The sequence below is a fragment of the Quercus lobata genome, chromosome 7 (assembly GCF_001633185.2).
Source record: "Quercus lobata isolate SW786 chromosome 7, ValleyOak3.0 Primary Assembly, whole genome shotgun sequence".
Classification (NCBI taxonomy): domain Eukaryota; kingdom Viridiplantae; phylum Streptophyta; class Magnoliopsida; order Fagales; family Fagaceae; genus Quercus; species Quercus lobata.
Genome location: NC_044910.1, coordinates 14,733,190 through 14,805,278, shown reverse-complemented (window position 1 = coordinate 14,805,278; position 72,089 = coordinate 14,733,190). Strand labels below are relative to the sequence as shown.

General features: G+C 31.9%; 4 protein-coding genes and 1 pseudogene across 4 annotated transcripts; all 5 read left to right on the top strand.

Moving 5' to 3' along the window:
* Positions 1-6,219: 6,219 nt before the first annotated feature.
* LOC115953180 (cytochrome P450 81Q32-like) lies at positions 6,220-11,116 on the top strand. Its single transcript, XM_031070714.1, has 2 exons — positions 6,220-7,140; positions 10,490-11,116. Exons 1-2 carry the CDS (start codon positions 6,241-6,243, stop codon positions 11,114-11,116), a joined length of 1,527 nt encoding a protein of 508 aa, XP_030926574.1. The 5' UTR covers positions 6,220-6,240.
* Positions 11,117-17,765: 6,649 nt separating this feature from the next.
* On the top strand, positions 17,766-22,242 carry LOC115951655 (cytochrome P450 81Q32-like). Its single transcript, XM_031068818.1, has 2 exons — positions 17,766-18,101; positions 21,616-22,242. The coding sequence occupies exons 1-2, from the start codon at positions 17,766-17,768 to the stop codon at positions 22,240-22,242; spliced, it is 963 nt and encodes a 320-aa protein (XP_030924678.1).
* Positions 22,243-22,583: 341 nt separating this feature from the next.
* On the top strand, positions 22,584-28,432 carry LOC115951654 (annotated as a pseudogene).
* Positions 28,433-38,202: 9,770 nt separating this feature from the next.
* On the top strand, positions 38,203-43,671 carry LOC115953902 (cytochrome P450 81Q32-like). The gene is made up of 2 exons (XM_031071726.1): positions 38,203-39,123; positions 43,045-43,671. The coding sequence occupies exons 1-2, from the start codon at positions 38,224-38,226 to the stop codon at positions 43,669-43,671; spliced, it is 1,527 nt and encodes a 508-aa protein (XP_030927586.1). The 5' UTR covers positions 38,203-38,223.
* A 12,466-nt stretch (positions 43,672-56,137) lies between these two features.
* On the top strand, positions 56,138-58,111 carry LOC115951653 (7-deoxyloganetic acid glucosyltransferase-like). Its single transcript, XM_031068817.1, has 2 exons — positions 56,138-56,384; positions 57,483-58,111. The coding sequence occupies exons 1-2, from the start codon at positions 56,138-56,140 to the stop codon at positions 58,109-58,111; spliced, it is 876 nt and encodes a 291-aa protein (XP_030924677.1).
* Positions 58,112-72,089: the final 13,978 nt, after the last annotated feature.

The window sequence follows — 72,089 nt, the reverse complement described above, 5'->3', positions numbered from 1 at the left end:
ATGGCTATCGGTAGACTTCATTGGTTTAAAAGAGAAAACCTGGCCCGTTTGTAACTTGTAACAAACTAGTTAGTCACATGATTCACATGCATGTCTAACTAAATTTTACAACAATTGTCCACATGCCATAAAACTATTTAACATTTTAACCACATGGTATAAAAAGAAGGTTCTTTTCTTAGTAGTTAATTTATTGGGCCATATATATCATCATTATGATTTTATTTAGTAGTCAACCATCATGACCACGTTATCATGCAATAAGTGACCACCTCATCATGCCCATGCCTTTTAAAAAGATTATGCCTTTTAAAAATTTATGGTTAAAAAGTAGGTTGTCTTAATTTATAAATTATAAACATAGTCACACCAAACGCACACTTTAATGCCTGAATTTTATAATAGAATGGGGCTTAAATATTAAGTTGGTACTTGTATTAATATTAAAAAAAAATTGATTGAACCAATTGTATCATATATATATATTGTCAAACATCATAGTAATATGCTTTTGATTTGATCATTCAGAGAACGGAACATCTAAAATGAATTTATTTTCATGTCATTTTTGTTTTCTTCTCATTGAAAACAAAAAAGAAAGAAAAAGTAATGCTTTTAAAAGTTATGCGTTCTGATTAATAAAATTTACAATAGCAAAGCCTAAGAGAGAGTTTATTCTTTAAAATTCTTAAAATGATTTATATTTTTCTATATCGCTCTATTGAGAGTTTGAACTTTTGTCAAATGTACAGTTCAAAAGATAAAGTTGTTGAATTCCTTAAAATGCATTGTTTCACCATCTATTAAAAAACAAAAGTCTAAGATCGAGAGGATCATAGAGTGCGTGAGAGTCAGCATGGCACAGAGAGAAACAGAGAATTTTGAGGCCACGATTGTATAAGTCAAGCCAAAATTCAGTGTTCCACCAACATTAGACTGTTGAAACAGTGGGCACATAGAAAGACAAACTCCATGAGGCACGCATGCGCGCAAACACACCCAGAGAGAGAGAGAGAGGTCTTACAGTGCCAAACACTGTTAGACTGGCCATCAACATCCAACCTCCCACCACAACATTGTTAAATGTTCACCACCTCATTAAAGAGTAACGCTAAAGATACAAATTTTTTTACAAAAAAAAATTTACAAACTATTGATGTGGTGATTGGTTATTGGTAAATGATAAAGTGATGTTAGTGGTACGCTTAGATGAAAACCAGTATGAAATTGGCTACAACATCAATTTGTAAAAATGCTGTAAAATAATTTATGAATGTAGTATTACTCGAGCGTTAAATATGATTCACTTTTGGTTGGATTGGTTTTTATTTAGGTACTAGTGAAAGTCTCATGCGTTGCACGGCTGTAATCATGAATTTTCTTTATATTGTGTTTTAGCCTTTAAGAACACATATATTAATATTACACATGAAAAGCAATCCAAATTTCTAAGCTTTTAAAAAAGAAAATGAAAAAAGAAGTTAAAATAAAGATAGACTTACATAGGAATTTGGACCGATGAATCTAATTTAGCTAAATATTATCCATGATCTAAAAAGGTATGGGAGGAATTCTAAATTGAACTTAGTTAAACTTTCAAAGAAATATGGTAGGAATTTCACATAATAGCTAAGAAATTAACTCAAAACACAAACAAAATATAAAAATATAAAAATAGATAAACATTGATTAAGTCTTAACAATCAACAAATAAAAGTAACCTAAAATCAGATTGCACTACAGAACATAAAAGACATGTTTTGAACCAAATTCTTCGTAATGATAGTCAATTGAAAAAATCAAAACACTTACAAACTAAATACATAAAATAATCAAAACCTAAAACACACAAAATAGTTCAAAAGTTGAGAATTCAAAAAAAAAAATAAATAAAACTTACCTAAGAGAAACCAAAAACTTAAATGGGTGTCCTTTATTTTACTTCTTTGTGAGCGTTTGGATTTGCATTTCCCTGAGCTGCGTTTGCTTCTTCCACTGTTCATGGAACATGAATAGTGCATTTAGGCTTATGAACAGTAACCCGCACTGTTCATGCACGCAAATTACACTGTGCAGGAGACATTGTGTACTGTTCATGCACTGTTTACGGGACCCACACCCACTTAATTCAGAAAAAAAAAATATTAAAAATGGGTTCCACGGTACTATTTATACATTTAAAATTTATTTTGCTACAGTATTTTCAGTTTTCAGCAAAATAAGCTGTATTCAAACGAAACCTTTATAGTAGATTTCTTTGATATGATATGATTTAGGTGTGGTTTTGATTAAGATATTTGTACGTGACTTTTGGAACTTGATTGCTTTGTTTTAAATCTAATATCAAGTATTACTCTTTTTTATTTTGCTAGACTTAAATAGTTAGGGCAATAGGGCTTAATATTTTATTGAACAAATTCTTTTTTTTTCATATTTTACAACATTTGATTTGTTTCCTGACCCATTTCTATATTAATTACATAAACGTGTAATTTGTGTGTGGTGTTGTGTTTGAAATACGTGTAAATATGTTAATTACATAAATGTGTAATTTGTTTGTGGTGTTGTATTTGAAATCCGTGTAAATAAGATGAGCAAATGGTAGTTTATGTTGCAAATGATGGTCCCTCTTCTAATTGATTATGTTAAGCATATCGATATCTTAAGAATTTCTTAATTAATTTAAAGGCTTTGGGTTTGTGTTTTTTATGGTTTTTTTTTTTTTAATAAAACTTCCCTAATAAACTATCTTGGTCTTATAGGCTCTGTTCCAATTGATTTTGGAGAGGAAACGATAAGTGGGTATGTTTCATTTTCTAATTTGGTCCATATATATATAGTTTGTTTAATTAACGTTCAATTTGGTTGATGGGAAAATGCGGGAAAAGGCATAATTTGATATGGTAAAATTATTTTTTGTAAAAATCAAATCCATTCTTAGAACTATGAAAGATTTATGCACATAACGTATTCTTCTCCTATGCCGTGATCTCCAATATATTTTATGGTTATCTAGATAACATATTTAAGAGATTATTGTAGAGAAGAAGTAACTTCACTTTTTTAATACGATGGAGCACTGATTTCATGATTATGAAATTCATATGACTTTTTTAGCAGTATGTGTTTAAATTTTATTAATTAAATCCTTTTGAATTTAATATTAGGTTGTTATGCCATAAATTTAAATTAAGAAAAGTAAAGTTTAGTATATTTTTTTAAAGTATTTTTGCATCATCATATATAATAGTAAGAATTTAATCTTACTGTTTTACTGCTAAAAGACTTCCTTAAAAAAATTTCTCTGTAAAGAAATTTTAGTATCTTCTAAGAGAATTTCATTGGATTAATGCTAGTTTGCTTTTTAAAGGTAAAATAAAGTTATAGGAACCCTAGACTCAGGGGTGGAGCCAAGAATTTTTGTTTGGGGGGCCAAGTTGTGGCACTAATATATTTATCAAGATAACCTCCACATACACACACACAAAATCATCTTTTATACATTATTTTCAATTACAAAAACTCGAATTTATACAATTGATAGATAACATGACTATTAATCTTTGATCACCTTGAAATTTTGCAAGCATAGAGAATATACAAAGATAATGTAATCCAACGATCGATTTGCCAAAATTCACATCCAATTAAAAAATATTGATTGGTGTAACATTATTTAGATTTACACTAGGTGTAACTTGATCCCAATCCTATATATATATATATATATATATATACACACACGTTTTTATTATTATACACACACACACACATATATATATACCCACACTTTTTTATTTGATAAGTTATATATATACACACACCTAGCAAAAAAAATAGAGTTTAGTATTTTCTATCAAAATTATGTTTGATGGTGATCTTTCATAAAATAAAATTCATTTTTTCCATTTTCATAGTGAAATTCTTAGAAAATTTCATTTTAAATACAGATTATCAAATTTTATACTAAAGTAAGTAAAAAACCTTTCAATTTAACTAATGAAATTTTCAAGAATATGAATGATCCAAAACTTGGAGAAATAAATTAGTCTCCAAACATATTTGAAGTTATTTTACTCTAACATATTATGTGACAACTAAAGACACATTTCATGTATAGTTTTAATGACAAAATTTTTTTAATGAGTCAATGACTTGTTAATTGCCACATAGCAGGTTTAAAAAAGATAGATTCAAACATATTTGATGCCAAAATTTATCAAATATTTAACAGATATAAAAGCATATTCTACAATAAAAAATAAAATTGTGAAAAATAAAGTTATATCTTTATTACTATTAGACCAATTATTTTTTTTAAAAGTATCATTGGACTAATTCAAATATTTGGGAGAGCCAGCTCTTATTTTTATAGACTAAATTTTGAAAACATTTTCAAAATTAAAATAATTATATATATTTAAAATCCCCCCGCCCCCCCCCACAAAAAAACACAACTCCGCCCCTGCCTAACAGTAAACATATTCATAAAAAAATCTCATTGCTGTCTCTAATTTGAGATTTGATTTTTTATCGTAGAATAAAAGACTTAAAATTTAAATATCATTTACACCTAAATGTAATTGGCTTCTTGATCGTGTGTGTGTATATACATATATGTTTGCGTATGCCAATACGTAAGCAAATAAATGGATGTGGAATCTTGATCCTTGAATTTTTTATTATTTATTTTATCACTTTTTTTCCAACTATTGCATGCCGACAGGTTTTTATTTTTCCAAGTTCCATTGTTTGAAGCAAACCCTAATGGGATCACGCACTCGATGACGCAATTGGAAGGAGATAAAATAAAAGAAAAGAAAACAATTATGCGTACTCGCTGACGCAACGCATGCACGCAATCAACTAATTATCGCACGTGATAAAAACTAATTATAATTAAGTGATTTTGCTTCATAATTATCTCAGCTGCAGGGGCAGCGGTACATTATCTTCAGACTTCAGTGGTTTATTCCTGACTTTGGCCTTGCTTTTAATTTCAATATAAAAAGTTAGTATATTTTATTATTTAATTTATTTTTGTTGCTATTTAAATGTCTTATTATACTTTTTTGGTACTATTTATGGGTCTTACTGTACTATTTCAGCTAACTTTTATTTTTACCTACAGTATTTTTAGTAAAAAAATTTCAGTTTCAAGAAAATAAGCGGATCCTAAATAGACCCTATGTGTCTCTTTGTTTAGAAGGATACTTTTGATGATTTAATTATAAGCACAGGCTAAGCCACCATTTGAGACTGGAGAAGTGTTAAGTTGTAAGTTGTTATTGGATCCAATTTAAACTTACCATTAAAATTACGTTTTTGCTCAACAGTAGACTTGCCACTTAAAATTTGTTATGAAAATATTGTGAATATAACATTTCTCTTTAAGATTCACAAGTGTATGAACTGGGACTTAGTAAATCCATGCAAATAAATTTTGCAAACATATATTGATAATTTCACATGATCTTGTTTTTCTATTCTTAAAACATATTAATTGTTAACTACCCCTATAATTCATTTATTTTTTAAATCTATAAAATAAAATAAAATATGAAAAATTTAAAGCTAAGATGCCTTCTCAAAAACATAAAGCTAAGATGCATTCATAAGAGAAAGACTAAATTAGAAATACAATATTTTTTTTCGAAATAATTTTATTTGATTGAAATAAATTATTTCACTTCCATTAATTTTTTTTTTAAATAAAACGATACTATTCACTTCCAATTAGTTTCAACACCAACACCACTAATACCATTTATTTATTTATTCTAATAATTCAAAGGTTAGATTGTGAGATTTGAAAACATGGTTATAGGTCAGTAGTTTGTTTAAGCTGCATTTCTTAGAAACGCAGTTATAGGTTAGTTGTAACCTCATTTTTGAAAATGCAACTAAAATAACCATGACTATAGAACACATTTTTAGTAATGGTTAAACTATGGATATATTTATTGAAAACGTAAAGAATATTAATTGAATTATAAAACTCTTATTATGTACTAACCACTATTTTAATAAATTGATTCAGAAAATTCAACCCCGCCTGTTAACTTGAGTGACAAAAAATACAAATTAAAACAAGGATTTTGGGCCGTACATTTCTTTGCACCACATTTTACACATGCAGTCCCCCTATATATACAACGTGTTTCCAAGACGTAGTCACAAAGCATGAAAAAGCATTAAAATCACTTCACCATCTCAATCTCATATCAAAAACAAATAAGCATGGAACACATTGTAATCTACTCATTCTTCGCTTTACTTTTCCTCCTTGCAGTAGCTTTCAAGTTCTTGCTCCAAACAAGAACAAAACACAAACACCTCCCACCAAGCCCACCTTCTTTGCCAATTCTAGGTCATCTTCATCTCATTAAGAAACCTCTCCATCGTACTTTTCAACACCTTTCACAAAAATATGGCAACATCTTCTCCCTTCGATTTGGATCCCAACTCGTAGTCATTGTATCATCTCCATCCGCTGTTGAAGAATGCTTTACCAAGAACGACATTGTTTTAGCCAACCGTCCTCGCTTTCTAGCGGGAAAGCTTCTAAGCTACAACTGCACAACCATGGCATCAGCCTCTTATGGAGACCATTGGCGCAACCTTCGCCGCATCAGTGCCTTAGAAATATTCTCAGCTAACCGCCTCAACATGTTCTTAGGCATTCGAGAGGATGAGGTCAAGCACTTGGTACGAGAACTATCACGCAACTCGTGCCAAGGTTTTGCTAAGGTAGAGTTGAAATCGATGTTCTCAGAGCTGACATTTAACATAATAATGAGAATGGTGGCAGGGAAGAGGTACTATGGGTACGGTGAGGACGTGAAGGTGGACGACGAAGAAGCGAGGCAGTTTAGGGAGATAATGCGGGAGGTTTTCGAGTATGGAGGAGCGTCGAATCCAGGAGAGTTTGTGCCATTGTTGCGTTGGATTGATCATGGGGGTTTGGAGAAGAGTTTGACGAGACTTGCCAAGAGAACAGACTCATTCTGGCAAGCCCTTATTGATGAGAAGAGGATCAAGGAGGAGCAGAAGGGAAACACTATGATTGATCATCTGCTTTCTTTGCAAAAATCACAGCCAGAATATTACACGGACCAAATTATCAAAGGGCTGATAATGGTAACTGCACTCCATCTCTCTTTAGAGCTTTTTTTTTTTAAATAAATAAATAAATAAAATAACTAGGGCGCAATTGATATACATAAGGAGAAAACTATACGTAAATTATCATGAAAAATGAATAAACAACAAAAAGGATACGGTGTTAAGTAGTTAATATAATATTACATTATTTAACCTTTTAAAAATTATTAATTTAATCATTTAACCATAATTTTAAAAGGTTTCATGCAAAATACAATTAATAAAATAGTGAAATTACTTCAATTAATATGTTTTGTGTTGGAGTACACATGATTAGTGTTGAGGCCTTGAGGGTGTAGTGCACATTAGTGTCTATACGATTTTCTCTATTGAATGTGTTAATAGTATGATAGTTTATTTGATAATTAAATAGAACTGTTCAGTGTGATGATTAATGAAATAGATTCAAATTTTAAATGTCTTTATTGAAAATATTAAGATTAATAGCGGAATTAGCAATTTGTCTGTAGGGGGACCAAGTTTAAAATGAGGCCAAAATTTTTTCCTTTGTATTATATCTATATTGTGTTTCACAACACTTTTACAATACGTGTAGGTGAAAAAGTGTATAGAAATACATATAATATTATTTAAAAACTAAAAACATGTATTTAAACTTACGTACCAAACGGGGCCTATATATGCATCACTTCTAAAAAACATAATAATAATAATAATAATAAAACTAAAGAAGGAAAGCATACCTGAGGAGTAACTAAGTATATGTTTTATAGCATCTAGCGTTTGGAGTTTTGCGCGTCCAGCGTTTTTTAGTGGGTCCTGTATACTATTCACAAGACCTGCAAGTACTTTTTTTTTCATTAAAGTAACTTTAAAACTAGGTCTCACGGTACTATTTATATATTTAAAAAATATTTTATTACAGTGTTTTCAGTTTTCAATAATAAGTGGTATTCAAACAGACCCTAACATCACCTTTTTCTTTTGAACCTTGAAGTGTATGGTTTATTTCTAGACTTAGTGAGCATTTGGGTTCAGCATTTTTCTCCTGTGTCTGTGTTTTTGGCGTTTCACGCCTCTTTTTTTTCTTTTTTTTTTTTCTTTTTTTTTTCTCCACGCGTTTCAGCTCTAGGGGATAAAGTACACTGTTCACGTACTGTTCATGCACTATTCACGGGTCCTACAACCACTTTATTCCAAAAAAATATTAAAAATAGGTCCCACAGCACTATTCACACATTTAAAAATTATTTTGCTACAATGTTTTCAGTTTTCAGTTTTTAGCAAAATAAGCTGTATTCAAACGAACCCTTAGAAATATGTGAAGTCTTAAAGGCTTTAGAAAAATAATTAAGTGTGTGTTTGGCATGGATGAAATTTGCCAACTTATTTTATTATTCAGCTTATTTTTTCTATTATTCATGGGTCTTAGTACACTTTTTGATATAATTCATAAGTCTCATTGTACTATTTCAGCTAACTTTTACCTTTATTTACAATACTTTAAAAAAAAAATTCAATTTCATCAAAATAAGCGAATCTCAAACAGATCCTAAGTCAAAAGAAAGAAGTAAAATTTTCCTACTCCTAATATTTTCTCAGACACAAAACTAAGACAAGAAATAGTCAAGCTTGTAAATTATAGTTCTCTGAATTCCAAAAAAAAAAAAAAAAAACTAGGGTTCTTCGCCATTGATCAACATGTACCAATTGAGTTAGAAAACTCTTAGCTTTATGAAGCTTATTTTAAAAACATAATTTTACGTTGCATACAACATTGTACTTCAAAACACATCTTTTGAGTTCAAACTTCAACTAAAACGTTAAAGTTCAAAACAATTTTAGTAAGTCATGTTTCACAGTTTTAGAACCATTATAATTTTCTAAGTAATCTTGAAATAATTCAGTAGAAAAAAAAAAATGTACCCTTAAAATGACTAATTTAAAATACTTTCTTCAAAACAAAATTAGTATAATTTGACAAAATTTCCGCTATATGGAATTTTATTATTTTTTTTTTAATAAATAAATAAATTATGCCTCTTTTTTTCATATAGACTTCATAATTTGGTTTGTTTCTCAACCAAAAAAAAAAAAAAAAAAATTCACAATTTGGTTGGACTCATGAAAAACTGAATCTCCCCACAGACCGAACTTTTTTTAGACCTACGGTCATGGCCATCCTAGCTCTCGAGCTTTTCTTGAAGTATATATGGTTAAATTTTATTTTTATATTGTATATATTTAGTTAAAATTTGAACTTTAGAAATCCAAGAATTGCACCTAGTTTTCATTCAAAATTAAACTCGCTCAAAAAGACTCCAAAACATGAAAATAACCCCACACCTATAGCTCCCTTAAATAAATAAATAAAGAGAGAGACATTTTGGTTAATTAATACATACCTGAATTTCAAGTGCTGCTACCATGTTGAGGTAAACTCGTACATGGACCAACGGTATCTTGAGGTCCTCCATGCTATCCTTTTTTGTTTACTCTCACTCTCTGAAATTAATTAAGGATAAAGAAAAAAAATTATTGGATCAATATTATTATTTAAAAAAAAAAAAAAAAAAAACTCCCCTCATTTCCTTTTCTTTACTTTTTTATTAATTAATATCTGATATGAGAAATAAAATTTAGAAATAAAGAAAGTGGATGCTAATTATGTCTATATATTTGGGTTTAGATATCAGTAAGAGAAAGGGAAGCAAATTATTTTTAAAAAACTATCTATTTGTTTTTGTAGGTTTGATGAGTATAATATAATAAAAGCTTGTTTAAATTGAGTCGAATTGAGAGAAATATTTTAATTTCAAATAGATTGGTCTTTGCATTTTCTCAAAGTTATATTTTTATGTTATCAACGGTCCTTAATTTATAATATTTTCTCTACTTTTTTTCTCAAAATATTTTTTAGTGAAATTATAATTCATAAATATGGAGAGGTTAAATAAAATGTGAATGATAGGAGAAGAATAAGGTGGATGAAAAGAAGAAACATATTAGAAATATTGTGTAAACGTAGAATACATATTAGGTTAATGTAAAAAATTTATATGACTTCTATAAGACCAACTATGCTCGATGGCATTTTGGACTGTTAAAAGAAAATATATTAATAAAATTATCTTAAATGTAATAAAAATGTTAAGTTAGCTAAATACTATTAGAACTATAAAAATAAACAAACAAATAAATCTAGCTGAGTAGTAATATAAGGAAATCAAAATATGGGTGATCCCTATTGATGAAAAGATGGGGAGAGTTACTTGAGATGGTTTAATCAAGTTTGGAATATATAGGGATCACCCATTTTTAATATTACCAAAAATAAATCTATTTTTTAATGTATATTGGATAGGTTTTGATACTTGCAGGGACTGACACATCATCAGCAACATTAGAATGGGCAATGGCCAATCTTCTCAACCATCCAAATGTATTGAAGAAGGTTACAGTTGAATTAGACAACCAAATTGGAGAAGACAAATTGATCAATGAATTGGACATCTCTAAATTATCCTATCTTCAAAGTATTATCTTAGAGACCCTTCGATTGTATCCAACAGCCCCATTGCTCCTCCCTCACATGTCTTCAGATGATTGTACCATCCAAGGATATGATGTACCACATAACACAATCTTATTGGTTAATGCATGGGCCATTCATAGAGACCCTAATGTGTGGGATGATGCAGCTAGTTTTAAGCCTGAAAGGTTTGAAACTAACAAGGCTGACGCATACAAGTTAATGCCATTTGGACTAGGGAGGAGATCTTGTCCTGGGGCAGGCCTTGCACAACGAACTATGAGTTTAACTTTGGGATCACTGATTCAATGCTTTGAGTGGGAGAGGCTGGGTGAGAAAGCGATTGACATGGCTGAAAGTGATGGGACAACTATGCCCAAAGCCATAGCGTTGGAGGCCAACTTTAAAGTGCGCCCAGTTATGAATGAGGTTCTTTCTAAGTTTGTGGATAATGTTTAAACATAAGGTTTAAAAAACTTAATTATATTTTCAAAGAATGTTTTAGTATTAATTATCAATTATAATAAGTACACTGGTAGTAGTACATTATAGTATTGTTGTATTCATGTATATTTGTATCTTTTTCTTTTCTGTTATCTTGCACATGATAATAGTTTGTTTCAATTTCGAAGGTTGTTTAAGAAATAAGAAAGAATTTGGGTTATTTCAAATTTCCTTTCCAAGTTTATACATTTGAAATTGGGGTTTATATTTAGGGAATCATGAATTTGGAGGGAACCAAGAGAATTCTTACATACTCAATTTTGCACATGCAAAGCCACCTAGCTAGCAAAAATTATCTTATGAAGTGGACAGAGGAGATAATTTTTTCCTAACTAGAGCAGAGGCAACAAAGAAATATCATTTATAAGTTGTTGACTTATATATGAGCCTAGGGAGATTGACAAAAACTTAAGGCTTGTTTGGTAATGTTGTTCTAGTAACATTATTTGTAATTTTTTGGAAATACGTGGGTGAAAAAATGTGTGAAAATATGTGTAATATTTTTTAAAAATTGAAAACTATTGTTTAAGTTGTGGTACCAAACATCCCCTTAGTTGTGCTATATTAAGAAGGTATTGTCCTTATAAAATAGAATTTTAAATGAAGAATCATATTTTAAACAGAAATTAGCCAAAAATCATATCATTCTTTTACACATTACATATAGATTTACTTGTTACGCATAGTTGAGTGTTTTTGATAGGTAGATAAGGGAAGTATTGGGGTCAAAACCTAAATATAGGAGACCATAAAAAATGTTATTACAATAGAGTTATTACTTAAACTCTTACACAAAATTGAGTTAATTATTTATGTTTTGGTTTTTCTTTTATTAGATAGATAATTGGGGAGGGAGGAAGTGAGGTTTATGCCACACATATAGGACATGCCATAAAGGATGCAATTATTACTAAACTATTGTCGAGAGTTCTTTTTTACATTTCTTGTACTTTAGACATGCATCTTGATGTTATTGGACAACGCTTAGTCTAGGCTTTTTCTAAGAAGCAAGTTGGGTCTAACGCTCCTCGGAATGGGCTCTAAAATACCACTCTGCCGCTGCCAATTTGTGCACAAACGCTGAGTCCAAGTCCAAGGGAAGACGCTGCAAAATGGGCTTATCCTCTATTTCTGCCGCAGAAGGAACTTTTCTCCAGTTTCTGCCGCGGAAGGAACTTTTCTCCAGTTTCTGTCGCAGGACTGACTTTTCTGCTATGTAGCAAAACTTTCTGCCGAACAGTAAAACCATCTGCTGTGCAATAAAACTTTCTGCTATGCAATAAAGCTTCCTGCTGTGTAGTAAAGTTTTCTGCTATGCATTAAAGTTGTCTGTTGTGTATTAAAGCCTCCTGTCGTGCAATTTAGCCTTTTGTTGTGCCATTAAATTGTCTGCTGTGCATTAAAGCTGTCTGTTGTGCATTAAAACCTTATGTCGTGCAGTAAAGCCTTTTGCAATGTGAATGACAAGTCTTCATTTTTTTACTGCAGAAATACTTTTCTACTTCCTGAACATAAACAAATCTAAAACCCAAAGAAAATACCAATCAAGCAAATGTTAGCTTACATGGGTTAGCATATTCTCAAATATATACATACACATATTCATAAATATACTTATACGTACTCACATATACATCTACAAAATATATTTTGCAGAACATGAGAAATGAGATATATATATATATATATATATATATACTTATGGCAGGATAATGATTAATTTGTATCAAAAGTAAAACACATAATAACAAAGAAATAAGAAAGTTTTAGTAGAAAAGGTTTAGCTAGTATAATAGCTAACACGGTAAATATAATAAAATGTACTACAGCAGAATAACTAGTACAACAAGTAAAGATACCAGAGCAGGACAACTGATGTAGCAAACGTGATAAAACGTGCTACAACAGAATGACTAAATACAGCAAATATAATTTATAATGAGAGAAATTAAATATATTTGCAATCGAAATCAAGTATTGAGTCTTCCCATAGAGTAAGTAAACCAAAAAAGAACCCAAACCCCAACTTGAAAAACCTTGTCATAGACTTCTGCCATCAAAGCTGTGCATTTTGGAGAATAGGCCTAAATGGCTACTAGCTATTACTTTTAGAGACTTCAAAGAGTGGGTTTGCTAAGAGGGAGGGAAAAGATGGTCTATTGATGCATTCTCCTATTCCTGTCATATTATCTCTCTTCAATTTACCACTTTCTTTCTTTCTTTCTTTCTCTCCGTTCTTTTACTCTTAGTTTCTTACTACTCTCTTGCCATGGGTTGTTCCCCATTTGGTATTTTCTTTTCTTGGGTCTCTCTCTGGGTGACTCTCTCTTTCTAAGTGCCTCCCTTCGGTGCTTCCTCTCCATTGGGTCTCCTCTTTTTCTGCCATAGTTACCTCTTCCTTTTATAGTGAGCTAATTCAATGGGATTTCTCCTTTTTACTCCTAGGGCTTCACCAACTGTTTTTGGCTTGTTGTAGGCATCCCTTCAGGACTACCCACCAACCTATTGGTTGCTCGGCCACTACCTCTGCTCATAATACGTTAGCTGCACCATTACTCATTTCATGACAAAATTCCATTTTGTTTGTTCTTACTATATACCTCTACCTCTAGGTGACTAACCAATAAGGATTGGGCTACCTCACTACCTAACTCTATGGCATGCATCGAATGGTCCCAACTATCTATTACTTCTTTTGGGTAAGACATTATCCCAGTAGGATATATTCCCAAAAAAAGTTACAACTGGAAACCAAATATAGACCCTTTTTTCCCCTCGCCACCAAACCACACCCTCTGAATCCCCTCGACCGTGGGCCCACCTCTCTTGTATTGGCTGGGTACAGGTTGGTGGTGCTTCAGCCCTTCTGTGCTTGCTTTACTATCTTCTGCTTTTGTCTTCTTTCGTTCCCACATTGTTTCTGCCATAGCAGATTAGTTTTGTTTCGTTCTGCTGCGTGTTTTTATCTTATTTCTTCACACGTTTCCTGCTGTGTTTGTCATTTCCTTCGGTTTGGCTTTTCTTTCCTTCATGTGACTCCTGCTGCTGACACTTCCTATTGTTCCTTGTTTCTTTTCATCGAGCTTCTTCATATTAGCTTTCACGCATATCTTTTTATACAAAAGGATTTGGGCCTTTGTGGGTCAAATAATGTTGACTGGATCAAAAGGGTCTTGGGTTCAATTTGTCTTTATCAATTTGGCTCAATTTGGGCCTTGATTTTTATTCAGCTTTCTTCCTCATGGGCTTTTGGATATGGATTTGCAAAAATGGGCATCAACAACTATCACTTAAACCTTAATTATAGCTAATTGTTACAAAACCTCCCTAGTCTCTATCTTCTTCTTTTTCGTGTGGATAAGATGCTATTCTTCTAAAAAAAATGAATGAATTCCATTTTTCATAGAGTATAAAATCTGTCCATTTTCTTTTAATTCTTCTAAAGGTTTTAAACACATATTGGTAGGCTTAGATACTTGTGGGAGCTAACATATCAGCAGTGACATTAGAATGGGTAATGTCTAATTAATTCAATTAATTATCTTGATGTGTTAAATAAGGCTAGATTAGAGTTGAAAAATCAAATTGGACAAGCGAAATTGATATACAAACTAGATGTCTCAAAATTACACTACCTTCAATGTATCATCTCAAAGACCTTTCAATTGTACCCCGTTGCTCACTTGTCTTCTTATGATTGTACCATTAGAGGATATGATATACCACTTGACATGATATTATTGGTCAATGAATGGACCATACAAAGAGATTCTAAAATGTGGGATGATATTATTAGTTTTAAACCCGGGACGTTTGAAATGGGTGAGGATGGTCCACATAAGTTATTAATGCCTTTTGAATTGAGGAAGAGGGCCTATCCTAAGGCAGGCCTTGTCCAACATACAGTAAACCTAACTTTGGTTTTATCGATTTAGTGCTTTGAGTGGGGAAGGGTCAATAACAAAAAGTTGACATGGTTTAATGGAACCACCATGCCAAAAGTTTTACCGTTGAAAGCCAAATGTAAATCACTCGCCAATCTTTTATAAGGTTCTTTTTGAATCTATGCATGGTGTTTGTAAAATGTCCTTGAATTTTTAGTAAGTAGCTGAGTTATATTTTCAGAGAATATCTTACAGTTGTAGTACTAATTGTTTGGTAAAAACTTTTATAATAACTAAATTTTTGTATGTATATTCTTTTCGATTTACGTCAGTCAGTTTTTTTTTTTTTTTTTTTCTTGTACTATATAATAATTTTTATCAAGTTAGAAGTTTTCTTTAAGTAATAAGAAAGAATATCAATAAGAATGAAATATTTCGTTTACTACTTTTGGATGTTGAAATATGGGCTTACGTATATGATATATAGTACCAAAAAAAAAAAAAAAAAAAACTATTTAGCCTTTTTGAATTCAATTTAGCACAAATTATTTATATATATTCACGAAATAATTAAATAGAACTGTAGAGATTTTAAAAATCATACACAAAAGAACTTATTTAATAAATCATTTTTCTGGAGCAAATATATATATATATTTTTTTGGTGACTTGGAGTTGGCTTAGAACGTGTAGTACGTAGATTCAAAGTTAAATATTCTAAATCGTTTTTGCACCAATGAGCTTTTAGCCTGAGTGGCACCCTCCTCCACTCCCTTTTAAATTTCAATTCCTGTGTCACTTGTTTAAGGCCAGCTACCTGTAGAAGATAATAGAACGATGTCATTTCTTATTGAGCTAATGACACGCGTGGAAGAGATAAGAAGCAAGCCATGACACGAGTAGTTACTAATTCAAACGACAGCGTTTCCTCAAACAAAGAATTGAGACTAACGCCAAGCGACGCCGTTTCTGGAACCAGTTAGATATTTTGGAACCAAAGATTAGTTAGATATTTTAGAGTCAAAGTTAGTTAGAGCTTTGAAAATCTGTTAGTGTAACAAAGTCAGCTCTGCATAATTTGGAGTTTGTTATAGTCACTACAGAGAGGTCTGTGTGTGTTAGGCTGGACCTATATAAGCTTTGTGTATTGCTAATTATCATTTTATTATGCAAAGAAGTTATTCAATTCATCTCTCTCTCTCTCTCCACGTGCTTAAGCTTTACCTCACTGTTCTTGCATCAAAGTTGTTCATACATTTCTTAGTTTTTCTTCACTACCTAGGAACCTGCCCTCCAATGTTAGCAAGTAATAATGGTAAAATATTAGCTCAAAACCAGTTTGAAATTATCTTCATCCAACCTATTATGTGATAATTGAAGAAACTATCTATGTGTAAGCCACATGACTTTTTGAATGAGTTATGTGATTTTTTTAAATAATATACTTAGACAGTCTTATAAATCTTTACATAATGAATTAGAAGAGATTGCTCCAAACTAAGTTGTAGCTAAACTTTGTCTATAATAATAATATTAATATTAATAATTTCAAAATACCTATGATAAAGAACAAAAGAAAATAAAACTATTTACTGGATTATATTCAATTCAACTTTAAGTCAATTTAGTTTTGAAGCTAGGCTCAAAAAGAGATTTCTTGGGGTTATTACAGTCTTTTTCTTTTGAAGGGATATATTTTAGCTGTTTAAGTAGTGCTAGGTTGTAATTAGTGAAGTATAAAGTGAAACAAGAAAAAAGTACAAAATATTTGTATAACAAAAAATGGTATTAAGGAATCTAGGAGGATTTACTATATACATACTGATACGATACACTAAGAGCATTACTATCAGGTGTGCCAAATGCCAAATATTTGGCATTTGGCACACGAAATACCAAAAAACATCTCTCATGAGATGTTCTAAATGTCAAAAAATTTGACATTGATGAACAGTACACTTTCAAATATGGAAGCGTATGGACAGACGTTGTAAAATTTTAATGATTTTTTTATTCTTTTCTCTCTCATCTCTCTGTCAGTCTCTTCCTCCCCTTTTTTTCTCAAACACCGATCATAGCTCTCTCATCCTCTCATATTTTCTTCTCTCATCATCATTTCTCTTCCATGCTGATGCCGACACCAATGCATCATTTCCATGCCAATCTCTCTCTAGCTATGGTTTTTCTGGAATTTTTTTTTTTTTTTTTTTTTTTTTTTTTTTTTTTTGTGGGGGTGGATATGGGTTGAGTTTCATGGGTTGTAATGGGCTGATGTTGGTGGGTTACGGCGGTGGGTATGGGCTAATTTTGGTGGTTCGGTTGATTTTGGATTTTAGCTATGGTTGTTGGTGGTAGTGGGTTGGTTGGTTGGTTGATTTTGGGTTTTGGTTATGGTTGTCTGTGGTGGTTGTAGGGGTGGGCTACTATGGGCAGTGGTGGTGGCGGTGGGCTGCGTAGTATATATTACTGTTTGAAGTTTTTTTTAATGATATTTTAATGTGATGTTTATATTATTTTAATGTATGGGATTGAAGAATAGAACATGTGATAAATGATATATTGTAAAATAATGTATTAAAATAATAAAGTGGGTTTTTGGTGTGTCAAAATAGCATTTTTCATAGAAGAGCCGATGGAAATGCTCTAATACACTTTATCCCTAAACCTTGAAATTTCAAATTAAGTACTGTTGCTAGATATCTGGATGTTTGACAAATGGGATGAGAATGGTGGCAGGGAAGAGGTACTATGGGGAAGATGTGAAAGACGTGGAAGAAGCAAGGGAATTCAGGGAGCTAGTGAGTGAGGTAATAAAGATGTCCGGGGCATCGAATCCAGGAGAATTTGTGGCGGTTTTGAGGTGGATTGATTATGGGGGTTTGGAGAAGAAGTTGAAGGGATTTGCCAAGAGAACAGATGTGTTCATGCAAGGACTAATTGACGAGGCTAGGAATAAGGACGAGGAAGGGGAAAAAACCATGATCAATCATCTGCTTTCTTTGCAAAAATCACAACTGGAATACTACACCGACCAAATTATCAAAGGGCTTATGTTGGTAAGTGCCACACTGCTTTAATTTCTCTCTTTATTCTAACCCATACTACATCTCTCTCGTCTCCACCCTTCCTTTCCTTTGGGTGAACAAAAATAAAAATTCTAGATCACACACTTACACATTTTGTCACAATTTAGACATTTGATAAAGTGATAATTAGATTATGTTTCGATAAGTATTATTGGTGTCCCATATATAAGTGCTGTGATCCAATCATGTGTTAAAAATATATTGTATATTTAAAATTTAATTTTAAATGAAGAATTACATATTGAAAACTAGAATTGAAATACTTCCTTTAAAATAATTCAATTAAAATCATTTTTTTAAAATATTCATTCAAAACATTTTTAAATGGATTTGTAAGGACGCGATTCGTGACGGACCGTAACAGTGTCGGGTTCGCACGTGAAAAGGCCCCTAACAATATCATTTGTAGAGCGTGGGTTTGAAAGGCTAGGCCCTGGTTGACAGGCGGTGGGTTTTCGCAGTGTTCGTGTGAGCTTAAGTTTCCCTACACCCCTGGAGTCTTTCTCCTAGAGGTGGGCTGGGAGGCTCTGGTTTCTGGCCATTTTTCCCAACCTCCCTTTTAGGTTACTTCTTTTTCCTTTTATATTCGCCTGCGTTCATTGTCCTTCGTCCACGTATAGGGTCAATCTTTCCAAAATTGATACTTGTCCCATCAGCCTATCCCCCAAAGTCATTGGGGATGGTTGTAAAAGCCAAAGAATGCGGCTCTGTCAGGTTCAGAGCATTAAATGGCAATAACAGCAGCTTTCCCTGGATATTTTAGATCTTTTGTCCTGGTTTCGGTCCTATACCGTTTCTGCCCTCCTTTCAGGGGGGGAACTTTGGGTCTGCCGAGGACTGAGCCGTCCTCGGCGATGTCCATAGGCTATTTGGTCGAGTTTTTGGGCCATAGCCCTCCTCGGCTTGGGCCTTCGGATTTTCCCCAGGTAGATGGGCCCGGCCCGTAAATCGTTTGGGCCCCACAGGATTAAAGTGAATCTTTTTTTCATTAATTAAATTGTCATAATTTTTTTAGAAGTTCTTAATTATACTTATTTTTTGAAAAAAATGAAATTTCATGTATGACATTTTTTATACAAGGAGAGTCGGGGACAACTCTACATAGAACTTAAGAATTATTAATAAAAAAAAAAATTATATACATAATTATGTCTATTTTGTCTACTCTAAAAAAATATTGAACACTCTGACTTAAGAATCCCAAGAATTTGAGTTTAATAAAAATAAAAGTAATGTTATGGACATAACAAAATGTCACAACATTCTTAAATTAGCTTACCAACTCATAGATAAGCCCACCACAATCTTTAATTCTTTTTTTTTCCTTTTTTTTTTTTTTTTTTTTTTGTATTCTCATTTAGGAATGTTTTAATTTTTTTTTTTTTTTGGGTCATTTGTTGTATCGCTAGCATTAACCACAAAAATAATCTTGATCCACCAAACATAGTCCTTAGCTCCTTAAATAATAATAAAATTAAACCCCAAATAATAACAAAAAATATAGGCCGGCCAAACAACAACAAAAAAACAAAATATTCAACATAAAAAAAAACTCATTCAAAAACAAAAGAAAAAATCCCTAATATTTCAGATTCATAACTTATCCATTCCATTACATAAAAAATAATTTATAATTTCATTTATCCTAAAAAATGGAACCGCGAGATATAATATGATTGTAAGTTTTCCTTTGTTGTGCTAGCAATGTTGCTCTTCTTGACTTTATAGTCGTGGTAGCTCTACTCTCTTCAATGCTTTGGCTTGCAATTGCAACATGTATTATCTATTGCTCTCTCTCTCTCTCTCTCTCTCATCATTTCAAACTCTCTCACACTTTATTATTCTCCTCTCAGCATTTTTAATTATCACTTTATCTCTTAGCAATTTATTTTTTCCTTTTAATTTTTTTAAGTAGAAGCAATTATAAAACTTCATGTTTATAGTTTTTTTTTTTTTTAATTTGAAATATTAATGTTACATTTTTATTAAATTTTGTACAATTAAATTTTTTTTTTTTTTAATGACTACCCAAAAAAAAATGTAGAGTTGTTGCTATTTAGGAGAGGGAAAACAAAACAAAAAAAACAAAAATTGGCAAGTAGAATTGTTGCTATTTAGGAGAGGGAAAAAAAAAACAAAAAACAAAATTGGCAAGCTCTCTCTCTCTCTCTCTCTCTCTCTCTCTCTCTCTCTCTCTCTCTCTCTCTCTCTCTCTCTCTCTCTCTCTCTCTCTCTCTCTCTCTCTCTCTCTCTCTCTCTCTCTATATATATATATATATATAGCTTTACCCTTTCCAAGTGAAGTGTTGATATTTTATGGCTTGGGTTTATGATTATATTTTGATGAAAAATGTTTGATATATATATTTTGGGTAATTAATGGAAGGGATTAACGAGCCCAAAATCATATTATTTTTTTACATGTTACTCAGGGCCACTATACATGTATTGCAGGGTGGTCACAAGACCATCTTGATTTGTCAAAAAATGTATACACACACTAAACTAACTTATTTTGACCACTCTAATAAAAATATTGACCACCCTAATTTGAGAATTACAAGAATTTCGATTCAATAAAAATAAGAATAATACTACATTCACAAATCTTATATGATAAGCGGAAATTGGTTATTAATTCTAATTTGGCGCCAATATAGACATCACTTTTTATAACAATATATAAATATATATATATATATATATATATAAAATAAAATAAAAATTGTGAATGTAGCATTACTCCAAAAATAATTTTGGCTCTTCAAGAAAAATAGTGTAGTCATGAGTTCTCCTTAACAGTGTAGTGGCAATAATTTTGCTTCTTTAGCGACTCATCTCATAGTTGTAGCAAACATCATCCATTTTTCTTTTGATTCTCTATTGTCATTTCAATTCTCTTACTTGATTACTCTAATCTCATCATTCTCAATTTCCAGTTTATCTCTTATCAATATTTTTTATTTATTTATTTATTTATTTTTAACTTTTCTCTTTGTTAGTGGAAAACAACATGGTAACATGCACTTCATGTATTTTCGTAAGGTTTTTTTTTTTTTTTTTTTTTTTTTGGGTGATATTGATATATCCAAGTTATTTCTTTATTAAATTTTGTATAATTTAAATTTCTTAGTAACCACTCTAAAAATAATTCCTATAGCCACCATTGATGTTACACATAGTTTTTGTTTTTATTTTTATTTTTTTAATGTTACTCTTATATGGGTAGATAATGGAGGAGGAAAGAGGTGGGTTTGAATCACTAAGATGGGACACCTGATGTTATTACTATTAGACTATCACTTCAATCCTAATTATACCTAATTGTTAGAAGACCTCCCAAATCTTTTTCTTTCTTTTGGGTAAGATTCTATTGTTATGAAAAAAAACAAAAAACAAAAAAAGATTTTTTCATAGGTTATCAAATCAATTCTTTTTTTTTTCTTTTTTCATTCTTCTTATTTTTCTAAACACATATTGGTAGGTCTTGATACTTGCAAGAACTAAAATGTTAGCAGTGACATTAGAATGGGCAATGTCTAATTTGATTAATCATCCCGATGTGTTGAAGAAGGCTAGAGTAGAGTTGGACACTCAAATTGAGCAAGATAAATGGATAGACGAACAAGATGTTCCCAAATTACACTACCTCCAATGTATCATCTCAAAGACATCTCGATTGTACGCCCCTGGCCCTTTATTAGTACCTCATTCGTCTTCTAATGATTGTACTATCGAAGGATATGATATACCACGTGACACAATGTTATTGGTCATTGCATGGGTCATACATAGAGATCCTAAGTTGTGGGAAGATACTACTAGTTTTAAACTCGAGAGGTTTGAAATTGGTGAGGTTGACCCACATAAGTTAATGCCTTTTGGATTAAGGAGGAGGCCTTGTCCTGGGGCAGGCCTTGCCCAACATACAATGAGCTTGACTTTGGGGTTGTTGATTCAATGCTTTGAGTGGGAAAGGGTTACTAAAGAAAAAGTTGACATGGCTGAAGGTGATGGAATCACCATGCCAAAAGTCGTCCCATTGGAAGCCATGTGTAGAGCGTGCCCTCTCATGCATAAGGTTCTTTCCGAATCTATGCATGATGTTTGAACTGTGTCCTTAGGGTCTTTAGTGAGTAACTTAGCTATATTTGCAAACACTTTCATAACATGGTGAGTGATACTGTAATTTATACAACCTCTTAAAATTTCTAAAAAAATTAACTTGGAATATTAGCCCTTGTTCTGCAAATCCAGATGATCCACTGAAGACTACTGATCAGACCATGCGCCTAGGCCTAATAGTATGTTTTCTTCCAATGTATGCATTTGTTCATGAATATAAGCACCTACCATGCATGTTAGCGTGTAACCCAAATCATGGATTTTTAAAGTTGCTGTTAAAAGACACATTGGCACACTTATGGGTCAGGTGGTGGGTTGTGTTCACCCATGGGCGGCTCTAGGAATAGTTCAGGGGGTTCATTGTCAAAAAAAAAAAAAAAAAAAATCTATATATACTTTTTAAATTTATTTTTTGACCCTCCTAAAATAAAATTTTGAAGCCCCTAAACTAAATTTTTTTAAAGCCTAGCTTAAACGAACTTGATTATGATTATTTTGACAATATCTTGGTCTTTTCAAAAAAAAAAATACCAAACTAATTTTACCTAAAATATGGGTGGAATAGTAAGTCAAACATCAAAAGTATAAATTTATTCTTCTTAAATTAAAAAAAAAAAAAAATCATTTAGATCTTAAAATTTTTTAAATAAACTAATATATTAAATTTTATTGTATTTAGATCTCACTTGGAGTTTACTTAACAACAATAGATAGCTAAACTAGAAAATGTAGAGTTTTTTTAAATTAATTTAACTAAAAATTTGAAAAAACTGATGTGAATATTCTTAGTCACTAGAAGTTTGTAAGCTTCAGTTGTTTAATTACTGATAAATAAGAGCAATGATAAATAAGAACAGTCACCAACATCTCAACATAATGACTGGATGTTAAGTGAGCTTACGGGAGAGGCTCTCTAAATAATACAATATCAATATTTCCCTTCTTCTAGCATATGCTGGTACCCTTTATATTGACCCCCGACCTCTTTCTATCTAAAGTCGGAAGTTGATTCTAAAAAAAAAAAAAAAAAAAAAAGTCGGAAGTTATTTCGCTTTCCCTGAATAGATGCAAGTGAAAGTAACACAACCAGATCAGTCAGGCCAAAATTGGGAATTAACCCCATTTTTCCAACTATATAGTTAGTAGGCACAGTTTTGAAACTATATTTTTTAATAACATCTTGAATTTTAAAGACTTGATTTAGGCCTTATAAATTGAGTCTCAAAGACTCGGTTTCCATATTCTGATTAGGTCTAATTTGGAGCTTTTTCCACGTGGCATCCACTTGGAAATCGAGTCTCTAAGACTTAGTTTATAAATCATGTCTTTGAGCATCAATTTGTGTTGCCTAAAAATGACGTGGCTAAAAGCCACCTAGAAACTGAGTCTCTAAGACTCAATTTCATAAAGCTTATTCAAATTTCATAAGTCAAACACCAGGCACTCTCACGCACCTCTACTCTCACCCACCCTCTTCTGTCACTCCCACATTTTCGCAGGATTAAATAAATAAATTTCAATGAAATTTCTTATAAACTGCCTTTTTCAAATCCATACAGTCAGATTATTTATATAATAAATGTTGGATCAATTGGTCCATTCAATACCTGAATCCTGTGCTAGTATCACCCAAAAAAATAAATAAATAAATAAATAAATGAACCTATCCTTAATTGACTTGACTAATTTAGAATACAAACCTTAAAGATAAATATATGAATTCGAAAAATAAAAGTGAATCTTTGTGTCCTCTTTCCGAAAGAAAACTACCTAACATTTTTGTATTTCACAATATTTGTTTTAATAATATAGTTTGTCATCAACGAATTACCTCGCATTTTATTATTGATACACCTTTTTTTTTTTTTTTTTACGTACACTCATTACAATTGATTATATCAATGATTGTGAACAAATAAAAGGAAAAGTATTGTGTCTAATCTATTGACTAAGTTAGAATTTTTTTTTGTTAGTTCATTTCTTGGATTAAACTCTTACACGTAGGCACGTAGCCCCACTATATATATATATATATATATATATATATATTCATCATAATCTCTTCACATACTCAAAAAAAAAAAAAAAAAAAAAAAAAAACCCACCACCAACAACAACAACATATGTGGCATGGAAGACATCTTGCTCTAGTACCCATCTCTGAATCCAAATCTTCTGTCCCACTTTTCCTGTTTCATTCTATACTCCACCAATAAAAGTTTGCCATGTGTTAACATAATTAATTAAATACTATCATTAATTAATAATGGTAATATTAATAAGTAACACGTGACAAGTTTTTATTGGTAGAATATAAAGTGGAGCAGAAAAAGTGGAACAGAAGATCTCTGAGCTCGCTTTTCCTCCTCTTCATTGCTTTCAAAATTTTCCTTCAAACAAGAACACCACGCAAACACCTTCCACCCAGCCCACCTTCTCTACCAATTCTAGGTCATCTCCATCTCCTTAAGAAACCTCTTCACCGCACTTTTCACCGCCTATCACAAAAATACGTTCACGTTTTCTCTCTTCGATTTGGTTCCAAACTTGTGGTCATCATAGCATCCCCATCTGCAGTTGAAGAATGTTTCACCAAAAACGACATTGTTTAAGCCAACCGTCCTCGCTTCTCAGTGGGCAGGCACTTAGGCTACAACTACACCACTTTGGTATCAGCCCCTTATGGAGACCATTGGCGCAACCTTCGCCGCATCAGTGCCCTAGAAATCTTTTCAACGAATCGTCTCAACATGTTCTTAGGCATTCGAAGGGACGAGATCAAGCACTTGCTACGCAAACTGTCAAACAACTCGACCCAAGGTTTCGCTAAGGTAGAGTTGAAATCTATGTTCTCGGAGCTGACATTTAACATTATAATGAGAATGGTGGGAGGGAAGAGGTACTATGGGGAAGATGTGAAAGACGTGGAAGAAGCAAGGCAGTTCAGGGAGATAATGAATAGGATAGTAAAGTTAGCCGGGCGTCGAATCCAGGAGAGTTTTTGGCGGTGTTGCGATGGATTGATCATGGGGGTTTGGAGAAAAAGTTGAAGGGACTTGCCAAGAGAACGGATGTGTTCTTGCAAAGTCTAATTGATGAAGTGAGGAATAAGGAAGAGGAAGGGAACAACTTGATCGATCATCTTCTTAATTATCAAAGGGCTTATGATGGTAAATGCTACACTGCATTAATTTATCTCTTCATTTTGACCCATACTACATCTCCCTCTAAACAAAAGTAAAAAGTCTAGATGACACACTTCTGCACACATTTTCACAATTTAGACATGTAATAAGTAGTGGTTGGATTATTTTTTCACTAAGTACCATTAGTGTACCATATATAAGTGGTATAATCCATTCACATGTTAATATCAATGCAAATTTTAACGAAAGTGTATGGATAATTGTGTGATCATATAAGATCTCGTAGAAAAATGTGTCATTGGAGTCGGAAACGTGGCACTAGTAGATGCTCTTATTTAATCTTGTGTTGCTATCTTATCTATGGCATATATCTTGCCACATGGGTGGTTGTTAGGCCAAGTGGTCTACATGCACATGAGTCATGACTACTCTATTATTTGGGAGGAATTCGTCTCATTTGTATGTATAGGACATAACGTACTTCTGTTATTTTTTGCAATGTTTATTGCACACTTTTGTGTGTATGTAATAGGTTTTACACTATATAAATATATATATCTCACACAAGTACGTTATAAACGAGGATGAAGACACCTCTACTAATAATGTGATACATGCAATGTGAATTATTGGATGATTGGATCCTATTTGCCGGAATGTAAGTCCTTTGGACCGGTTATTATGTTTTATTTTATGTTTACTCATTACGGTATGTTATGTGTTTAATGAAAAAAGAATAAAGTGGCATACAAAAAGTGTTACATGATCTATTAATTGTGATATATTAATATATAGAGCAATATTAGAATAAAATTTAGTTACAAAATTGGTTGTAACTTAAGACTATAACTTCATTTAAAAATATTAATATTACTACATATTTTTAAAATCAAACAATTAAATTACATGTTCTTTATGTTCTTAATACACATGTCAAATTTTGTGCCAGTTAGATATTATTTACTATATAATCTATAAGTTTATATTTTATACAAAATTTTAAATTACAAAAACTTGCAATTTAAAAAATTTATTGATGACATAGCTGTTGATCTTTAATTTACTAGAAATTTTGCAAGCATGAAGGATATAAAAAGAAAATGTAATCCAATGGTGAATTTGTCAAAATTCACCTCCAATAAATAAATATTGAGTAAGGTTGTAGTCTTAGACTACAACCAATTTTGTAACTAAATTTTGTCTACAATATTATAGACACAACGATTTTCATAATATTTGTCATAACAATAAAGCTAACAAATTTTTATTGATTCTCATTTGAATTCATGATTAAAATAACTTTATCATCTATCATTATCAATTTGTGTCATTAGGAGTTTTGAAATACTTTATGAATTATGGTGGTTCTAGAATTATTGAATATGTGTGTGTTGGAAAAAACTTAGCCGTACTAGATTAAAAATATATGAAATATATTTTTAAATGAAGAATTATATATAAAAAAAAAAATGGAATTCTATTTATAAGAAAAGCACAATTAAAATCCTATATCCAAAAAAATATAATTTCAAGATCATTTTAGATAGATTTTTAAAGTGAATTGTGTTTTCAATAATTAAAGTTTTTTAAAGTTTCTTAATAAGTTTAGAAGTTCTTACACTATTAAAAAAAATCACATGAAATTCATGTATGACATTTTTTATTCAAGGAGAGAAAAAAAAATCCATGAGCCATGCCTTCTTTACATATATATAGTTTTACTATTTTTAGGGTCATATATAAATATATATATATATATAGAGAGAGAGAGAGAGAGAGAGAGAGAGAGAGAGAGAGAGAGAGAGAAAGTGAATTGTTGATATATACTTCATAGCATGGCTTTATGATTTATATTTTGATGGCAAATATTAGATTTTTTTTTTTTTTTTTGGGGGTAAATAATGGAGGGGTTTAATGATCCCAAAATCATATCATTCTTTAACAAGTTACACATTTGTTTTTAGATGTTTCTTTATATTTTAGATTTTTTATAAAAGATTTACATGTTACACATAGTTGAATGATTTTGATAGGTAGATAAGAAGGAAATTGAGGTCAAAACATAGAGATAGGATACCACAAACAATCTTATTATCACATGGCTACTACTTGAAAACCCTTAGACATAATTAAGTTAATATAGCTTTTTTATGGGTAGATAATAGGAGAGTGGGGAGGTGGGCTCGAATCATAGACATGAGACATCACAAAAAATATGATTATTGATTGACTATCACTTAAAATTAACCTGATTATATCTAATTGTTAGAAAACTTCCCCAATTTTTCCTTTCTTTCTGGTAAGATTATATTTTTCTATGAAAGTGATTTTTTTCATAGAGTATCGAATCAATCCTTTGTTTATTTCATTTTTTTCTAATTGTTTTAAACACATTTTGTGCAGGACTTGATACTTGCAAGAACTAACACATCAGCAGTTGTATTAGAATGGGTAATGTCCAATTTGATTAATCATCCTGATATTTTGAAGAAGGCTAGGGTAGACTTGGTCAATCAAATTGGACAAGAGAAATTAATAGACGAACCAGATGTTTCTAAATTACACTATCTTCAATGTATCATCTCAGAGACCTTTCGATTGTACCCTGCTGCCCCCTTGTTAGTACCTCATTTCTCTTCTAATGATTGTACCATCAAAGGATATGATATACCACGTGACACAGTTTTATTGGTCAATGCATGGGCCATACATAGAGATCTTGAATTGTGGGAAGATACTACTAGTTTTAAACGTGAAAGGTTTGAAATTGGTGCATGCGACCCATATAAGTTAATGCCTTTTGGATTGGTGAGGAGGGCCTGTCCTGGGGCAGACCTTGCCCAACGTATAGTAAGCTTGACATTGGGATCACTGATTCAATGCTTTGAGTGGGAAAGAGTAACTAATGAAAAAGTTGACATGACTGAAGGTAATGGAATAACCATGCCAAAAGTTGTACCATTGGAAACCATGTGTAAAGCGTGCCCTATCATGCATAAGATTCTTTCCCTGTCTATGCATAATGTTTGAACTGTATCCTTGGGTTTTTAGGGAGTAGCTTAGCTATATTTGCAAAGTATACTTTAGAGTTGTGGTACAAATGTTTTAGTAAACACTTTCATAAGAACTAAATTTTATCTTCTTCCTTTTATTTTCTTTTTGTCTATGCATGATATTTGAACTGTATCCTTGGGTTTTTAGGGAGTAGCTTAGCTATATTTGCAAAGTATACTTTAGAGTTGTGGTACAAATGTTTTAGTAAACACTTTCATAAGAACTAAATTTTATCTTCTTCCTTTTATTTTCTTTTTTGCTTGTACTATATATTTAAATTTTATCATGTCAGAAGTTTTCTTTAACTAATAAGAAAGAATATCAATAATTGAAATATTTCCTTTCCTACATTTTGGATGTTCAATATGGGCTTAGGTATATGATACAAGTCCAAAACAAACTATTTAGCATTTCTGAATTCAACTTAGAAGAAATTATTTGTATTTCTTTATTAAAAAAATAGAAGTGTAGAGATTTGAAAAATCATACACAAAATATCTCATTTAATTAATTGTTTTTGGAGAATAATTTTTTCTTCTGGTTTTGTTTGTGAAATGTGTTTAGAGTTGACTAAGATCATGTAGCAGATTCATTGCTATATGTTCCAAATCCCCATTTCACCAATGGGCTTGTAACTGGACAAAATTTGGTTATAAACTTGATTGCAACGAATTTCTACAACTTTATTCAATATCTTTTTATTAAATGAGAATTTTGACAAATCCACTATTAGATTACATTTTCTTTTTATATTTTCATGCTTGCAAAATTTCCATAAAATCAAAGATCAATAGTTATCTTAGCAATCAAATATTTAAATTTCAAGTTTTTGTAGTAAAAAGTTATGCAATTCAACAGTTAGATTTTCAAAAAATATGTAGTCATGTTAATGTTTTAGTAGGGGTTGTAACTATTAGCTACAACCTAGTTTGTCAGCCAAGCTTTGTCCCCTTGTAGCCTAAGCAGCACCCTCCTACACCTCCCTTTAAATTTTCAATTCCTATGTCACATGTTTAAACCAGGCTACCCTAATGCCTTCCTTTCATTATGAGCAAATAATAATAGGAAAAAGCTTACCTTCAAACTGGTTTGATACTATCTTCCTCCAACCCATTTTGTGATAGTTGAAAAGACCATTCACGTGTAATTTTAGTCACATGACTTCTTGAATGAGCCATTGACTTATTTAAATAATATACATGAATTATTAAATAAACAAAGTTTAGTTACAAAATTAGTTGTAGCCTTAGGTTACAACCTTACTCAATATCTTTTTATTGGAGATGAATTTTGACAAATCCACCATTAGATTAGATCTTCTTCTTATATCCTCCATACTTGCAAAATTTCTAGAAAATTGAAAATTAATAACTATGTCATCAATAAATTATTTAAATTGCAAATTTTTGTAGTTCAAAATTATGCATAAAATATAAACTTGTAAATCATATAATAAATAATATCCGATTGACACAAAATTTGACATGTGTATTGAGAGCATAAAGAACATGCAACTCAACAGTTAGATTTTCAAAATATGTAATAATATTTATTTTATTGAGTAAAATTGTAAGCTTAAGCTATAACCAATTTTGTAGCTAAACTTTGTCCTTATTAAATCTCCATGTAATGGGTTGGAAGAGATAGCTCCTAACTAGTATAGTGCTAAACTTTGTCCTTAATAATAATAATAATAATAATAATAATAATTTCAAAATACACAATTAAAAAAATAAAATTGAACAAATCATCTAATTGAGTATATTCAATTCAATTTAATTCTATATATTTTTGAAGCTATGCTAAAAAATAGGGACAAAGTTATTAATATCATAGCTCTTAATCTTTGATTTTTTAGAAAATTTTTTAAGTATAGATCGAATATAAGAAAAAAAAATGTGATTCAATGGTGAATTTGCAAAAAATCACACCCAATACAAATATATTTAGTGAAGTTGTAGACAAAAGCTATCACAAAAATGTCTTGGTGATATTTGAGACTTTTTTTGTGTAGGGCCATGTTTTAGTTGTTCAACTGGCTACCTTGCGAAACATACATAGGTTTGTTTTGGGAGTGAAGTCAAGAACTTGACATTAGCATATAAAGAGCACCAATGGCTATCGGTAGACCTCATTGGTTTAAAAGAGAAAACCTGGCGCGTTTGTAACTTGTAACAAACTAGTTAGTCACATGACTCACATGCATGTCTAACTAAATTTTACAACAATTGTCCACATGCCATAAAACGATTTAACATTTTAACCACATGGTATAAAAAGAAGGTTCTTTTCTTAGTAGTTTATTGGGCCATATATATCATCATTATGATTTTATTTAGTAGTCAACCATCATGACCACGTTAACATGCAATAGGTGACCACCTCATCATGCCCATGCCTTTTAAAAATTCATGGTTAAAAAGTAGGTTGTCTTAATTTATAAATTATAGACATAGTCACACCAAACGCACACTTTAATGGCTGAATTTTATAATAGAATGGGGCTTAAATATTAAGTTGGTATTTGTATTAATATTTAAAAAAAAAAAATTGATTGGACCAATTATATCATATATATTGTCAAACATCATAGTAGTATACTTTTGATTTGGTCATTCAGGTCTCATTTGGGAGAAGGAAATGGAATGGAATGGAAAGGAGTGAAAAAAAGAATTTTAGAATATTCTTCTCTTCCCTTGTTTGGGAGTTTTAATGGAGGGAATGGAAAGCTTGTTACCTTGTTTTGGAGTTTAAGTAGAAGTGAATGGAATGGGTAGAAGGGAACACTCATTCCCTTCTATTCCCTTAAAATCTCAAATTTTCATTCCTTCCGAAATTGGGAGGAATGAGAGGGAATAAAATTAGATTTAATGATTTTTTTACTAAAACTCCCAAAATATCCCTATATATTCAACCATTTATTTTAAAATAGGAGTCTAATAGTAATATTATCATAAAATGATTCCATTTCATTCCCTTCATGTTGCTCCAAAACAAGATTACTTACATTCTATTCATTTTCATTCTTTTCCATTCCTTTATTTGAAAATATCTAATCAAGATTACTTAATTTCATTCTATTCCATTCTTTTCCATTCCTTTCCTTTACTTAAATACATTCCATTCCTTTCCATTCCCTTATGATTATTCCATTCCATTCCATGTAAATATTACTAAATATTACTAAGTGTGTATTTGAATGAATTTATTTTCATGTAATTTTTGTTTTATTCTCATTAAAAAAAAAAAAGTAATGCTTTTAAAAGTTATGCGTTTAATATCTGATTAATTAAATTTACGATAGCAAAACCTAAGAGAGAGTAATTCTTAAAAATTCTTAAAATGATTTACATTTTTCCATCTCGCTCTATTGAGAGTTTAAACTGTTGTCACATGTGCAGTTCAAAAGATAAAGTTGTTGAATTCCTTAAAATGCATTGTTTCACCATCTATTAAAAAACAAAAGACTAAGATCGAGAGGGTCATAGAGTGAGTGAGAGTCAGCATGGCACGGAGAGAAACAGAGAATTTTGAGGCCATGATTGTATAAGTCAAGCCAGAATTCAGTGTTCCACTGCCATTAGACTGTTGAAACAGTAGGCACATAGAAAGACAAACACCATAAGGCACGAATGCGCTAAACACATATTAAAATCCCTTTCCCTCTCCCTTGTGTGTGTTTGTTTCTCAACCAAAAAAAAAAAAAACCTACTCATTACTTATAATAAAAAATTAAAAATTAAAAATAATAATAATCCATTGGGCATTAAAGAGTAATGCTAGAAATACAATTTTTTTTTTACAAAAAATTTTACAAACTGCTAATGTGGTAAGTGGTTATTGGTAAATGATAAAGTGATATTAGAGGTGAGTTTAAATGAAAACCAGAAAGAAATTGGCTACAACATTAGTTTGTAAAAATGTTGTAAAATAATTTGTGACTGTAGTATTACTCAAACATTAAATATGATTCACTTTTGGTTGGATTGGTTTTTATTTAGGTACTAGTGATAGTCCTATGCATTGCACGGCTATAATCATGAATTTTCTTTATATTGTGTTTTAGCCTTTAAGAACACATATATTAATACTACACATGAAACGTAATCCAAATTTTTGAGCTTTTTAAAAAAAAAAATGAAAAAAAGAAGTTAAAGTAAAGATAGACTTACATGGAAATTTGGACTGATGAATCTAATTTAGCTAAATATTATCTATGATCTAAAAAGATATGGGAGGAATTCTAAATTGATTTTAGTTAAACTTTCAAAGAAATATGGTAGAAATTTCGCATACTAAGAAATTGACTCAAAACACAGACAAAATTTTAAAATATAAAAATAGATAAACATTGATTAAGTCTTAACAATCAACAAATAAAAGTAACTTAGAATCAAATTGCACTATAAAACATGAAAGACATGTTTTGAACCAAATTCTACATAATGATAGTCAATTGAAAAAATCAAAACACTTACAAACTAAATACATAGAATAACCAAAAACCTAAAACACACAAAATAGTTCAATAGTTGAGAATTCAAAAAATAAATTAAAAAAACTTACCTAAGAGAAACCAAAAACTTAAATGGGTGTCCTTTATTTTGCTTCTTTATAGTAGATTTCTTCGATATGATATGATTTAGGTGTGGTTTTGATTAGGATATTTGTACGTGACTTTTGGAACTTGATTGCTTTGTTTTAAATCTAATATCAAGTACCACTCTTTTTTATTTTGTTAGACTTAAATTGTTAGGGCAATAGGGTTTAATATTTTACTGAACAAATTCTTTTTTCTTTTTCTTTTTTTCATATATTACAACATATGATTTGTTTCCTGACTCATTTCTATATTAATTACATAAACGTGTAATTTGTGTGTGGTGTTGTGTTTGAAATACGTGTAAATATGTTAATTACATAAATGTGTAATTTGTTTGTGGTGTTGTATTAGAAATCCGTGTAAATAAGATGAGCAAATGGTAGTTTATGTTGCAAACGATGGTCCCTCTTCTAATTGATTATGTTAGGCATATCGATATCTTAAGAATTTCTTAATTAATTTAAAGGCTTTGGGTTTGTGTTTTTTATTTATTTATTTTTTTTAATAAAACTTTCCTAATAAACTAGCTAGGCCTTATAGGCTCTGTTCCAATTGATTTTGGGGACGAGATGATAATGGGGGGTATGTTTCATTTTCTAATTTGGTCCATATATATATATATATATATATATATATATAGTTTGTTTAATAAACGTTAAATTTGTTTGATGGGAAAATGCGGGAAAAGGCATAATTTGATATGGTAAAATTATTGTTTGTAAAAATCAAAGCCATTCTTAGAACTATGAAAGATTTATGCACATAACGTGTTCTTCTCCTATGCCATGATCTCCAATATATTTTATGATTATCTAGATAACATATTTAAGAGATTATTGTAGAGAAGAAGTAACTACAATTTTGTAATACGATGGAGCACTGATTTCATGATTGTGAAATTCATTGGACTTTTTTATCAGGATGTGTTTAAATTTTATTAATTAAATCCTTTTGAATTCAATATTAGGTTGTTGTGTAATAAATTCAAATTAAGAAAAGAAAATTTTAGTATATTTTCTTAAGGATTTTTACATCATCATATATAATAGTAAGAATTTAATCTTACTGTTTTACTACTAAAAGACTTCCTTAAAAAATTTACTCTCTTATGAATTTTCAGTATCTTCTAAGAGAATTCCATTGGATTAATGCTAGTTTTCTTTTTAAAGGTAAAATAAAGTTACAAGAACCCTAGAGTGAAAACAGTAAACATATATATTCATAAAAAATCTTATTGTTGTCTCTAATTCGGGGTTTAGTTTTCTTATTGTTAAATAAAAGATTTAGAATTTAAATATCATTTACACCTAAATCTAATTAGTGTCTTGATCTAATGCTAAAGAACAATAATGATAAAGTAGACCTTATATATATATATTGAAAGTCTATTGCACTATTATTTATTTATTTTTAAAAAATACGATATATATATATTGGAGCATTTTAAATTTTTTATATTACTTAATTAAATGGATTTATATTCAACATAAATGTAAAAATGTGGAAGTTAATATAGAAGATGAGCAGTTAGTGAAAATGTTTAATCTCATATTGAAAATTATAAAGATTATTTTATTCTTTTTAATTATGATAATTAATGGACTAATATGAATTAATTCAAATATTAGATTAGATACGTATGCAAGGAGAAAGTCAATAGAGGGGAGTTTTTATGTTTGTGTATGCCAATACGTAAGCAAATAATTAGACGTAGAATCTGGATCCTTGAATTTTTTATTATTTACTTTATACCCTTTTTTTTTTTTTTTCCAGGTATTGCATGCCCACAGGTTTTTATTTTTCCAAGTTCCATTGTTTGAAGCAAAGCCTAATGGGATCACGTACTCGATGACGCAATTGGAAGGAGATAAAAGAAAAGAAAACAATTGTGCGTACTCACTAACTCAACGCATGCACGTAATCAACTACTTTTGATGAACCGGAAATTTTATAATCTACTGGTTATCGCACGTGATGAAACTAATTATAATTAAGTGATTTTGCTTATTAATTGTCTCAGCTGCAGAGGCAGCGGTACTGGGGGCTTTACTTGTATGTGAGGGTAGTCCTAGACCACCCTCACTTGTTTAAAAAAAAATTTATATAGAAGTTTATTTTAAAATTAATATATTCTAGGACTACCTTGACTTGAAAATATTGTATATATATACTTTAAAAATATATATTATTTACTAAATTAACCTATTTTGATCACCCTAATAAAAATGTTGAACACTTTTACTTGAGACTCATAAGAATAATGTTACATCCACAATATTTTCACAATAAATTTTATATGGTAAGCTATTACTAATTCTAATTTGGATTCAATATTGACATATTTTACCCACCAATAACAAGCTAATAACTTTTTACATAAGATTTGTTATAAAATTGTTATGGTCACTTTATTATTCTCATATCATCATTTTCAATTTGCACTTTTTTTTGTCTATTTTCTTTCTTATTCTCTTTGTTAATACAAAAAATTGTAATATTTCATATATTTGCCTTTTTTTTTTTTTGTGACGTTAATATATTCAAATTGTCTTTTTATTAAATTTTGTATAATTTAAGTTTTTTAGTGACCACCCTAAAAATAATTACTGGAGCTGCCATTAGGCAATGATACATTATCTTCAGACTTCAGGGTTTCATTTCTGACTTCATGTGTCTCTTTGCTTAGAAGGACACTTTTATTGATTTAATTATAAGGGCAAGCTAAGCCACCATTTCAGATTGGAGAAGTATTAGGTGATAAGTTGTTAATGGTTCTAATTTGAATTCACCACTAAAATTATGTTTTTGTTCACCAATAAACTTGCCACTTAAGATTTGTTATGAAAATGTTGTGAACATAATATTTCTCTTTAAGATATGCAAGTTTATGAGCCGGCACTTAGTAAATCCATGCAAATAAATTTTGCAAACATAATTGATAAGTTCACATGATTTGTTTTTCTATTCTTAAAACATATTAATTGTTAACTACCCCTATAATTTATTTATTTTTAAATCTATAAAATAAAATAAAAAATGAAAAATTTAAAGCTAAGATGCCTTGTCAAAAACATAAAGCTAAGATGCATTCATAAAATGTGTAATAGAACTTATAAAACTCAACATTCAAGTGCCCAAAATAAAGAATATTTAGTTTGGAACGTTATGGACAGATATTTTCCCTCCGACTCTTGTCCAAGGATGTCAATACCGTACCGGTTTGGCCACCAGTACAATATATTTCGGATAGCGGTCAATACCGGTGTACCGTTTCGGGTTTACCGCTATTTTTTATATTTATAAATATATATATATATATATATATATATGTATGTATGTGTCTGTGTATATATATATTATAATAAATATAAAAGTTTACCATAAAACATTTCCTCAATTCAGAACTAATTATTCATGGTTTTAGACTTTAGTATCAATTAAAAGGGAAAAAAAATAAAAAAATAAAATAGAAAGCTTAAAAGTTACCATTGCATACTAAGAAAACAAATAATACTAATAAGTTAATACAAATAAGTTACCATTTTGTCCTAACAAAAATTCAAAAATTACAAAACTTAAAAAAAAAAAAAAAAAACTTTTTTCTGTACCGGCCGGTACGCCTGGTACCCACCAGTATTGCTCGAAATTGGCCGATACGGCCGGTATGGTTTCCGGTACGAAACAGGGGGGTCGAGCATACCGGATTGCTGGCCGATACGGTATATTCCGACTGTACCGGCCGGTACGGTACAAAATCGATAACCTTGCTCTTGTCTCATGTACTAGGAATGCAAAGACAATATCCATTAGGCCTAAGAGAAAAACTAACATAGAAATACTATTTTTTTTTTTCAAAATAATTTTGTTTTGATTGAAATAAATTATTTTAACTTCCTTTAATTTTCTAAGAATAAAATGATACAATTCACTTTCAATTAGTTTCAACACTAATAGTGGCAACTCTAAGAATTCTTTTCAGGGTGGTCATTAGAAAAATTTAATAAAAATAAAACTTGAATATATTAACATCACAAAATAAAAACATACACAAATATATAAACTTTTAAAATTTCATTTCACAAGTTTTTATATTTTGAAATCATTGTGTGATGTGATAGTTTCACTATCAATGTTATTTGCTACGTCTTTTTCAATATACACTAGTAAGCAATTATTAAGCTACTGATCTCCCATTCAGTTACCAACATATTGCCTAAATAAGCAATAATATAAACAAAATTGATTATCTTTTTGAAAAACTATATCACATAAATCTAACAAATTCGGTTAAAGACTAAAGCAAACACTAACAGATTAGTTATTTGAAAATTGTGTATTTTTTTATATAAAAAATAGCAATTTGAAAATACAATTTAAAAAATCACAATTAAAGATTGATTTAGGTTTTTAGGCTAATTTGTTTGTATGGGCAAGTTTTGTGAAGTGCTACATCTGTAACATTTTTGCAATACTTACACAACAAAGCCTACATGATAAGTTCTTACTGGTTTTAATTTGAACTTATCATTGAAATTAATTTTCTATTAAGCAGTAATAATAATCTACTACTTAGGATTTGTTACGAAAATATTGCGAAAATGTTGTGAACATAGTATTTTACGTAATTTTTTGTTCAACATTCAACGGACCAAAATTTTGGAGAGGTTGAATTTTATTTATAATGGACTTTAATTGTTATAGGGTGGTCAAAATGTCCATATTAATTTAAAACTCAAAATTTGTTAAGGTATATTGAAAAAAAAAGGGTGGTCACATGGATTAACTCTTGGCGCCACCCCTAAACACTGACATCACTAATACCATTTATTTATTTATTCTAATAATTGAAAGGTTAGATTGTAAAATTTAGACTATATAAACATATTTATTGAAAACATAAAAAAAAAATATTAATTAAATTACAAAATAATTAAATTAAAATTATTTTTATTATGTACTAATCACTATTTTAGTAAATTGATTCAGAAAAGTCAATCCCGCCTGATAACTTGGGTGACCAAAAATGCAAATTGAAATGAGGATTTTGCGCCGTACATTTCTTTGCACCACATTTAACACATGCAGACATTCAGTCCCCCTATATATACAACGTTTTTCCAAGACGTTATCATAAAGCATTAAACCATTTCAAAAACAAATAAACATGGAACACATTGTAATCTTCTCATTCTTCTCTTTACTTTTCCTCCTTGCAGTGGCTTTCAAGTTCTTGCTCCAAACAAGAACAAAACACAAACAGCTCCCACCAAGCCCACCTTCTTTGCTAATTCTAGGTCATCTTCATCTCATTAAGAAACCTCTCCATCGTACTTTTCAACACCTTTCACAAAAATATGGCAACATCTTCTCCCTTCGATTCGGGTCCCAACTCGTAGTCATTGTATCATCCCCATCCGCTGTTGAAGAATGCTTTACCAAGAACGACATTGTTTTAGCCAACCGTCCTCGGTTTCTAGCGGGAAAGCTTCTAAGCTACAACTACACAACCATGGCATCAGCCTCTTATGGAGACCATTGGCGCAACCTTCGCCGCATCAGTGCCTTAGAAATATTCTCAGCTAACCGCCTCAATATGTTCTTAGGCATTCGAGAGGATGAGGTCAAGCACTTGATACGAGAACTATCACGCAACTCGTGCCAGGGTTTTGCTAAGGTAGAGTTGAAATCGATGTTCTCAGAGCTGACATTTAACATAATAATGAGAATGGTGGCAGGGAAGAGGTACTATGGGTACGGTGAGGACGTGAAGGTGGACGACGAAGAAGCGAGGCAGTTTAGGGAGATAATGCGGGAGGTTTTCAAGTATGGAGGAGCGTCGAATCCAGGAGAGTTTGTGCCATTGTTGCGTTGGATTGATCATGGGGGTTTGGAGAAGAGTTTGACGAGACTTGCCAAGAGGACAGACTCATTCTGGCAAGCTCTTATTGATGAGAAGAGGAGCAAGGAGGAGCAGAAGGGAAACACTATGATTGATCATCTGCTTTCTTTGCAAAAATCACAGCCAGAATATTACACGGACCAAATTATCAAAGGGCTGATAATGGTAACTGCACTCCATCTCTCTTTAGATCTTTTTTTTCTTTTTTAATCTAAAATAACTCTGGTGCAATTGATATACATAAGGAGAAAACTATACGTAAATTATCATGAAAAATGAATAAACAACAAAAAGGATACGGTGTTAAGTAGTTAATAAAATATTACATTATTTAACCTTTTAAAAAATTACTAATTTAATCATTTAACCGTAATTTTAATAGGTTTCCTCCAAAATACAATAAAATAGTGAAATTACTTAAATTAATATGCTTTGCGTTGGAGTACACATGTTTAGTGTTGAGGCCTTGAGGGTGTAGTGCACATTAGTGTCTATACGATTTTCTCTATGGAATGTGTTAATAGTATGATAGTTTATTTGATAATTAAGTAGAACTATTCAATGTGATGATTAATGGAATAGATTCGAATTTTAAATGTTTCTATTAGAAATATTAAGATAAATGGTGGAGTTAGGAATTTGTTTTTAAGGGGACCAAGTTTAAAATGAGGCCATAAATTTTTCCTTTGTATTATATCTATATTATGTACAATGAAAAGTGTTATATCCACAATATTTTCACAATAAATTTTAGGTGACAGGTTGTTACTGGTTTTAATCTGAAACTAGTACTAAAATTGCTTTTTGCCCACAAGAATAACAAATAACAACCTATCATTTAGAATTTATTATGAAAATATTGTTAAAATGTTATTAACATAGCATTTTTCTATGTATAATAGTCTAAAATAGAATTATATATAAAATAGGAGTATGATCATTGAATTCATTAAAAAAAATATAATCAATCATATATTTTCGTCAAATTAATAATATATTATATTTATACACTATATGATGTAGTATATTTATCATTCAACAAAATATTATTGTTACCATTTTAATAAATAAAAAAATTGGAGAAATGTTATATCCATAATATTTTTACAATATTTTTATAACAAATATTAAGTAACAGGTTATTATTGATTGTTATTGGCAGGGAAAAAAAGTAATTTCAATTTTGGGTTTAAATTGGAGCTAGTAACAACTTAACAACTTAACAACTATGATTTACTGTGAAAGTGTTGTGAAAATGTTATAGATACAACACTTCTAAAAAACATAAGAATAATATTAAGCATCCGTTTGGATACCGCTTATTTTGTTGAAAACTGAAAACACTGTAGCAAAATAATTTTTAAATGTGTGAATAGTGCTATGAGACCCATTTTTAATGAAAGTTTTGTTAAAAAAAGAGAATTGTGGGTCCTGTGAATAGTGCACAGGACCCACTGAATAGTGCAATCTCAGTGAAAATTTTGCTGTCAAAGAGGTACCGGGTCCCGTGCACAGTGCACGAGACCCATTGATAAACAACATCCCACGTGGTGGAAAGCTTCTCAATAAAAAATAAAAAATAAAAAGAGGAAAATGCAAATGCATAACCGCCAACTGCAATCCAAACACATACTAACTGTGCGTTTGGATTTGGATGAAAATTATAAATTATTTTACTATTTAACTTATTTTTACTACTATTCATGGGTCTCATTGCACTTTTTGGTACTATTTATAAGCCCCACTACACTTTTTAGTATTATTCATGGGTCTTACTATACTATTTCAACTAAATTTTATCTTTATCTACAGTATTTTTAGTAATAAATTTTTAGTTTTAGCAAAATAAGTAGTATCTAAACAAATCCTAAAACTAAAAAAAAAAAAAAAAAAAGGCCCACGACCAAGATTAATGAGACACCTTGCCTTTTAACTTAAGTGAGTACCCATAACACATGTGACCTCATGAATAAGCAAACAATAAAGTAATATTTCTAGCCTTAGTAACATGTGAGATCCTAAAGCTTAAAAATAAGTGTATTTGTATGGAAGCATTATTAACTATTTTATCCATCTTAGTTTATTTACTATTATTTATTCGTCCACTGCACTTTTTGTACTATACATAGTTCATTATACTATAGTTAACTTTGATATTATGCACAGTAACTATTCAAAAAAAGATTTTCAATTTCACAAAATAACAATCCCAAAATAGATCCAACTCAAAGAAAGAAGTAAAAATCCTAATCTAATTTTCTCATACACCAGAACTTAACGACAGGAAATAGTCAAGCTTGTAAATTATGGTTCTCTGAATTCAAAAAAAAATATGGGGGCATGGGCCCCTTCGCCATTGATCGAGATTTACCAATTAAGTTAGAAAACTCTTAGCTTTATGGAGCTTTTTTTGAAGGCATAATTTTACGTTGCATACAACATTGTACTTCAAAACACATCTTTTGAGTTCAAACTTCAACTAAAACGTTAAAGTTCAAAACAATTTTAGTAAGTCATGTTTCACAGTTTTAGAACCATTATAATTTTCTAAGTAATCTTGAAATAATTCAGTAAAAAAAAAAAAAAAGTGCTCTTAAAATGACTAATTTAAAATACTTTCTTCAAAACAAAATTAGTATAATTTGACAAAATTTCCGCTGTATGGAATTTTATTCATTTTTATTTTTAATAAATAAATAAATTATGCCACTTTTTTTCATATAGCCTTCACAATTTGGTCCCTAAAAAACCAAAAAAAAAAAAAAAAAAATCACAATTTGGTTGGACTCATGAAAAACTGAACCTCCCCAGAGACCGAACTTCTTTTAGACCTACGGTCATGGCCCTCCTAGCTCTCGAGCTTTTCTTGTAGTATATATGGTTAAATTTTATTTTTATATTGTATATATTTAGTTAAAATTTGAACTTTAGAAATCCAAGAATTGCACTTAGTTCTCATTCAAAATTAAGCTTGCTCAAAAAGACTCCAAAACTTAAAAATAATCCCACACCTATAGCTCCCTTAAAAAGGAGAGAGAGAGAGAGAGAAGACATTTTGGTTAATTACATACCTGAATTCAAGTGCTGCTACCATGTTGAGGTCAAGTCGTACATGGACCAACGGTATCTTGATGAGGTCCTCCATGCTATCCTCTTTTGTTTACTCTCACTCTCCGAAATTAATTAAGGATAAAGGAAAAAAAATATATTGGATCAATATTATTAATGATTATTCTTTCTTAACAAAATGCTTAAAATTTGATATATATATATATATATATATATTTTTTTTAAAATCTCCCCTCATTTCCTTTTCTTTACTTTTTTTATTAATTAATATCTGATATGAGAAAAAAAATTAAAAATAAAGAAAGTGTATGCTAATTATGTCTATATATTTGGGTTTTGATATCAGTAAGAGAAAGGGAAGCAAATTATTTTTTAAAAACTATCTATTTGTTTTTGTAGGTTTGATGAGTATAATATAAGAAGCAAACTTGTTTTAATTGAGTCGAATCGACAAAAATATTTTCATGTCAAATTGATTGGTCTTTGCATTTTCTCAAATTTATATTTTTATGTTATCAACGGTCCTTAATTTATAATATTTTCTCTACTTTTTTTTCTCAAAATATTTTTTAGTGAAATTATAATTCATAAATATGGAGAGGTTAAATAAAATGTGAATGACAGGAGAAGAGACAGGTGGATGAAAAGAAGAAACATATTAGAAATATTGTGTGAACGTAGAATACATATTAGGTTAATGTAGAAATTTTATATGACTTCTATAAGACCATCTATTCTCGATGGCATGTTGGACTGTTAAAAGGAAATATATTTATAAAATGATCTTAAATGTAATAAAAATGTTAAGTTAGCTAAATATTATCAGTAAATATAAAAATAAATAAACAAATAAATCTAGCTTAGTAGTAATATAAGGAAATCAAAATATGGGTGATCCCTATTGATGAAAAGATGGGGAGAGTTACTTGAGATAGTTTAGCAAGTTTGGAATATATAGGGATCGCCCATTTTTAATAGTACCAGAAATAAATCTATTTTTTAATGTATATTGGATAGGTTTTGATACTTGCAGGGACTGACACATCATCAGCGACATTAGAATGGGCAATGTCCAATCTTCTCAACCATCCAGATGTATTGAAGAAGGTTACAATTGAATTAGACAACCAAATTGGAGAAGACAAATTGATCAATGAATCGAACATCTCTAAATTATCCTATCTTCAAAGTGTTATCTTAGAGACCCTTCGATTGTATCCAACAGCCCCATTGCTCCTACCTCACTTGTCTTCAGATGATTGTACCATCCAAGGATATGATGTACCGCGTAACACAATCTTATTGATTAATGCATGGGCCATTCATAGAGACTCCAATGTGTGGGATGATGCAACTAGTTTTAAGCCTAAAAGGTTTGAAACTAATAAGGCTAACGCATACAAGTTAATGCCGTTTGGATTAGGGAGGAGATCTTGTCCTGGGGCAGGCCTTGCACAACGAACTATGAGTTTAACTTTGGGGTCATTGATTCAATGCTTTGAGTGGAAGAGGCAAGGTGAGAAAGCGATTGACATGGCCGAAAGTAACGGGACAACTATGCCCAAAGCCATAGCATTGGAGGCCAACTTTAAAGTGCGCCCCGTTATGAATAAGGTTCTTTCTAAGTTTGTAAATAATGTTTAAACATAAGGTTTAAAAAACTTAGTTATATTTTCAAAGAATGTTTTAGTATTAATTATCAATTATAATAAGTACACTGTTAGTAGTACATTATAATATTGTTGTATTCATGTATATTTGTATATTTTTCTTTTCTGTTGTCATGCACTTGATAATAATTTGTTTCAATTTCGAAGGTTGTTTAAGAAATAAGAAAGAATTTGGGTTATTTCAAATTTCCTTTCCAAGTTTATATATTTGAAATTGGGGTTTATATTTAGGGAATCATGAATTTGGAGGGAACCAAGAGAATTCTTACACACTCAATTTTGCACGTGCAAAGCCACCTAGCTAGCAAAAATTATCTTATGAAGTGGACATAGGAGATACTTTTTTCCTAACTCGAGCAAAGGCAACAAAGAAATATTATTTATAAGTTGTTGACTTATCTATGAGCCTAGGGAGAAATTTTAACAATATGATTGTGTTGACTCACATAAAAATACATGGTTGAATTTAATTGTCTTTACGCAATTTAGATGTACATTGCATTGCTTAAGATAACTACATGGTTTAACTTAAAGGAAAAACCTAAAGTAAAACACCAAAGTAATTGTGATTATGATTACCCAACCGGCAATCAACCCAAAATTACCGAATTCATTATTCATGTCATCAAGATAGGTTGGCCTATTTTAAATTGTCACAACATGTTTATTCCATATAAGTATATGTCATTTTCATTCAACATAAATTTGAATTTTAAATATATAATTGAGTAATTGAAATATTTGAAATGATTATTTTGATAAATTCTTAATTGAAAATTAAAAGTCCCTAATCATTTCACAGTGAATTTCTAGTTTTCTGTGAACTTAGTTAGGTTGAAATAAATTTTTTTAGACTGTATGTTATTAAAAATTTAATTGGTGTTATTATAAAATAGAATTTCTATAAAGTTTATTTGCTTAGACTCCTCTATTAATTATGAGATATTTGCAGTATGGATTATTGGATCCTATAAGTTGTGTTATAATTGTTAATATGCATAGCATTATTATAGACACAACAATTCTTACATTACCTTTTAAGACAATCAAGTTGACAAAATTTATTAGTTTTTATCTAAACCAATCATTCACATCACTTTATTTTTTACAATTAACAACCTTGGTGGTTTTAGATTGACAAAAACTTATCTTCTTCTTCTTCTTTTTTTCGTGTGGATAAGATGCTATTCTTCTAAAAAAAAACATGGATGAGTTCCATTTTTCATAGAGTATGAAATCTGTTTTTTTTTTTTTTAATTCATCTTAGGGTTTTAAACACTTATTGGCAGGTTTAGATACTTGTGGGAGCTAACATATATATGTTAGCTCCCACAAGTAGTGACATTAGAATGGGTAATGTCTAATTAATTCAATTAATTATCTTGATGTGTTAAATAAGGCTAGATTAGAGTTGAAAAATCAAATTGTACAAGAGAAATTGATAGACAAACTAGATGTCTCTAAATTACACTACCTTCAATGTATCATCTCAGAGACCTTTCAATTGTACCATGTTGCTCACTTGTCTTCTTATGATTGCACCATTAGAGGATATGATATACCACTTGACAAGATATTATTGGTCAATGCATAGACCATATAAAGAGATCCTAAAATGTGGGATGATATTACTAGTTTTAAACCTGAGACATTTGAAATGGGTGAGGATGGTCCACATAAGTTAATGCCTTTTGGATTGAGGATGAGGGCCTATCCTAGGGTAGGCCTTGTCCAACATACGGTAAACCTAACTTTGGTTTTATTGATTCAATGCATTGAATGGGGAAGGGTCAATAACAAAAAAGTTGACATGGTTGAAGGTAATGGAATAATCATGCCAAAAGTTTTACCATTGGAAGCCAAATGTAAATCACTCCCTATCTTTTATAAGGCTCTTTTTGAATCTATGCATGGTGTTTGTAAAATGTGAAAGATTTTAAGAAAACTTTATGTGGCCCACATTTAAGTGATAAATGAAAACTCATGTTTTAAAGATTTTATTTGTGAAAGGCGTTATAGTGAATAACAATTTCTAAGTAACTCTCATTTGGTATAACCTCTTTGGTTAATAAACACCTTGAAGTTACAAGTTTTGAACTCCTTGATGGAAGGAGATTATGGAACAAATCTTAATTTAAAAAGGTCCCTAGTCTAGCCTATATATATAGCCTGTCTCCATCAAAATGAAATATGTAAGCTAAAGGTCATAGACTAGAAGACACATTTTATAAACATTATCATCATATAGTGAGTCTTCTTTTCTCCAAACACTTAAACAACTATAGCCAGAGGTATGTTCATGTTTGTTTTGTTTCCGCTGCACTCTAAATTTTATCTTACATTTGATATCAAAGCCTCCTTCATGCTATGTTGTTTAGTAATTTTTCATTCATAGGTTTTTCTATGATTTGGCTAAATTTCTAATGCACATATGGATTTAAGGATATAAAGTATTTTCATTGCATATTCTTTTGTGCTGGGACCTTTCGGCTAAATTAACTATGCCATCAAAATCTGGCCTTTTAACCTTAGCAAACTCAGTTTTAAGAGGCATGGAATAATGTTAAGTTTTATGCCATATATCTTGTGTATGAGTCATAGCATATAATGTTGAAGCTTATCACTAAAATAGCATATATAATCATTTGGGCTAGATGGCTTTAATATGGAATAGTTTTTGGATATAGGATTGGTTTTTCAAATTTAAGCTTCTCATGAAAGTGGACAACTGTCATGATAACTGCTTGCATATAGAATATTATGTTTCTTTGATAGAAATGAAACATGGTTTGGGCTAGTAGAACTTATCCTTTCTGACTTGCATATAGTGTGCAATGATTTTATAAAGTTTGTGACTATATATGAAAATTTGATCATTACATCGTTAGAATATATGATATTTTTAGTGTATTCATAGTTTCTTACGATTATCTTGTCTTTAAATATCATAATATGGTTTATTTTAATTAACGTTATCAATATTAGGATTGGTTGATCTTTATGATGCCATATGAAGTAGTGAATATCAAAATGATATGGGAGTTGCCATAGCATCCTAAGCCAAGATGATAATCACATCAATAAATTTTTTACAAGACATCTAAGTGGCAATTAATTCATGAAGATAATGACTTGGCCCCATAGGGAGGTTATTATTTTTATGATTTAATTGGAATAAAATGGTGAATGTAACATTAAGATGAGATTTTTCCTAGGCCCATAGGTATGGAAATTTTGATTCTAAGTGTTTATATTTACTAGTTTTATGAATAAATTAAGTTTTATAGTAAATCCATGCATGATGCGCCTTTACCCATAGGAAGGTCAAATTTACTACTAAATTGACATTGGTTAATTTAGAATTAAATTTTAAGTTTCATAGCATTAAAGTTTATTTTATTTGCTGTTGCAGATCTTTGTTTTGGTACTCATGTGGATGAACCACCATCTCATTGAATAAATATGTCAAATGAGAAATTGAGTACAAGGGTGAGAGTGATCTAATTGCTCAAGAGTAAGAACTTCGGAATTTATTCCTATAAAGCTAAAGGTTTTGTGAAAGCTATTAATATTAATTTACAAGATCCATTAAGGTTTGACTCCCAATAAAAGTTTTATGTTGCAAAAGTTAGGTATATAGGCATCCTATTAATGGTATATATATAAAGGTTCACCAACTTTGCTATGCCATTTGGTTTTATTGGACACATTGTTAATTAGTGTATATACCTTAAGATTAATGGGAGTAAATGTATTGTTTTTACTCCTAAATATGAATGACATACTACTTGGAAGTAGTGATTTGATTTTGTCATATAAGACATCTTATTTGCTATGAAGCTACAAGGTAGGCATTATGGATAGGTCTTAAGGTTGTTGATATTATAATGAGACCTTTAAAGATTCTTTAAAGATAACTCAGCTATAATTTTCTTCTCTAAGGACAATGTTTGTGAAAGCCGAAATAAACACATCGATATAAAGAAATTTAGTCTAAGAGATAATTTTAAGAAACTGAAATTGTCCATTGAGTTAAAATTATTGAGCTAATATATATTAATTTCAAAACTAAAGGTTTGTCGGCAAAGCAGTATAAAAGTCTTTTGGACATATAGAACTTGTTAGCTTATTTGGTGTTTAAATTCTCTCTAATTATTTTATGTTTTGGATGCATATTTGGTTAGTTTTGGGGAAGAAAATATATAATTTTTATTACGTGCACATAAAGTATATGTATTAAGTTATATATATCTGTGGAGATATATAAGGATGATATATCTATGGGGATGTATAAAAGAGGACCCAAATGGCTAATAGGTAGTCCATTCATAAAGAATTAATAGCTCATAAAGTACTCACGTAAGGATTACCATACATTATAATACATGGAAGGATGTACTCATTATAATTAAGGGTATTACCGGCATGATTCATATATTGGATTCTTTATTTGAGTGGGAGTATTTCACAACTAGTTGACATGAGTAATATCATGGCCCTGTTAAAGTTAATATCGTTTATCAAGTGATTTAAATGTCAAGTGGACCAAGTAGGAGAACGTAAAATTTTAAGAAAACTTTATGTGGCCCACATTTAAGTGATAAATGAATTTTCATGTCTTAAAGATTTTATTTGTGAAAGACGTTAAAGTGAATAATAATATCTAAGTAACTCTCATTTAGTATAACCTCTTTGGTTAATAAACACCTTGAAGTTACAAGTTTTAAACTCCTCGATGGAAGGAGATTATGGAACAAATCTTAATTTAAAAGGGTCCTTAGTTTAGCCTATATATGTATAACCTGTCTCCATCAAAAGAAAATATGTAAAGTAAAGGCCATAGACAAGAAGACGCCTTTTATAAATACTATCATCATATAGTGAGTCTTCTTTTCTCCAAACACTTAATCAAATATAACTGGAGGTATGTTTATATCTGTTTTGTTTCCGCTACACTCTAAATTTTATCTTACAAAATGTCCTTGAAATTTTAGCAAGTAGTTGAGTTATATTTGTAGAGAATATTTTATAGTTGTAGTACTAATTGCAGGGACAGACCCAGGTGGGGGCCCAAGGGGGCCGGGGCCCCCTCGAGTCCAATTATTATTTTTTAATTATATATATAGTTATTATATATTTTATTTTTGTAATTGGGTTCCCCTTCTAAAATCTTAGGCCCCTTCTCCTCAATAAGTCTAACTAGCCTCACCCAAATAGCAATTATCCAACCAAAAAACTTAACAAAAACAATAAAAACATTTACAATGGTGATTGTATTTTAGCACCAAAAAAAAAAAAAAAAAAAAAACTATTTTACCACCAAAAAACCAAAAAATCATGTGTTATTAGAGAAATTAAAGCTAAAGTTTTTGCAACTACAGTAAACTGGTGACTGTAGCAAGTTGCTAAAAATAAAACACAATATTTTATTAAGATATCTTCAATTAAAAACTCAAATTCTCTCTCTTTTTTCATTATTTTAATGAGTTATTTCTATTATTTTAAATGAAATGATAAAAAAATAGAACATTTGATATTTGGTGTATTATAAAGTGAGGTGGTAAAATACATAAAATAGTTTTTTAAGGTGTTAAAAGCTAAAATTTTTAGCATCACTATTATGAATGCTCTAACTTCAACCAAAAAAGAAAAAAAAAAATCCTAGCTAACCTAGTATTATATAAAAAACATTATTTTGTTTTTGTTTTTTGTCTTTATTAGTAAATGATTGTATCTTAATGTATTTAGAAACAATAATTTTGTGTATTTATAATTTTTTAATACAATATAAATGCCTATTTGGAGGGTTTTATTTTATTTTATTTTTTTTACTATGGCCCCACTAGTTTAAAATTTTGGGTCCACCTTGACTAATTGTTTGGTAAAAACTTTTATAAAAACTAAATTTTTGTATGTACATTCTTTCGATTTATGTCAGTCAGTTTTTTTTTTTTTTTTTTCTTGTACTATATAATAATTTTTATCAAGTTAGAAGTTTTCTTTAAGTAATAAGAAAGAATATCAATGAATGAAATATTTCGTTTACTACTTTTGGATGTTCAATATGGGCTTACGTATATGATATATAGTACAAGGAAAAAAATTAATGACCCTTTTACAAAATAATTTTTTAACGTTACAAATTATATTTCAAAAAATTGACCGAATTCAGTTTGCATTATTTATTTTTTTTTTTTAGAAATATATATTCTACAATCAATCAACTACTTCTTGAAGCTTTTTTGGTCAGTAAGGAGTAGCAGTGAAAAAAAATAGTAATAATAGACATAATTATTTAATCTAACAAATTAATCATATTAATCATAAGTCAATGTTGCAAGTCTATTTTCGAATAGAGGAAATTTTTCTATTTAAATCATTTCCTCTCCTTTCGATCCTAATTTCAAAAACATCCAAACAAGAGGAATAGCTAATTACTCAATTCCCCCTTACTAATTTTAAAAACATCCAAATAGGGTAGAGGATAACTATTCCCCTCTACTCTCCTCCCTCTCTAAACTTCCAAATAAGCCATAAATTTCAATTCTTGTGCCACTTGTTTAAAGCCAGCGATCTGTTGAAACTTGAAGATAATAGAGGCGCAGTCATTTCTTATTAAGCTAATGACACACGTGGAAGACATAAGAAGCAAGCCATGAAAGGAGTAGTTACTAATTCAAACGATAACATTTCCTCAAACAAAGAATTGAGACTGAAGCCAAGCGACGCCGTTTCTGGAACCAGTTAGATATTTTGGAACCAAAGATTAGTTAGATACTTTAGAGCCAAAGTTAGTTAGAGTTTTGAAAATCTGTTAGTGTAACAAAGTTAGCTCTGCATAATTTGGAGTTTGTTATAGTCACTACAGAGAGGTCTATGTGAATTAAGCTAGACCTATATAAGACCTATATAAGCTTTGTGTATAGCTAATTACCATTTCATGCAAGAAGTTACTCAATTCATCTCTCTCTCTCTCTCTCTCTCTCTCTCTCTGTGTGTGTATGCGCGCGCGCTTAAGCTTTACCTCACTGTTCTTGCATCAAAGTTGTTCATACATTTGTGTGTGTGTGTGTATGTGTGTGTGTGTGCGCGTGCGCTTAAGCTTTACCTCACTGTTCTTGCATCAAAGTTGTTCATACATTTCTTAGTTTTTCTTCACTACCTAGGAACCTGCCCTCCAATGTTAGCAAGTAATAATAGTAAAATTTTACCTCAAAATCGGTTTGAAACTATCTTCATCCAACCTATTATATGGCGACTAAAGAAACTATCTACATGTAAGTCACATGACTTTTTGAATGAGTTATGTGACTTTTTTAAATAAAATACTTAGATAGTTGACAGGGACGTTTTTGCAACAAAGGTCGAAAATGCAAGAATGACCCAAATCTCTCCTTGGGTTCTTTAGAAGTATTTATTTTGGAGAATCAAGCCCAAAATTCCAAATGTATAATGAACAAAAAGCTAATGGTACTTTTACAAGAGAGAATCAAAATGCTAATAATAAAAGTACATAAAAAGCATAAAAACATAACAAGGTCCGAAACTTCAACCCACAGTCAGCGAAAAGAGGAAATTGAGAGAGGTTGTGAGGAAGAGAGAGAAGGTTCTCCTGTACCCATATTTTCACCCCTTGTCCTTAGAACTCTAAGAATGTTAACTGGCTGAATGGTTTTTTACTCTAAAGTTTCAGCTCTATGGGCAAAACATGATTCAACAAGTTTAAAACTTCGACCCATAATCAGTGAGAAGAGGAAATTGAGAGAGGTTGTGAGGAAAAGAGGGAAGATTCCCTTGTATCCATATTTCCACCCTCCAAGTTTCGGAATTGTGAGATTGTTGATTGGCTGAATGGGTTTTCACTCTGAAGTTTCAGATATGTGGGTAGAACATGGTTAGTTGATTTTGAATCTAATTGGGGCCTTTTGTATTGAACTTGGGGTGCTCTAAATGACTTTTTTGGTCAATAGAAGAGGTTTTGAACCCTAGGGTATGAATCAAAAAAGTTATGGTCAGATTTGATTTAATCAGGTAAAAGGGTGCCTTGCTTTTTGCATAATTTGGTAAAGTAGTTTGAGTAATGTTGTTTGTATTTTTCTGAAATACGTGTGGGTAAAAAGTGTGTGAAAATGCGTATAATGTTGTTTAAAAACTGAAAACATGTTGCTAAAATACTCTACCAAACGGGCTCAAAGTAGCATAAATTCATGGGCTGATGTTTTCTAAACATGGTAGGTCCTTGAAGATTACATTTGGTTGTTGCGGCAAACCAAGCCAGCCACTTAGGGTCAACTATATATTTTAGGCAAAAAATGGTATAGTAGAAAAGTTAGGGCACAGTCACCCAAAGCATAAAAGCTATTTTGGGGTCAAAATTTCGGGTACAAGACCTCCTCCATGAGCCTAAGGTACTACCAGTGTCCCTTACCCACTTGGTAGCACATATGTATTGGGCTCATGCAAAAGGTCCGAAAGGAACCGACCTATACCCGCCAAACCACACTTTCTCAATTTCCCCCAATAAGTTGCATGGGCTTTGGTAATGCTATAAAGAATAAAAATAAAATATAGTACATGAATTGACTCCACAAGGAAGTCGAGCTTGATTAAATTGAGCTTGTAGAAAATGTGTCATAAAAATGGGTATCAACAATAGTCTTATAAATCATTACGTAATGAATTAGAAGAGAATGCTCCTGTTAGGACATATGTGGAAAGTGTTAGAAACATATGTGATGTAAATTGGCTAATCTTTTAACAAAACGCACTTTACTTGTAATTGGGTAGATCTAAGATGAGTTTAGTACTTCAAAGAACAAAAGTTCAAGTTTAGTATTGAAGTCATGAAAATCTGTTCAAGAAACAAGTGAAGAAGTGTTGTTCATTAAAACTCGATAGATAGCTCGACGGAATCATATCTATTGAGATTTAATATTGAAGCTTAGCAGCAACTATATCTGTCGAGAATTACGAAATTAGAATTTCCAGATCTGAATTCACACATATCCATGTGTATTAGTGTAGGATTTCTTTTCTCACAATCCTAGACATATATAAGGATTATTTTAAGGGTCGTCACATGATGATGCAACTTATGCAGGGTGATTATACATACATATTGTGACCGGAAACAATTGCCCTAGTTCATCATATTCTTTCTATAAGCTACTGCGTCTTTGTGCCAAGGGTTTTGTAACTAAGGAGATTCTTGATCTTCATTCTTGGATGAACTGAAGAATTTTGCAAGCAACAATCCTTCTTAAGTTGGTGTGTCAGTTATGTACTGGGATCCATGCATCATTGGTTAGTCACGTACAGAGATTTGTGCATTGAACAAAAAGATTGCCGCTACAATACAAGTCCAATTGGGTATTGGGGTAAGGATTCAACTGCAGGTTGGTATTTCAGGATAGCCCAAAGAGTTTGATAAGATTTCTTATACTTGTAACCGCTTGTGATTGATAATAGTAGATTCTTGAGAGTAATAACCTAAAAATCACCCGGTGGGGTTTTTGCCTTAGAGGTTTTCCCTATTCGTAAAAAAATCACCGTGTCAATTTAATTTTTGCTGCATTTAGTTTAGTTGGTGATTTGTTTGTGCTACCATACTATTGCATGAAACTAAATCTAAATAATTTCACTTGGCTAATTAATTGATTAATTTACCAAAAGAGTCAATACATTCTTAGCCTATCAGCTCCAAACTAATTTGTAGCTAAACTTTGTCAATAATAATAATAATTTCTAAATACCTATGATAAAGAACAAATTAAAATAAAACTATTTATTGGAGTATATTCAATTCAACTTTAATTTAATTTATTTTTGAAGCAAGGCTCAAAAAGAGACTTCTTGGTGTTATTATAGTCTTTTTCTTCTGAAATGACATATTTTAGCTGTTTAAGTGGTGCTAGGTTGTAATTAGTAAAGTATAAAGTGAAACAAGAAAAATAGTACAATTTTTTTTTTTTTTGAATAGTGTACAAAATATTTGTATAACAAAAAAATGGTACTAAGGAATCTGAGAGGATTTGCCATATACATACTGATACACTACACTAATAGACTTTTGGCCTGTTTGGATGGAGAGGAAAGAAGGGGGAGTGGAGGGGAGTAGAGTAGAATTGTCTAAAAATAAGTTAATTTTAAGCTAAATCTACTCTACTCCACTTCCCTCCCCTTCAATTCAAATAGACCATTTATCCCTAAACCTTGAAATTTCAAATTAAATATTGTTGTTAGGTATTTGGATGTTTGACAAGCACACAAATCTAGGAACCTTGATTATAGAGACAAATGGGACGAGAGAAACAAGAGTCTCCGGGACTGGGTTCAACCATTTGGTAGGTTTTTTTTTTTAAAAAAAAAAAAAAAAAAAAAAAAAAAAAAAAACTATTTGCTAGGCATTGTTAGAATAGTTAAGAGCAAGAATTCCCGAGTGGGACTGCCAAGCATATCCGACCCTACCAGTAAAGTCTGGCCCCCTTTAGAGCATCTCCAACAGCTTATCTAAATTTTTGTACTGTTTGGGCAGTGAACAGTAATATTTAGTTTTTATCTACTTACTTTTTCAAATACACTTTCCAACAGATTCTCTATACTTTTCTCCATCTCATTTAAATATTATTTCTTTGTTCTTTTTTTAATATTACTTTTTCAATCTTCTTTCATTCATCTAATTTTTAATGAGAAGTGCTACGTTCTTAACATTTTACAATATTTTCACAATAAATCATATATGGTAAGTTATTACTGATTTTAATTTGAACACATCACTTAAATATTTTTTTTTCATCGGTATTAGTTAGTAACAACCCACCACTTAAAATTTATTGTAAAAATATTGTAGTTGCATTTCTCAATTTTAATTTCTTATTCTTTATTTTATTTTTCCCTTATCTCTTTTTTTTCATCCACACCTTTCTTTTCTTTTCTTTTTCCTCCACACCTCTCTCTCTCTCTCTCTCTCTCTCTCAAAGATCGTCAGTGGATGACAAAGGCTAGAGGACAACCTTTTTTCTCCTCCCACCATCGCATGTCCTCCTCCCCACCGAGGCCCAAATAGGTCAGCTTTGCTCTTCTTCTTTTTTTTGGTTCTAATTTGATTAGTTTTAAAATTTGTATTTTGATTGAGAGCTTCGTTGATTTTGTGCTTCTACATGTTTTTTTTTTTTTTTTTTTTTTTTTTTTTTTTTTTTTTTTTTTTTTGATTAGTTTTATTTTATTGTTCAAATTTCACTAGGCTTATGAGAAAGATTGTTTTTGTGTTTCAAATCTTTCGATTGGGTTTTGTGTTTTTGTTTTGGTTGTGGTATGTTTTAGTTTGTAATCGTTGATAGAGAAGCACGAGAGAGTGAAGAACGAAAGAGAAAAGGAATGAGAGAGAAAGAATTTTTTTTTTTCAACCAAGTATTATTTTAAGGGAAAATATTGTTTAGAGGTGCTACAGTAATTGCTACAATATTCTCTACTTGTAGAGAAGTACTGTAGCAATTCTAATCTAGAAAATGGAGATGGAGAAACTGTTGGAGTGGGTTTTTGGGGTGTTTTCTCTCTAAAATTGGTTTTAAAGAAGCCATTGGAGATGCTCTTAGTCCAAAGTGGGGAGATGCCACTGCAATTGAAGATGTAAAAAGTCCGCAAATTGCATTCTGAAAATATGACTTAAAGTTAAGTTTTAATTGTATTTTAGCCGTGTGTATTTGCATACAGCGCGGAATAGACACTTGCCTTTCAACTTGTTGGACAATAATTATAGCTATTTAGCCAGAATATTATAGAATAGGGTCTCCATCATGTTTGCCTTCTGCTCATCCAAACAATATTAAGAATATGAGACCTACTTCGTTTTATTCTTAATATTGTCTGGACTTCTGTGGTGCAAGCGTGCAAGTCCAAACAATATTAAGAATCAAACGAATGTTTTGATAATAATATACTCGTTGCCCCTAATCTTGAGGTACGAAAAATACATATATGGAATCCATAGTGCAAATTCTATGTAAATTAAAAATGGGCTTTCCCTTGTATATATATGTAATGGTGTTTACAGCATGGACATCCAAACCACACAAAACCAAAAGTTTTTGAGTTCTGAATACACTAGCCTTGTTGGTCCTTGTTTCAATTCCCCATTAAACGCTGCATCATATTCATTTTTGGGACTTTTTAAGTTAAGATGGGTCGTCAGCATCAACAACCACATATACTGATGTTGCCATTTCCTTTACTAGGCCACATCAAACCCATGCTAAATATAGCACAACTTCTATCCCACGCTGGGCTTCAAGTTACCTTCCTGATCGAACACTGAGCACAATCACCACCGCCTCACCCAGCTACAAGAGCTTTCTACTCACTTCCCAACCCTCCATGATTTTGAGTCAATATCTGATGGCCTGCCAAAGGATCACCCTCGCACTTTTGATTTGACTAAAGACATGGTCATCTCGTTCAAGTCTGTCACGAAGCCACTTTTCCGCGAGACGCTGGCAGAGTATAGCAGAAACTCTGATCTGGGTCCGGTCACTTGTGTAATAGTGGATGGAATTATGTACTCTTTTGCAAATGATGTCGCCGAGGAGTTGGGGATTCGCGTAATTACCACACGACCATATGGTGCTTGCTGCTTGTGGAGCTTTTGCTGTATTTCGAAGCTAATTGAGGAAGGCCACATTCCAGTTGGAGGTGAGTATAACTTCTATAAATTCTAACTAATTGGTCTAGTATATTTGGAGCTTAAAAATTCCCACATTCGTTGATTGTGGAGTAATAGAAACTTCCAGTTTAGTTACTCTTGAATATGGAAGGCTATTAATTAATGCCATATTCAGTCAACAACTCAGGCACAATTTGATTTTCTATGGCAAATGCAGACCATGCATGTGCCTAATAATACGTATTCAACATGCACAATATTCTAATGTTGAAGCTACGTAATATATATACATTATAGTGATTTATAAACAATATTTTTCGTCTACGTATTATACAATTTGATGAAATCAAGAAAACTGAGTTGCAATTATCAACCGGTAAAGCCTCTTATCTCTTGAATAAAAGATCTAAAATTCAAACCATGCCTATATATTCAGCCATTGCCTTTTACTTAGAAGAGTGCCATATGTGGTAGCGGTGAGAGAAGATACGGTAAAGAAATTTTGGTCTTGTCATCTCAAGATCATTAGAATCCTCGATTCCATAGTGTTTCATAAGGAATGGTGATATTATAATGGTGGTAAATCAAAAGAAGTTTGTCATTTTTAATCTTTACAAAAATACTCAAAGTTGCTTAAAGAAAGAAAATATTCAAAGAAGTTTTTGGAAGTGCCAAGCATAATCTAAAAGTGTTTGCTTTAGTGTTCTTAACAAAATATCAATAAATTAGTGGCTTAGCTTGATGATATAAAACAATCATCATGAAGTAGATGCCATAAGTTTAAATCTATTCTATGAAAAATGAAAAAAGTCATATACTATATTGTTTTACAAGATGTGTTCTCGACACATTACTTCAAGACTATATATATATAAAAGGAACTACTATTTTATTGAAATTTTGATGATATTAGTAAAATATTTTCTTTAAGATTTATATTCTATGACAATATCCCTATTGAATGATTATCTACTTGGCACAACCCCACCTGAATGTGTTGAAGCAAATTTTATGATCCAATATTTAAAATTATAGTAGTTTACACTTCTCAAAGAAAAATTGTTGATATTTTCAAATTACATCTTCTACTATCACAACTAAAATCCAGCCTCCACTACAAATTGCAGCAAAAGAAGATTTGGATCAAGAGATTAAGACTGTGCCAGGTATGGAGGGTCTTTTACGACGTCGAGATCTACCATCAGTTTGTAGACAACCAACAACGGATCCTCTCCTACAACTCTTCATTGAGGAGAGCAAGACCATGACTCGAGCTTCAGGGATCATACTCAACACCTTTTATGACCTCGAGGGTCCGATTCTCTGTCACATTGCCCCTCTCTTTCCAAATGTTTACACAATTGGTCCACTCAATGCTCTTGTCAAAACCAAAATTGGGGATGATATCATCTCGCAATGTTTATCCTCCTCTAGTAACTTATTGGAACCGAACAATAATTGCCTGACGTGGTTAGATTCCAAGCCATTAAGATCAGTTGTTTATGTTAGTTTCGGAAGCATAGCAAGGGTGACACATGGTCAATTGTTGGAGTTTTGGTATGGTCTAGTCAACAGTGGCGCGTCATTTTTATGGGTGATACGGCATGATATGATTGAAGGTGTGACAGGGGATGATATGATCCCGATGGAGCTTGAGGAGGCCACAAAAGAAAGGGGATTTGTTGTGGATTGGGCTCCACAAGAAGATGTTCTAGCCCACTCAGCAGTGGGTGGGTTTTTCACCCACAGTGGTTAAAACTCGATTTTAGAAAGCATTGATGCTGGAGTGCCTATGATTTGTTGGCCATTGTTTGTCGACCACCAACTTAATAGTAGGTGGGTTAGTGAAGGGTGGAAGATTGGGCTTGATATGAAGGACACATGTGATAGATTAACCATTGAGATAATGATTAAAACTCTTATGAAACATAGAAGGGAGGAAATCATCAGGTCCATGGATCGATTTTCAAAATTGGCTCATGATTCTATTAGCCCAGGTGGATCCTCCTACAACTTGGAGAAGCTTATTGAAGACTTGAGAAGTACATGATTTTATGATTATACTGGCAATTGCAAGTTGACAGTAGCAATATATGATTAAGAAGGTTCATCAACAAATACTATGCTCCTTTCCCTATAAAGAACAATAAGATTGAAGAACCTATTTTTAATAATATTGTGGTTGATGTTAGATTTGGTGTAGTCCCACGTTGGCAACTAAATAAAAAGTTTTGTAATGGTTGGAGTGTTTGTTTAAGTTTTCTTATTGCACTTCAACTCATTTGCTTTAGTTAATTGGTTGTTATTTGATGGGTTTTAATTACCATCCAAGAGTCTTTTTACTTGTAGAAGATGAAATAAATATGTTTACAATGTATTGCCGCCATTCGTGTACAATGCATTTGTTTTTCTTGTAAAATTATTAGCTTAGGTTTCTATACATATTAGTATATATATATACCTAAATTAAACATTTGAAAAAACAAAAAAAAAAAAAAAAAAAAAAAAAAAAAAAAAAAATCCAAGGTCTTAGAGTTGAGCCAAAATTGTTTCTTTCAATAGCTACTACTACACTTAGCTAGAAACAAACACTTCATGTTTGCATGTCATGATTTTTTATACATGCATAGGAATAGTAAACTTATACATAAGTGTATTCAAATGCTTTAACATACAAATTAAAGCGCACCCCCTCCCAAGAAAGAATCCCTAAACAAATGAGGCTGCAAGGTTACAAGAGTAACATTGGAGCATGACCATAAGTTGGAGATACAACAAAAGTGAAATGTTGAATTATCATGGCTAAGACGATTTTAGCCTCAACCATAGCTAGAATTTTAGCTACGCATATTCCAGGACTCAAAGCAAATGGAAAAAAAGAAGCTAAATGCTTTCGATGCTCCATAAATCTAAATGGGTTGAACTTATTAGCATCTTCACTCCGTATCTCGGTGTCATGATGGACAACAATCAAGGCTAAATGAAACTGTGTGTTAGCAGGAATGTCAAAGTTCCCTAGCTTAACCTTCTTACATTGATTATCATGCTCACCTGTTAAAAAATTTCATAGTAATTCGCATGTGAATTGGTAAGAATTAATACTTCACACAACGATAGATGAGATAATAACTTTTAAAAATTAGGTCAATTATATTTCTTTGATTATTCTAGAAATGAATATTAATCCACAAATATCTACTATTCTGGTATTAAATAGATGCATTTATTTTCTTTATTAATTATATATTCTTTTTGTTTCTTTTGGGTAATGGACCATGCATTTTATTATTGTTACTTTTATTTGTTTGTAGTTCTTTTTTCTTTTCTTTTTCTTTTTTTTCAGTAAAGGCTAACTTCTTCAAAAGCCATACGGGCAAGGCTAAATGGAGCAAAATGATTAAACTTGTTGTACACAAACTGTCTTACATAGTTTTACACACCCCAAACAACAACTGAAAGTTACAATTCTAGTTGCTTTTGAAGATGTGGGTAAAACTATGTAGAATGATTTATACACATGCACGCGCACACACACATATATGTATATATATATATATATATATATATAAACTCACATATATAATTGAATTACCGAACCCAAAAAAAAAAAACAAAAAACAAAAACAACGAACAAACAAAAGCCAAAAAACATGCAACTCCTATGAACATTATTTTAAAATATTACAATTTAGCAAGTTAAACTTACAATATCAAGGTCATTTAGGCCCTGTTTGGATTTTTTTTTTTTTTTTTTTTCATTACTCATCACTGCTCACTCAATTTTTGTCACTCATCACTCATCACTTCTCACCCCTCACTTAAAATACCCCAATTTCCTATATCCACCCGTTTGGCACACGTTTTCAACTTCTCATCACTCAATTTTTTCTACTTTTCGTGGGACCCATACCTGAGCACCATGTCAAGCATTCCTGTTAGCCTACCCGCCTCACACCATTTCCTCCCAAAACCAAAGACTTCAACCCAGGCATTCCTTTTTCTTTTTTTTTCCTTCAACCCCCAATACTCACAACAACCACTTTGGTTCTGAGCTTGAAGCACAAACCCACAAAATTCATGAGCATCCTTGAAGCACCCAGAAAATTCACAAACCCACAACAACCAATTCGTTGCCCCAATTGTTGATTTTTTTTTATTTTTTATTTTTTATGGGTCTGAGATGAAAAAAAAAAAAAAAAAAAAAACCACTACAACGAAGAGAGTTCATGGGTTCTGTGATGAACAAAAAAAAAAAAAAAAAAAAAAAAAAAACTAGAACCCAAACTCACTGAACCCAATGAAAGAAGAAAAAAAAATAAGAAAAAAAGAACTGCAACGGAGAGTTCATGGGTTCTAATGACAAAAAAAAAAAAAACTGCAGCAAACAGTTCATGGGTTCTGTGATGAATAACAAAAAAAAAAAACAAACAAACAAACTGAATGGAGTGCAGTGTAGACCAGAGAAAGAAGAGAGAAAAAAGAAAATGTTTGTGGAGAAGAAAGCCATTGAAGAGACCATCAAAAGCAGCGCCTCATGTGTGTTGCACTAACAATGGGTCCATGCATGTGGGTGTAATTACAAAAATGTCATTGAAAATTGAGTTTTGGAAACTAAAAACGTGTTTTCAGTTTCCATAACTCATCACTCAAAAATCAAATAATTAAGTGATGGAAACAAAAATAGAAAACAAATCCAAACAGACTTTTTTTTTTCGTGAAACCCACATATTTTGAGTTATGGGTGATGGAAACAAAGTTATGAGTTATGAAAATAGCAAATCCAAACACCCTCTTACTTTCTCAACAACTAGAAGTCCATTGTCACCAAAAATGTGAACCACTTCTTCTCGTGCACCGCTTTGCCATTGCCATTGCCATTCTTGATGTTGTCAACTACAACAAAAGTCGGGTTTTTTTCGAGTCAAAACCCTTGAAAAAGTATAAAAAGTCCTCAAAAAAAAATTATTTTGATTTTTGAGGCTCTGGATGACTTAATGATCTTAAAAACAAATGCCCACCAAAAAAAAAAAAAAAATGACGCCTACAAGACCCTCGAAAAAGAAATTTCAACAGCCTACGTACTTGATCCTTCAAACAATTGCTTTATCTTTAGCATGGATTGACAACCCTTGAAAATTTAAAAATAAATTAAAGAATAATTTCCTTTTTTGAGGGCTTTCCAACCCTCAAAATAAGGTTTTTTATTTATTTATTTTTATTTTTTTAAAAGGTGCATTTAGGCTTTTTTTTTTTTTTTTTTTTTTTTTTTTTTTTTTTTCGAGGGGAGGTGCATGTAGGCTTTAGAGAACCACATGTTACAAAATCTATATTATGCCAAAATACAGATCTCTTTCAATGTGTACTACAACCGCACTTACATCAAAAGTTGAAATGGCTAAGGACACCCTATCTTGCCTAATACCACAACAGAAAATACTATACACATAATCTCACAAAATTAGAATTAACCTAATACTATAATTTAAAGCTTAGGCAAAAGGAAACCTTTCATCATATGAATCTGCAGATGCAATGCTTACATCAAATATAGGGTGAGCAGATTAAAGCAATGCAATCCATATATTTGGCACAAAGCATGCAATTAGACTAATCATCCGCATTCACAAAAATAGCTTTCAAGTATGGCATTATGGCATCATAATACCGTTTGATTTGCTCCTGTTATAACAACAATTCCTATTATAAAATAAAATTGATGCATTATAAAATAAAATTGAGAATACTTGTATCATGGCCGTGGGTAGCTATAGTACAACAACTGATGCTAAAGCTATTAAAGCAGCCTCTTACACCATTTGCTTCCCATTCTGGAATTTTTTACAAATTACACAAAAGATATAGCTCAAAGAAAATAAGAAGTCTCATAAGAAAGAGGTAAAAGCATAGTGTATATCACCACAACATCATATAGAATAAGCTCATCAATTTTAATCTTTACAAAGTTCTTTAAGTACACACCGACACATGATGCTAGATTAAATAAGCTATAGGATTTGTGGGTGAGCCCCTGCATACAAAAACAAACAAACCCTACCCTGCTTTCTTTGACACCAGATTTTTTTTTTTTAAATAAAAATAATAAAATAATAAAAAATAAAAAGAGCTTCTCATTAATTCACACCTGCAAGTCTTACTCTACCATTTCTCTATCCCACAGTTCTGTCATTTTCTCAATTATCCCTTCAACTTTCTAAATTAACACCTTAAAAAGCCTTTAATTTACTAAAAAATAGTCCTTGAATTCTTCTAAGAACTGACACCTTAAATTATTATTAGAGTGTAGTCTTCATGATTATTAGAATGTAATGCAGTATCTAATATACACAACAGAAGTGGACGAATAACATAAAAAAAATAGTTTGTTTCAATGGAAAATCTTATGTAAAAATAGTTTTCCATGTTTTTCAGTGTTTGATAACATAAAAAAAGATGAATCAAAGGAAAACTATCTTTGGTCAAAATAAAAAGTATGGCTTATTTTTAAAGATTGTTTTCCATTAAATATTTTTGTAAAACAACTCTATCTCACAGCAAGCTAAAATAAGGAAAGTTAGGAGATTGTTTTTCAATTAATTTAAAGTTGTTACCAAACATTGAAAAATGAGATAGTTTTATAAAAAATGTTTCTTGGAAAATGACTCATTTTCTTGAAAACATCATTATTGAAACAAACAAAACGAATATAACTTGTGAGATTCCATTAATTAAAATTATCCCTTAAAATCTAAAAATAAAATAATTAAAATTCACCTCTCCAATCAATTTTCCCAGAAACCACATAGATAGTTACCAGGTTTGCATAGAAGCCCAGCACACAACACTACTTAAAAAATGACATCCAAAATTGATATTGCATACAAAATTCATACAATCATAGGAAGCATGATATGCTTATTAAAATATGACTGTAAATTCATCATTTTAAAAATACAGAACGCAGTAAGAGATGAACAAAATAATATCAAATCCTTTTCTCTACTTAGCTCCCAAAAAAATTCAACTTTTGACTTGTATTACCCTCAAAAGATTCAAAAAAAAATGTGCACAGCAACAACAGAATTTGTGAGAGATTTTACACATCCAAAGAAACCTGTTGAAATACCAGTCCTGTTAGGACCTTAAGGGCCTCAAAAGTGTAAGGAATTAACCCGAAATTCCCAACTTGTGAGAGACAAAAAAGAGCAGAGAAAACACACGCCAAAGAAAAAAAAAAAAAAAATCACACGCACAAGACAGTATTTACGTGATTCAGCAATTTGCATACGTCCACGGAGTTGCAGAGATTTCACTATTATCAGGGAAAAATTACAAAGTACGGCTACAGTTTTTCATTTTCTCAAGAACGACAACAACAACAAAACCCTAATCATCAAAAAACGGTTTCTATATCCTGCACACAATATTCACAATGGGCTACAAAATGGGCCCAAAATATTTCGGCTTGGGCCACTCCATAGACTAAGTCTTAGAAAATCTCTCATTAAAAACCACGCAACATTATTTCAGGTCGTCAATTGGATCAAACACAACTAAAGCTTCTCCAAGCCCAACAAAAAGCACCTCACTTAAAGAAGACATTTTCTGCCATGTTAGTAATACTTACATCTCTTTCAGTTTTGAAAGTTTTCCAAACATATCACTCAACGGGTTATTCAGCGGATTATTACCAAGATTAACAGGTACTGAATCTTTTTTTCTCTCAACCCTTCTAGGTGCAAGGTATTATATACTTCCAACTTAAGCAATGACTAGATATTCCATATCAAGTTGGACCTGCAACATTTAACGTTCCAACTAAAAAGAACTTATGTTATGATCGTGATTGACCAATCCGACCTTGTAATCTAATATTTTCCCCAATCTAGATTAAAACCAATTGTTAAACCTATCAGTACCAAACAGGTAATAGAAATTGAAATTGCAAATACCAAACCCTAGAAATTAAAGTCTAGGAGAACTAAAACAGAGGATTGGAACTCTTGGGAGATTTGTTGGAAAAACAAATTATTTAAACCCAGTCAGTACCAAACACGTGATAGAGATCGAAATTGCTAGCACCAAAACCTAGAAAATTGAAGTCTAGAAACGAATTAGATCAAAGAAATTGAAGAGCTAAAACGGAGGATTAGAAATGCTAAGAATTTAAAGCTTTGTTTGGAAAGGGTAAGAGTTTGATCGATTTTCACCTGATAAACTATTGGTGACGCGAAAATTGAAAATTTCAATTTTTTTTTCTCGGAAATCAAACAGAGAGAGAGAGAGACCTGTAATCGGACAATGGGGCGGCGGAGAGGGCTCGTCGTCGGAGATGAGGTCGTCGACCACCGCGCCTCAACCCGCCGGAGAAGAGAGATGAGCTCCGATCATTCACTTTTCTGAGATTAGCTCCGATTTTGAGTTTTGTGTGAGAGAGTTTTCTGCGAGTGAACTGTGAACGAAAATGGTTTTCGTCTTTGTATTTTAGTTTTGACTTTGTTTCGAGGTTTGAAAATTTTGGGGATATCTTTTATCAAGGGTTGTAACAGAGTTGCCTTAAAAAAAGTTTAAACTCTGAAGGGAAAATTCACGCGGGAGAGTTAATTTTTTTTTTTTTTTTTTTAAAGCTTATTTCAGGTTGCATAAGGTTTATTTCGAGGGTTTTAGTAATTGTCTCCCCTCATTTCAGTAAACCCTCAAAAAAATTGAGTCGAAAAAGAATAAGATTTTGAGCCAATTTTGTGTCTTCAATTTGATCCTCAATTATCACTTTTAAGATATATTAGAATTCAATAAAAGACACATAATTTAACACACTTTGAGAATACCAAAACACATAAATCTTACATGTTAGATTGTTGTTCCTGTTTATAACTTGTGGTTAAGTGAAATCAGTGGAAAGCCTTTTCCTTGTACGTTGGTCTTGTTGTTGCTCACATGACTAGATTGGAGGCCACAATTGAATATTCCTTGTATAATGTTACTTAGTAGTCCATTTTATATGTAAAATGCTTCTTTTGGCTAAATGCCATGATTTTATTGGTTTATTATATAGGGATATGCTTCAATGTGATATATGTTTTTTTATGGTAACCAAAAACAGGAAAAAAAAATAGTTATGCGAAAGATGTAATACTTTATCCCTGATTTTATAAGGGAGTTTCACTCTCCAGATTAATTTCCGCACAAATTGGGGTAATCCATGGTTTCTTCCTTCTTGCAACATTGAAGGGTGGTGGATTTCCTGAAGCATTGAGTAAGCTTTGTTAACTTTGTATTCTCTTGAATTTGAGTGTCTCCATAAGAGTTTATCTTCCAAGCTAGAGGTTCTGGATAGTGGAAGTTGCAAGATTTCCTTGCAGGTGTAAGGCTGATACAGTCTCCTAATCAAATCATGTTTCCAAGTTCTTGAAGTTTTGATTGATAAGATCTACCACTATGCCATCAAGGAGGTTATTCCTTATATGATCATGGCTTGAGCATTTAAAGCCATTAGGATGAGTGAGGGGGATTTGGTGACCATCTCCTATCACCCAACGACCCTCTTTCAAATCAGCTAGACATGGTTCAGCCACATTTTTCCAAATCTAAAAGTTTTGGCAAATAATGAGTTTGGGGATTGTTGTAGCCTCTAATATTTTTTGGCTATTAAAGCTTGATTGATTAAGCTGAATTTTTCAAACTTAGTCTCCCCCCCCCCCCCACACTTCTTGGTTGGCAATAGGTGTCCCAGTTGATTAGATGAAGCTTTCAATTTCCAATCTCATGTCCCCACCAGAAAGACCTGGTTATAGCATCAAGTTTATTACAGACTGCTTTAGGAACTTTAAAACAAGAAAACGTGTAAAAAGGCATAGCTTGAAGCACAGAAGATATTAAGGTAGTTCTACCAGCTTGAGATAAAAGTTTGGCCTTCCATCCTTGGAGTTTACCCTGGACTATATCTTTAATATCCTAAAAATCAGCTACCCTCTTTCCTCTAAGTTTGAAGTAGGGTTGTACACGATGCAGTGCGGCCGGTTTTTATGGCCATTTCTGCACCATACCGAAATCTTCGGTTTCCTAAAAACCCAAGCTGTCGCCGCGCCTGAGGAACGGTTCTTTGGCAGCATCGGTGGCGGTTCCAGTCGACGCGATGGTCAGTGTCCACCTATCTATCACACACACAGAGAGGAAGAGAGATCTTAAACCCAAATCAAACCTAGAAAACTCAACGATTAAAACCACAAATCAAAACTTAGATCAAATCTAAATATCAAAAGATTCAAAACCCATTACAAACCCAAATATTAAAACCCAAACAAGCTCAAGATTCTTGGGACTAACCATCGATTGACTCACCTGCGAAGTCTAATCAAGTAATTGACCACCTGGCAATGGAGGCAGAGACAACAACTTAAAGATCTGACCTAGGTGGCAACAAAAACAGAGGTGCTTGAAGATAAAAAGCTGAAATGGTGGTGGGTTTTGGGTTGTGGGTGGGGATGGAAATCTTAGATCTGACTTGAAGGGGGAAGAAATCTCAAGTTTTGTACATATATAAGCAAATCGATACGGTTCAGTGTTCATCAAAATCCAAAAACCTTCGTTGACAACCGTACCAGCCAACTTCAGTGCTTGAAAATCACTGCTAACCACCATGCCTAACACCTGCGATGGAGGTTTGAGGCAGGCAAATCGGTTCGGCTTCGGCCGGTTTCGCCAGTGGCGGGTGGTGCTTGTACAGCCCTAGTTTGAAGTTTATGCCTAGATACTTACTAGGGTTCTGTACAAGGTTAACTTGAAGAGAGAGGGTAGGGGACTACTTCACATCCTGAGGTATGTTTGGTAAGCAAAACATGTCAGATTTATCAAAATTGATACACTAACCTAAGATTGAACAATACCAAAGGATGGTGTTCCTTAGGTTAGTTGGGGATATCCTATCATTTTGGAAGAAAAAAAGGGAATCATCAGCAAAGAGAAGGTGTGTGAAGGATACCCCTTTTCTGCCTACTATGATGCCTTTGATCTTCTTCTGATTCTCCTCTGTTATGAGAGCAATGGATAAAATGTTAGTACAAAAAAGGAAAAGGTAAGGAGAGATAAGGTCTCCCTGTTTTAGTCCTCTAGAAGGATTGAAGGCTTAAGTTGGACTGCCATTGATAAGCAAAGAGTATTGGACAGAAGTAACACACTCCATTATCCAGTCTACCCATTTGTTGTTGAAGTTCATGGATAGAAGGACAACCTTAAGAAAGTTCCAGTTGACTCTATCATAAGCCTTGGACATATCAATTTTCAAAGCACCATAGCCTTTCTTTTGATTCATCTTTTTCGTTAGGATATCAAAAATCTCATGAGCCAAGAGAATATTGTCTGTAATGTTCCTACCTTGAATAAAGGCATTTTGGTAAGGTGTAATGAGCATCTCCATAAAAGGTTTAAGCCTAGATACCGGAAATTTTGAAATTATCTTGTAGGTAACATTACAAAGACTAATGGGCCTAAAATGAGATACCTCTTCTGGGAATTTGATCTTAGGTATAAGGGCAAGGTAAGACTGGTTGAGGGATTTCAAAAGAATACCTGAGTGGAAAAAGGCATGGACATAGTTAAAAATGTCTTGTCTTACTATACTTCATAGCTCCTGATAGAAAAATGTTGGTATCCCATCTGGACCAGAAGATTTCTAAGGTCCTAGTTGGAACACTGCCCATTCAATTTCATCATCAATCACTGGTCTATCAAGATCATTTCTCTGGAAAGAATCAAGTTTAGGAACTTCAAGGTTTTCCAAGTCTCTCATTAGTTCCTACACTGATCTTGGGTCTGTCTCATTGTACTGATTTTTGAAATGGTTCACCATATAGTTCTCAATATCACCTAACTCCTCTAATTGGTTCCCATTAACTGTCCTAATTTGCAGAATCCTATTCTCCTTTGCTTGACCACAGTTTGAAAGAATTTTGTGTTTCTATCTCCCTAAATAATCCAAGTACTCCTGGCCTTTTAAGCCCACATAATTTCTTCTTTTCTCATCAGATTTTCAATATCCTCCCAAAGTTCTTTTTCCACTCTAATGTCCTGTATTGTTTTGATTGAGTCCTGTAATTCCTGCAAAGTCTTCTATTTTTCCCTTAGATCATTGTCCACCTTTCCAAAGATGTTTTTGTTCCATTTAGAAAACTCTTTCCTAACATTCTATAACTTCTATTGTAGTTTTTAAGCTCTAGATCCTTAAGGGTAAATACTCCAAGCATTTTGGGCTAGTGCTTTACAACCATCATGAGCTAACCACATTCTTTCAGTCCTGAAAGGCCTTAACCTAAAGGGCTATTGAAACTCAAAGTCTAGATAATAGGACCATGATCAGATCTTAGGATAGATAAGTTTCTAAATGCATAATAAGGATTCGAGTTGATCCAATCCACAGTAACAAAGGCTCTATCCAACCTTTCCATGACAAAAGTTTCATCTCCATGACCATTCATTCAAGTAAATTTTTGCCCTTTTGCTTCAAAATCATAAAGACCCAAATCAAACAGAGTTTGTCTGAATGTCTCTTCACCTTCAATTCTCCTATGACTAAAACCAAATTTATCTTCCTGAGATATAATTTGGTTGAAGTCACCTATACATAACTAGTTTTTGTGAACTAAATTCCTAATGTTTCGTAATTCAGTCCACACTTCCTCCCTCTTAGCATGGTTAGGATGCCCCTACACAAAAGAAATGGATAAAGGGTTACCCTTATTGTCAATGAGATCAGCATGAAGTAGTTGTTTTGAGTTGTAAAGAATGTTGAAGCTCTGATTTCCCATCCATCCTAGCAGCAGACCCCCACTTAAGCCTTCTTGAAGGACCTCCCATCCATTCCAAAAACCACATTTTCCCAAAATTGCAGCTCCTTTGTCTTTTGCTAACTTAGTTTCCATTAAGAATGTAATGTCAGGCTTATACTCCCAGGCCTTTTTTTGGCATTGCGAAACTGCAGAGGGATGCCCAATTCTCTATAGTTATAGCTCAAGACCCTCATGGTTGTTGGGGAAGTTGTTGTAGGGCAGCTTCCCTAAGCCCTTCAGCTCTCTCAGCATCAAAAGATGTCCTTTGATCAAAAACATCTTGGAAGTGGCTGGTTTCTCGATCAAAGAATCCACATAGTAGCTTTTGTTTAATGTTTCTCCTAAACTTTCCTATTTCCTTCATGATTGTCTTTTTTAAGCTTAGTCTTCATGTGTCCCCAGTTGATGTGTCCCTACTTTCATACACCAAAAATCTGATGTCAGAATAGAAGGAGGTAGGTTAATATTGGTTAAGGAAGGTCCAGGTCCAAGGGTAAGGAGTTCAATAGGGCCAAGATCCCTTTCAATTGTTCCTTCACTGCTCAATTAGGTATTACCTAATTGGTCTGATTGGACAGGCCCATTGTGCTCTTTTTAGGGGTTAATCAGTCTAGGCCCATTACTGGAGTCCCCTAATTCAAATCTGAATCTCTCTCTATTAACACTTTGAACCAACGACTCTATGTAAGTATCAGGGGACTCAAGTATGCAACCATTGTCCCATCCATGGCACTGGACTTCAGGTCTATTTTTATTCAAGCTATCTAGATTGAACATAATTGTTGTAGTGACACTTTCTAAATTCGAATCTTCAAAATGTTGTCGGGTACTTTGGCCATTAGTAATATAAGGTCCATTACCTTCAATCCAAGTCCATTGAAGGTTTAATTCTTAAGGTGGTTGCCATGGCAGTCTAAATAAGAAAGAAGCATTATGACTTCCATTACCTAAGGGATTTTGACGTAGTGGTATAGGACTAGCATGCAAGATGTTGGCATTTTCGTTTGGGTTAATCCTAGTATCATCTGAGTTCAAATAATTTGCTGGGGTTAGAGGAACTGTGTGTGGTTCTAGGTCAGCAACAAGTGTACTATTCAAATTGGGCATGGTTTCAGGTGGGTTCTGACTGGGTTGGTTGAGGTTTAGCAAGTGAATAGCTAAATGCAAAGAGGATGTTTTATTGTTTGGTGGGTTAAAGGCTAGGAATGAGTTTGCATGTGTTGAACATGGTGTGCTAGGGGTACTAGGGTTAGGATGCTTTAAGTTAGAAGGGTTAGAAAGTACCTGTTCTTGTGTTTGGCCCACTTTTCCAAAACGAACCTAAGTGGTTCATCTCCTCCTTCGATTATGATAAGCTCAAAGCTCATTTGTGAATTGGAGTTGTAAAGCATCAAATCTATATTGTACCGTGAAGCTCTGGTATTCGCTGCCTCTGCCTAAATAGCATTAGTTCTACTTCTTCCATGTTATGGGTGCATTGACCATGTGTATGACCAATGAGACCACATATAGTACATAACTTATGAACCCTTTCATAGTGACATTGAATCCAAATCTTAGAACCATCATCTAGTTTGAGCATGAATCCAGCAATCACTGGTAGCCCGGGATCAATTCTCACCTTCACTCGCATAAAACGAATGTTTCTTGGAATTTTATCTTCACAATATACTCTTTCCACTATTCCCATCAACTGACACATCTTCTCAGCTAGTTCTGGGTACTGATATTCCAAAGGCAAACCATGTAGTTGGACCCAGATCGAGATGAAATTAAGTTGTAGGTTCTCAATCACCAAATTTGGTCTCCATCGTTCCAAAACCAAAAGCACTCTATCAACTACCCAAGGACCTTTTGTACAAATATGCATTAAGTCTTCCAGGAACTCAAAATGAAAAATGTAAAAATACGATTCTCTTACTACAATTGAAACTTCTCCCCTAATTTTCCATGTAAAGTTGATCAGATGTTACAAGCGTGAAACAAGAACTTTCTATAGTCTAACAGGAAACCAATCGCACAACAGCTCCAGAAATCTCTTTGGATAACTAAATCCTCAATATCAAGTTCTACCACAAGCCCATGTCTTGCAAACGAAACTTCTTCCTCTTCACTAGATAGGAGGTTTGACTCTAGTTCTTCAATGAACAGATCCGAGATAATATCAGAGTCACTACTATCAGTCCATCCAACTTCTCTAGGAGCTATATTATCATCCATTGTGAAATCAAGGTAAGGTTTAAAGAAGGTTGCATGCACGGAGAGAGTAGTGTAGTACAACACCTACTAGACACTCTTATGAACACTGAAAGGATAGAAGGTTAGAAAAAAGGTGTTCTTGATAAGGACAAAGAAAGTATGAAGAAGAAGACAGAAAGGGTTTAGGGGAAGTAAAAGGAATAAGGAATAAAAGTTAAAGTAATATTGAACTGCAGTGACAAGTTAGAAACAAGTTGACTCAATGCAAGCAAGGTCACGCCTCAAGCATGAAAAGGAGTATAGAGATTTGGGATATAATGATGAAAAACGTGCAAGAATTAAAAGGACCTAATAAGAAAAGACAACTTACCTACAAGGATGGATAGCGTAGAAAAAGAGGGTTGACAAATTTTTTTGAAAAAGAAAAGAGATGAAGAGGGAATAATGACAACTTATCTAGGAAAACGATGGCAGAAACCCAAAGGGTTGAGAGGTTCATTGTTGTGAGAAGAAAACATATGACTTTTTACCCCTTTTTTTTTCATTTCTTAATCACTTCTTTGGGGCTAGTTTGGGCTTTTCTTGCATTTGGGCCTTTGGGTCCATATTAGCAAAAATGGGTATCAACAAAGTCATGTACAGAAGAGATGAGAATCATTCCCACAAGTTCAAACCAAAGAGTCCATTTGGAAATATTATGGGCAATGCAATTAG

Excerpts from the sequence above, each read along its gene's own strand:
- LOC115951655 (XM_031068818.1), top strand. The coding sequence starts at position 17,766 with ATGAGAATGGTGGCAGGGAAGAGGTACTATGGGGAAGATGTGAAAGAC. Across the intron at positions 18,102-21,615 it reads TTATCAAAGGGCTTATGTTG|GTCTTGATACTTGCAAGAAC; the intron begins GTAAGTGCCACA and ends ACATATTGGTAG.
- LOC115951653 (XM_031068817.1), top strand. The coding sequence starts at position 56,138 with ATGGTCATCTCGTTCAAGTCTGTCACGAAGCCACTTTTCCGCGAGACG. Across the intron at positions 56,385-57,482 it reads AGGCCACATTCCAGTTGGAG|CAAAAGAAGATTTGGATCAA; the intron begins GTGAGTATAACT and ends TACAAATTGCAG.
- LOC115953902 (XM_031071726.1), top strand. The coding sequence starts at position 38,224 with ATGGAACACATTGTAATCTTCTCATTCTTCTCTTTACTTTTCCTCCTT. Across the intron at positions 39,124-43,044 it reads TTATCAAAGGGCTGATAATG|GTTTTGATACTTGCAGGGAC; the intron begins GTAACTGCACTC and ends TATATTGGATAG.
- LOC115953180 (XM_031070714.1), top strand. The coding sequence starts at position 6,241 with ATGGAACACATTGTAATCTACTCATTCTTCGCTTTACTTTTCCTCCTT. Across the intron at positions 7,141-10,489 it reads TTATCAAAGGGCTGATAATG|GTTTTGATACTTGCAGGGAC; the intron begins GTAACTGCACTC and ends TATATTGGATAG.